Source organism: Prinia subflava, chromosome 26 (assembly GCF_021018805.1).
Source record: "Prinia subflava isolate CZ2003 ecotype Zambia chromosome 26, Cam_Psub_1.2, whole genome shotgun sequence".
Taxonomy (NCBI): Eukaryota; Metazoa; Chordata; class Aves; order Passeriformes; family Cisticolidae; genus Prinia; species Prinia subflava.
Genome location: NC_086272.1, coordinates 2,751,881 through 2,816,177, shown reverse-complemented (window position 1 = coordinate 2,816,177; position 64,297 = coordinate 2,751,881). Strand labels below are relative to the sequence as shown.

General features: G+C 55.9%; 1 protein-coding gene and 1 non-coding gene across 2 annotated transcripts; one reads left to right on the top strand and one right to left on the bottom strand.

Annotated features, from left to right (window-relative positions):
• Window positions 1-14,770: 14,770 nt before the first annotated feature.
• On the bottom strand, window positions 14,771-45,682 carry LOC134562207 (uncharacterized). Its single transcript, XM_063419630.1, has 12 exons — window positions 45,343-45,682; window positions 44,665-44,782; window positions 44,372-44,432; window positions 43,430-43,561; window positions 27,565-27,759; window positions 24,788-24,846; window positions 18,364-18,463; window positions 16,678-17,283; window positions 16,498-16,548; window positions 15,927-16,293; window positions 15,114-15,293; window positions 14,771-14,877 (listed from the first exon to the last, which is right to left on the bottom strand). The coding sequence occupies exons 1-12, from the start codon at window positions 45,680-45,682 to the stop codon at window positions 14,771-14,773; spliced, it is 2,316 nt and encodes a 771-aa protein (XP_063275700.1).
• Window positions 40,593-40,676, top strand: LOC134562241 (small nucleolar RNA SNORD45). Its single transcript, XR_010083112.1, has one exon. It is a non-coding gene; the product is annotated as a small nucleolar RNA SNORD45 (small nucleolar RNA).
• Window positions 45,683-64,297: the final 18,615 nt, after the last annotated feature.

The window sequence follows — 64,297 nt, the reverse complement described above, 5'->3', positions numbered from 1 at the left end:
CCACTTGAGTCCCTTTGTGTCTTTGAAATACCCATTTTGGAGGAAGTCTATGCCCAAAATGCATGGGGCCTCTGGGCCAGTCACAATAGGGCGTTTCTTCCACTCATTTCCACTCAGGCTCACATCAGCTTCCGCCAAAGTAAAATCCTGTGATCCTCCTGTCACACCAGCAATAGAAACAGATTCTGTCCCTACATGTCTGGATGGGATTCATGTGCCCTGAGCACCAGTGTCAACCAAGGCCTCATATATTTGTGGTTCTGATGTGCCAGGGCAATGAATCCACACAGTCCAAAAAACAAGTTTTTCCCAAGCCTTTACCTGGCTAAAGGCAGGGCCTCTCTAAGCCTGGTTATCGTTTTTTCCTTGGTTCAGCTTCTCCTTTTGTGTCAGTTGGATCGGCCTCTGACTGGATGTCGGGAAGCACTGAGAGTCCTTCACCTGAATCACTGTCCACTGGTTGATAGGTTTTGCATGTGTGCTTCTTTTCTGCAGCGACTGCCAGTGTCTTGGGCTCACTGTCTGGTTTAGCTGCTGGCTTAGGGTTATTGTTTAGCTGCTGGCTTAGGCTCACTGTCTGGTTTAGCTACAGCCTGAGTAGCTGGGGTGTTGGCTGCAGCCTGAGGGACTGGGGTAGCTGCTGATTTATCTCCCTGCCCTCTGCCTCCATCTGCTGCCCTACAGTATCTAGCAGTGTGCCATAAGCATATGCCAGGGCCCAGCTTATTGCAATGAGCTTTTCCTCCTTACAGTCATCATGGCACTTCTCCTCCAGATATTTCCCCACCTCATCTGGGTTCTGAATTTGTTCATGTAGAAAGTCCGAAGCTAGGGGAGCAGAAAATTCCTTCAAGGTTCGGCCCATTCTGTCCCTTTCTCCACACCACTCAGGATTTTCCACACCTGGGTCTATTTCTGGGTCAGGGTCACCAAGCTCTTGTGGACATCTCAGCCCTCACCCTAGAGAAGCTGCAAACCATATAGAGGAAGCTCACCAGATGAAATACCAGGAAGGTGGTCACTTTAACATTCAGGAGAAACTGAACATTCTCAAAAAATGATGTAACAGATTCAAAAGAGGGAAAGGAAAGGTTGAAAAGTTTCATCCCCTACTCCTCCTCTAACAAACTGCGTGCAATTACTAATAAATCCCCAAAACATGGTGCTGGAACTAGGACGCAGGGTAGGATGAAGAAACCACAAACCAAACATAGCTGGCACAAACTCCAGTACCTTTATAAACTTTCTATGAATCATGATCACTAAGCCCAGGAGGACAGCTATCCTAATCTGTGCTCTCCTACTGTAAAAGCTCCGTGTTAGAGACAACACTGGAGCTAGTTCTGGATAAGAAAAAAATCCTAGGGACCAGAAAGGTATTAAAACCACAAAAAAGCCTAGGGAACAAAACACAGGAAGGACTCCACCCCAAGGGACATTATAAATTCAAGCAGCAATGTGGCTACTGCCTGCTTTATCCCCACACAAAGGACAAACAAAATGCAATCAGTACAAGTTTCTTCCACTTTCTCAAGCCACTTGCGGGGCACCAGAAAGAAATTATTTTTCCTGGTTTAGGGCAAATTTGGGACCTCTGAATGGGGTTCCTCTGGAGAAGCAAACCAAAATGGCCCCTCCTCCGATTGGTCCCGGACAAAAAAGTCTTCTTAGAGAAAAGTGGAAAAAACTATTTCTTTAAAAAACAAAGTGGCTACAAGCATAAAGAATGAATAATATGAAACAATAAAACCTCTGGCTGCTCTGAAGAGAGATGGTAACACTGAGAGAGTCCTTGATGTGGGTGTATCTCATCTCACTCAGTCCCTTATCAGTTCCACCAGCGCTGGAAAATGCCCAGGTCCAGGCCCTGGTGGAACACGGGTGTGAGATCCCAGAGTCTCTCGGGGGTTTTCAGGCCAGGACAGTTTAAACAGTCCCAAGAAAAAAAGGAAAAAACAGTCCAGGGACCTTCTCTCCCTCAGCTAGCTCAAACTAACTGAAAGCAAAGGCAATCTCTGTCCCACAGTCTGTCCGTGCTTCAGACAAACACCGTCCAGGAGCTGGAATGTGCAGAAGGGAGTGCTGTTTCTCCAAACAAACTCAGCACTGCTTCTTTCTCCCCCTTGGCTCTCAGAACCAGTCTGAAAGGTACAGAACTCAATACACAGCACCAACAGAACAGACAATTGGGGATACAAGCACCATCAAGTCACCCCAGCACAGGGAGGGTGCTGAGCTGGTTCTCCACGGGGCCGCCCCCGGCTCGCCGCCTGCTCCGTGCTGATGTCGGCGATGTCAGGGATGTCCCACAAGTGCTGCAGCTTCTGAGGGGACACCGCCAGGGTGACATCACTGCCACCCACGTCCCCACAAGGTGAGACCTGTGCCACAGCCACCAGCAGCACCTTGGAGCTGCCTGGGACAGGAGGCAGAGGTGTGTGGCGAGGTGTCCCCAAGGATGTCAGGCTGTGCAGTGGCTGCCAGGCCATCTCAGCAATGCAGAGCTGTCCCTGTGGGTATCACAGTGTCCCCTTGGGTGCCAGGCTGTCCAGTGGCTGCCAGGCTGTCCCCAGTTATCCTGTGCTGTCCCTAGGGGTAGCAGGCTGCCCTGACAGGTTCCAAGCTGTCCTGAGGGCTGTCAGGCTGTTCCAGGGGTGGCACACAGTGCCCATCTCGGCAATCTGGGGTACCCCGTGCCCACTGTGGGATGGCCATGATCAGCTGCAGGTGAGTCAGGTAAGAGGATCCACGTCCCACAGGCAATGGTGGGCTCTGGATGAGGAGGAGCAGGTGGAGAAGGAGGAGGAAGAGGTGGAAGGGGAGAAGGAGGAGGCAGCCTGGCAGGGTTCACCTGGGAAAAAGGGTAATCAATGACAGGGTAGTCCAGGATATGTCTGGCCCAGTCATTCAGCAGCTGGAAATGGTGGGACTGTCCCAGTCTGCACCCGCTGGGGAAGAAGAACCTGATGGGGACAGCAGAGGGGTCTCAGTGCTGCATCTCCAAGAGAGCACAACCCCAACCAGCCATCAGAGCCAGGCTGGGGCTGTACCTGATCCTGGACATCACCAGGTGGCTGCAGGACTTGTCGAGTGTGCAGAGGTGGTTGGGCTGAAAGAAGCAGCTCAGATCCTCATGGCCAGGATGAAGAGCAGGTGGCACACAGAGAGAATGCCTGGGGACTGAGAGCAGGGTTGGGACGCTCAGTGAGGATGGCCAAGGAACACTGAGCCCACAGCCAGGATCTCAAGTCCATGGCTGATACCTCAAATCCACAGCCAGGACCACAAACCCAGAGCTGGAATCCAGAGCCCATGGCCAATCAGAGGATCCCCTCCTCGCTGGCACCATCACTGCTCCCAACCAGGTACCAGCCCCTGGCAGTCAGGTGGGAGGCTGTTGGGGTTTCTCTGGGTCCTGCTCCGCTCAGCACCCCCAAGGTAGTGGGATTGAAGTTGAGAGGGCTCAAGGGGGTTTTGGAGACCCTAAGGGCCCTGCCCCCCTCTGCAGCCCCCTCCCTCCACAGCCCATGCTCTGCCTGGCCCTTGACATCTCAGAGATGACCACAGGAGTGCCAGGGCTGTTTCCAGCCTGTGCCTCCAGCAGGGCCCTCCAGTGAGGACAGGGGTCACCCCATGCCAGGGGACCCTGGGGTTGGGGTGCAGCCCCTGCCCCACAGATCTGGGGCTGACGGGGCCCCGTGCCCAGCACGGCCTCCACCTCCATCAGCACCGTGGCCACTGGCACCACTCAGGATTTGGTGAAGCCACGGCTGCCAGCGCTGTCCCCGTGGGAGCTGACACTCATCTCCAAGGGGCTCTGGGAGTGCCACTGAGCCAGGATGTGCCAGGCCGTGCCATCCAACCAATGACACGCCATTCCACCCCACTCTCTGATTCAAGAATTGCTGCTCCTCCCTGTTGTGGGGCAAAAGTTGGAAGTAGATTTTCTCTCAGTGGCACTGGCCAAGCCCTGAGCCAGGGGCAGGACCTTTCCCTGGAGCTCTGAGGGTGTTGGGTTTGTTCAGCTGCAGCAGAGCAGACGCAGCTCAGAGCTCCCCAGGGGCTGCAGCTCCTCCCGAGGGGCAGCGCGGGGGAAGCTCCGACCTCTGCCCCGGGGGAGCAGGGACAGCTCCCAAGGGAACGGCTGGGGCTGGGCCAGGGCAGGGCTGGGCTGGAGAGCAGCAAAAGCTTCTTCCCCCAGAGGGGCTCAGGCACTGACCAGGCTCCCCAGGGAATGGTCACAGCCCCAAAGCTGCCAGAGCTGCAGGAGCCTTTGGACACCGCTCCCAGGGATGCACAGGCTGGGATTGTTGGGGTGTCCTGGACAGAGCCAGGGCTTGGACTCCATGATCCCCGTGGCTCCCTCCCAGCTCAGCCCACTCTGCAATTCTCACCCTTTGGCTCAGCCTTTGTGTCCCCTCCAGGCGCTGGCAGAGCTGTTGGGTGGGGCAGGAGCAGGGCAGCCCCAGCGTTCCCGTCTGTGTGACACAACAGTGACAGCCCCAACATTCCATCCCTAGAGATGCTCCAAGGGAAGTGTCCACACCCGTGTCCAGTCAACAGAACTGACTGGCCACTGACCCTGAGTGACCACAGCCCTGCCAGCCCGGAGGCACCACTGGGGCAGCTGCATCTCAGCCGTGTCCCAGCTCCTGCAGCCCCTCCTCTGCCCTGAACCCTCCTGCACCACAGGGAGGGGCTCGTTTCAGTGCCCCTCAGGGGTCTCCTCTTGGGGTTATAGAACACCTGGCAATGGAACCTTGGGGTGAAAAGTAGAGCTTTTGGTCCTCACTAGCAAGGCCAGAACTGAAACTGAGGGCCTGGAGATGCTTGAATTCAAACATTGGAATGGGAGCATCTGTCGAGGGGGAGATCTTTTCCTCCTATGCCTGCTCATGTGAACTGTGCAATTCTCTTGTGCTGAGGAACTTGAGGTGTCTGCCTGAGCAGGAAAGGTGAAGAAAGGAAAGGTGACCCTGAGACAGGAGTTTTCCTTTGCTAAAGCAAAGCCTCAGCACAGAAAGAACATTGTGCCCTTGGCAAGGAGGGATTGTGTTAAAAGAGCTGTCACATCCCTGCTGGGTTGGACATGGAAAGTTGTAGTGCCATCCTTTCCTTCCCTCCGGCCCTCAGCCAGAACTTGGATTGAACAGGGACATGAGGAGAGAGGAATTTCCCTGCCAGGGCAGGGCTGTGGTGCAACACATCCCCCAGAAGGAGTCGTGAGCAGCCCAAGGCTCTGTGTGCCCAGGCAGAGGCAGGCAGGACGCAGAGCTGTCAGCAAAGGAAGGGACCAGCCAGGTGGGGCAGCTGGGGGATGAGGACAGCCTGCAGGGACAGAGGCGCAGGGCACGGACACCGTGGGACAGCCTGGGCTGCACAGGGCACAGGCATGGGCAGCAGCTGAAAGGCCCTGACACAGCCAACTCCTGCAGCACTTGGGCCATGGCTGCTGGCCCTGGGCCTGAGGCATCAGAGGAGACAAGTGACCCTTGCAGGCCTGGGGCCTCATTGCCTCCTTGTCCCTGCTCAGCAGCCTGGCAGGGGCCGGCCCACAGTGCTGCCCTTGGCATTGCACATCCCCACATCCCAGGGCCCGGGAAGAGCCCTGAGCTGTGAGGGAGGGACAGGATCTGCCTTGGCAGGGGCTGGGGCTCAGGCCTTGGCCCTTTGCATTCCTGAAACACATCCAGGTTTGCTCAGCATCAGAGACACCTTTGCCTTGTTTGTCCCCACCTGTCATCACTGCCTGCAGTGTTCTGCTCTGACTGGAACCTGGGGACACTTCCTCAATCGTGTCCCTCGATGAGACCTATTTAAACCAGAGGAAACCTGAGTATTTCTGCTTAATTCTTGAGAACTCTGAATTTTGCAGAGCAGCAGCTCCAGCTCGGGGCTGTGGGCAGCAGGGCAGGGGCTGCAGTAATGGCTGCTCAGGCCAGCACAGACCTGTTCCCCTGGGAAAGGCTCTGGGGGCAGCTGGCATGTGCCAGGAGCAGGGCAGGAGCCCGTGGGTGTGCAGAGGAACCCTGGCAAGAGGCTGCCCTGTCCCTGGGGCAGCAGGAGCTGCCTGAGGAGCCCCAGGGTGAACTCTCTGCTGCTGTGCTGGGCAGCGGGGCTGGCCCTGGGGCTGCAGGAGCTGCCTGAGCTGAGCATCTCCTGAGCACTGCAGACACAGAGTGGCTGTCCCTGAGCTCCAGTGCCTGCAGTTCCTGCTGCAGGGCCAGACAGGGCTGGGCTGCTCTGTGGGGCTGAGCAGGGAGAGGAAAACAATGGAAGCTTGGTTACATTAGTCCCCAAAGTGTCAGGACTATCTCAATTGTTCCATGTGGCCCCACAGTGTCACTCTGGTCCCCTTGCTCACACCAGGCCCCGCAGTGTCACAGGGCACCTTTGGTTCTCTGGGGCTGCAGTGTCTGTTCTGCCCCTGAGCAGGAGCAGCACCAAAAACTGACACCAACCTAAGGAATAATGGAATTTATTATAATGCAAATCAGCAAAATCACAAATAGAGAAGCTCAGTATTGCACCCAGTCATCACTATCAAAGATTGACCATGATGATTAAGAAAGAGACAGTACCAGTTACCCCCAGACTTTGCCATCATCCACATCCACACATCAGATGGGGGAAGCTTTCATAGCCAGGGACTGGAGAACCACTACTAGCCACTGGGAATTCCTGCAGGTGCATCCAGCTTTGGAGCCAATGAGGTGGACAAAAACCTGGAACACTAGGCAAGGAAACAGTCCTCCATATATATAGTATAAGGCCTTTAGAGCAGGTATTTTTTCATTCGACACCCGCAGTGAGGGGGATAGCTCCACCACAAACTCACTCATCCATTCTTCACACAGTACTAGCTTTTATACATGTTTTTTATGTTCACATTATACTTTGCTAACCTTCATACTGTAGCATATTTTCTAATCACATGAATATGTAAGCCCCTGTAGCACATGCAGGGTCTCTGCACGAGGTGGTCATCAGCCTCTTGGTGGTTGTTTTGATGAAGGCTCAGAAAACTTCCTTGGGCTTGAACTTACTACTCCTGCTTCCTGCACATGCTCTAGAAGGTTGCCTGCTCAAATAGCCAGGAGTTAGCTTTTTGCAGATAGCTTCTGTCGTGGTTTGACACTGGCGCAATTGAAGGCACCCACGAGGGTTGTTCACTCGCCCTCTGCTGCCACCGCTGGGCAGAGAAGGGAAAAAAATATTAACAAACACTTCATGAGGGAGATAAGAACCAGGAGAAATATTTCAAAGGCAAGGAAGGCTCAACTTAAGTTGCAAAGTGAATTTTATTAGTAACAGAATCAGAGGAGGATAATGAGAAATAAAATAAGCCCCTAAAACACCTTTCCTCCACAGCCTCTCTCTCCTTCCCACCAACAGCACAGGGAGACAGGGCACGGGAGTTTTCTCATTTCATCAAGAGATTTTCTGCTGCTCTGGGAGAGGAGTCTTTCCCCTGTGAGGCCGTGGGGCCCCTCCCAGGGAAGACAGTTCTCCGTGAACTGCCCCAGCGTGGGTCCACTCTCACCAGCAGCAGCCCTTCTGCCCCTGCTGCAACGTGAGCCCCTCCCACGGGCACAGTGTCCTCCCAAACTGCTGTGGGGTGGGTCTCTCTGCCCACGGGGTGCAGCCATCCAAGGACAGGCTGCTCCAGCATGGAAGCAAGGCCCTCTCTCTCCACTGGGTCTCCCACTGGATCACAGCTTCCTCCAGGCATCCACCTGCAGGGCCAGACCTGACTCTGCTGCTCCGTGGGGCTGGGGCAGGGGCAAGGAGAGTCTGGACTCTGCAGTGCCAGGGAGAGGAAAACAATGGACCTTTGGTTATACGAGTCCCTGCAGTGTCAGAATGGTCTCCATGGTTCCATGAGGCCATGAAGAGTCACAATGGCTGCTTGGTTCATTGGGACCCCACAATGTCACAATTTCACCCTGGTTCCATGAGACCCCAAAGCGTCACTAGGGTCCAGTTGGTTGCATGAGACCCTCACTGAGTACCTCAATGGCCCCTTGGTTCCATGTGGCCCAACAGTGTCACTCTGGTCCCCTTGGTTCCATGTGGCCCAACAGTGTCACTCTGGTCCCCTTGGTCACACCAGGCCCCCGCAGTGTCACAGGGCACCTTTGGTTCTCTGGGCCTGCAGTGTCTGTTCTGCCCATGAGCAGGGTCAGCACCAAAGACACAGACACAAAGTTCAGCAATGGTGTGATTTATTCTAATGCAAAACTGCAAAGAATCACAAAAGGAGAAGCTCAGCAATGCACCCAATCATCACTACCAAGGATTGCCTGCAGTGATTAAGAAAGAGACAGCAGCAGTCACCCTCAGACTTTGCCATCACCCAGACCCACACATCAGCTGTGGGAGCTGTCACAGCCAAGGACTGCAGAGCCACTCCCGCACACTGGGAATTCCTGCAGGGGCCTCCAGACACAGGTGAGGCTCCAACCTGGCTGGGAGAGGGCCCAGCTCTGACAGTGCTGAATAAACAAACTGACAGCACTTCTAGTGCAGGAACATCTGGTTTCATTCTCCCCTTGGGTTCCTCCCAAAGCCTGGCCAGGGCTCAAGGAGGAACCAAGGGAGCTGACTCTGACCATACAGCCCCAAACAAGGCCAGATGTCAGATTTCATGGCCTTGTCTGGTTTCTAACTACAGAAAGGTCAATCCATGTTTAAGTGATGAGTGGATCAATTTATCATAGCACTAATGACCATGCATATTTCATTATGGAGCAGATACAAAGATAACCTTTGGTTGGAAGGTTCATCCAGAGGTCACCTTTGGCTCAGGGCCTGTTGTTCAGGCCTCACTCAGGGCCTGTTGTCCAGGCCTTGGCACTTTCAGGGACATGGTTTAGTGCTGGGCTTGATACTGCTGGTGAATGCCGGGACTGGATGTGCTCAGAGGTCTTTCCCAACATGAAGGATTCCATAATACCAGGATTCCATCTGCTGGATTCATCCAAGACCATGTTAGCAGCATTACTTTGGTCAAAAAGTTTCCTCTTGCTCAGCTCTTGTGGCCTAACGCTTCAGCTCCTTCAGCTCCTGGTGCTAAGCTGCTCATGCTGAACGAGATGACTCGGAGAGAAGAATAGAGTTCATGCAATTCCTTCATGGACACTGAGAGGGGAGGGTGTGGAAACAGGAGCATTGTTTGGTGTGGCCTCCCCTCTGCCCTTCACACCTTTCAGGGCTTTGAACCAGCCCAGAGCTTTCTCCAAGAGTGCAATGGAGCAGCTGTTCCTGCTCCCAGCTCTGGCTCTTCCCAGGCTCTGACCTTGCCTGCTTTTGTCCCTCTTGCTGTGCCCTCTGTTCCCCTGTGCTCGGTGGCTGCTGCCCAGGACTGTGGGACTGGCACAGATCCAGTGGTCAAGCTCCTCCTTTCTCTGCCCTTGGAGCTGCCTGGGCACAGCAGCTTTTTCCATCTGGAAGCTGCACATGGAGAGGGAGTCCCCACCTCTGTTCCTTGCACAGCCCCCAGGAGCCCAGGGCTGCCATCTCAAGTCCCTGCTGGCCCTGAGGGCTCCCAGGTGCCTCAGGCTGCTGTGACACCCCTGCACACGGGAGGGAAGAGTGGCAGGGCTGTGCTCAAAGTCAGCTCCATGTGCTGCTGCTGCTGCTGTGGGGGTCATTTGTGCAGCCCTGCCCAGAGGGAGGGATCAGCTCCAGGCCCTGCTGCTGCTCCCTGGGCTCAGCCCCAGGCTGGTTGTTGCTGGCAGTGCCAGCAGAGGCGGTGGCTGCAGCAGCGGGTGCTGACAGTGCCCCAAGCCCTGGGGCCGCAGGGGTCCCTGGGCTGGAGCTGGCAGGGAGCTGCCCCTTGTTCTCCCTCTGCCCTGCAGAGCTGGGCTGGGCACAAGTGGGGCAGCACAGCAAACAGGGAGCCTGCCAGACTCCTGCAGCCCTGTCTGCTCAGAGTTTGGGCCTTGGAGCTGCAAGTGCACAAAGGCAGCTGCTTCTGCTCCCTCTGTGTGTGCCCGTGTCCAGCAGTGCTGCTGCATCAGTCTGTGCCCAGCAATGGGGAAAAGCCTCAGCCCTGCAGGGCCAGGAGCTGCCGGGCTGTGCCTGAGCAGCTCAGCCAGCGGGAAGGGAGCTGCTCCACACAGGAACCAGCAGCAAAGCACTGGTGCACCTCGTTCTTGGCCACAGCCCAAATTCTGTGAGGAAATAACAGAGTTATTCACTTGCATTGGTGCGTCAGCACTGCAGGTGCTGTGCCTGCAAACACATGGCTCGAGATGTGCAAAGGAATTCTGCAACTCTTGACTGGATCAGGATGTCACCAGTGCTGAACTCCAGTTTAGTCCAAAGCAACCACTTTACACCTCTGCTGGTCTCTGCTAGATCTTTTTCTTCAGGGTTTCCAGACAAAAGCAAACAGAGGAGGAGCCTACATTTTCATTGTTTATCCAAAATGTATCTCATTTTGCTGTACATTCCTCTTTTAGGATGTGTTATCTGCTTAACAAGGAAAAGAAAAAAGGAAAAAACAGGGAAAAAAGAAAGGGAGAACAAAAAACAAACATGCAGTGAAAAATCTTCTGTAACTTTAGATTAAGAGGTAGCTGATCTTCTTAAAAAGACAACTAAATTACTTAATTTGTGAATGTTTTGATGGCATGGATCCATCTCACTGACCTCAGTATCCTTTTTTAAAAGATTATGGGTTTTCTTTCCAATATTAAGTTATTTGAAATTGTTGTTGAAGCATTAAGAAACTGACAGATGGATTGTGCATGACTGTATCTTGAGGGTAAAAAATATTACAGTTTGAAACTTCGACCTAGAGTTGCAACTGAAAGTTGTAAATCCCAGTGGATTGTGTGGCAGCAGCCTTTCCTTGAGAATTTGCAGCATCACAAAGACTTCATCAGTGGGCTTGGGGGTGCTTGGAGCTTTGTCCTGTTCCACTCTGGGATTTCATGAAACAGGACTTCACCTGCCAACATGCCAGGTCACGTTCTGCCACCCCAGCTCCTTGGACCCTGTATCCCCCAAAGCAGACACAAAGTGTTTCTGCTGCTCCCCCCTTGACACAAATCCACAGAGCTGGGAGTTTCCCAAGTCTTGTGTCTCAATTGCTCCATATTCCTAAAGAACCAGCAGAGTCCATCCCGATAAATACAGTGAGTTACACGGATGGTGTAACTTCCTGCCTAGAAATCCTGAAACTGCTTCTGAATGATGCACCCTTCAGCTCTTGGACACCTACTCACAATGAGCTGGGACAAAAATGCCCTGGTCACTGGCTTAAAAGTGAGTTATTCTAAACTTAGAACTCTGTGGGAAATCTCTATCTATCCCTGTCCTTTTAGTATATCCATACATGGGGGTGTGCATGGATGTGTCTTGTGCAAAGAGGAAGGAGTGTGCAAGCAACGTGACTGACACTTTCACTCTGTGTTCATTCCATACCCATGGGTACAAAGACATTATGGAAACCCTGGCACACACAGACCCTTCTGTCCATGCACACAGACACATCCCAGAGCCCCTGGCACACACAGACCCTTCTGTCCATGGGTACAGAGACACCCCAGAGCCCCTGGCACACACAGACCCTTCTGTCCCTGCAGGCAGAGACATCCCAGAGCCCCTGGCACACACAGACCCTTCTGTCCATGCAGGCAGAGACATCCCAGAGCCCCTGGCACACACAGACCCTTCTGTCCCTGCAGGCAGAGACATCCCAGAGCCCCTGGCACACACAGACCCTTCTGTCCATGCACACAGAGACACCCCAGAGCCCCTGGCACACACAGACCCTTCTGTCCATGCACACAGAGACACCCCAGAGCCCCTGGCACACACAGACCCTTCTGTCCATGGGTACAGACACATCCCAGAGCCCCTGGCACACACAGACCCTTCTGTCCATGCAGACAGAGACATCCCAGAGCCCCTGGCACACACAGACCCTTCTGTCCATGGGTACAGACACATCCCAGAGCCCCTGGCACACACAGACCCTTCTGTCCATGCAGACAGAGACATCCCAGAGCCCCTGGCACACACAGACCCTTCTGTCCATGCAGACAGAGACATCCCAGAGCCCCTGGCACACACACACCCTTCTGTCCATGCAGACAGAGACATCCCAGAGCCCCTGGCACACACAGACCCCTCTGTCCCTGGAGGACGCAGCACAGTGGGTGGAGCCGGTTGGTGGTAGCGAGTCCCTCACAGCAGGCCAGACCCGGCTCCAGCCCTGCCAGGCCCTGACAAGGCTCAGTGCCACCTCTTCTGCAATGGGAAAGCCCTTCAGCCTTGTCCCTGCCCACAGGAGCACTGCTGGCCTGGCAGCACAGCTTGTTTTCCCCACAGGCTGCAGGAGATGAGAACACAACCCTTGCAAACACTGACTGCAAGCCACAGCTCTGGGTGCTCCCCATTGTCACCATGAGATTCTCCCAGTTTTCTGAGCATTCATACTAAAGTAGAAGTGTGCACCTTCTCACGCTCATTCATGTAAACAAGGAGATTGTGTTTTGTAAATATTGCTATTGTTTTGAATTCCTTCTCCAAGAGAAGGGGAGGTTGAATGACAGTCCCTCTGACCAATGTGGTTGAGCAGGGGGAATGCCACTCTCCAATCCATGGGCACCTTGCTAAAGTATACAATAGGAAGTAATAAACAAAGCAGGAGATTCTCCCTGCTGCTCTGATCTCCCCAGATTCGTGGCTCTGTGTGTCTTTTCAGGCGAGGCTCCCAGAGACAGCCCATGAACCTCAGCCCTGGTACCACTGTCTGCCCCAGGCTTCAGGGGATGCAGTGGGAGCCCGGCTGGGCTCTGCCCTGGGGCCATCCTGCAGGGACAGCTGCAAACAGGGAGCATTTCCTTGCCACAAACAGCCAAGCCAGGGGTGCAGGGCAGCTGCTCCAGCCCACACTGCACTGCTGTGTGCTGTGCCCTGGGGCTGGGGCTCCCCGCAGAGGGGACTGCACTGGTGTGCCAGAGGAGACAAAGAAGCTTCAGCTTAACCTTAGTGAGGTGGGTGGGTGGGCTGGGAGAGTGAGGAGGCTCAAGGGGATTCACAGAGCTCATCCTGCTGAAAGGACAAGGAAAAGGGAGTGGGAACTCAGCACTGAGGAGAGATGAGGGCTGGACAGCAGCTCTCACTGACACTAAAATGCCACAGGACCTCGGAGATATTGCTGCTCTTCAGCCAGTGACAGGATGAGGCCCTAAACCTGGGGCTTGGTTTTCCTTGTGGTGAAGGCCATCAAGGAAGGCAACAGTGTGACGGAGACTGTGATGGGCTGGGAACTCACTGGGGGAAAGGAGGGAGCAGTTGTGAAATTTAAAAGTAGGTGGGGGAGAGAAATCTTCAGGGAAGGGCTGAGCTACACCTTGGGCAAGTTGATAAATGTCATTTGGGGTCATCCCAGATTGATTGCATTTCAGAAGTTCTTGATCAAGTTTAATTTTGGAGGGTGTGATGTTTTCCCTCGGAGATGTACACTCTGCAAGCTGCATTGCCCAAGTGCTCAAGCAAGTCTCTGCTGCAGGTCACACCATTTCTTCTTTGGCTGATTCTGGCCTGGGGCTGAGCTCCAGCAGAGCCCTGGCAGAGCCCAGAGCAGCCTTAGCATCCGCAGAGCCCAGCTGCAAGGAGAGAAACCAGAACCCGCCCGTCAGCTGAAGGCTCCTGTCCCCCTTGTCCCAGTGCCCGCCGTGCCCAGGCCATGCTGGCCATGCCCAGAGCGGTGCCCAGAGCTGCCCATCATTGCTGACCTTGGCAGCAGAGCAGGAGGGCAGGACATGTGCCCAGCCTGCAGCCAGCCATGGCACATCCACCTCCTCAGCAGCTGCCCACAGCAGGATGCTCCTGTGCTGGCTGCCATCTCCCAAAAGCTCTGATCCCACCCAGGCCAAGAAGACGGGACCCACCTGACGCCATCCGCCGCTGGAAGAAAAGCTGCTCCCAAACGATGTCCTCAGCCTTCTCCAAGGGCACGGCCCATCCACGGCACGGCTGGTCCCAAGCACTTCCCCATCCAGACTGGACACCACCTAGAACGCTTCCTTTAGAGAAACAAACAGGAAATTAACGAAAATAGACTACAGACAAAAAGGGAAAATGAGGGAAATGGCACAGTGGATACTGGGGGCTGTTGGCAGGGCCAGGACCCCACACCCATTTCACACCCACCCCAGCTCATGCCCCCCAGCCCTGCCAAAATGCAGCTTGGCGCCCACTGAAAAATCAGGTGCTTCCACCCCAGCAAAAGGGGGAACCTTTGTTTCCCGGCCAGCCTGTGCAATGCCCAAATCTGGGAGCATCCCCCTGTGTGTGCACTCATCTGCAAATTCACTGTGGAGCCTGGCTTTGAAGAAGGTGCCAGAATCAAAGTCCATCATCTTCAGCTTTGTGGTGGCCTGGTCGAGGAAGAGGTTTTCATCCTTGATGTTGTCCTGGCTGTCTCCAGCAGCAGCAGCCCCACCTGGCACAGCTTCTCCAGGGGCTGCTTCTCTTTCCCTGGGAGTGAGACCAGGCTGTCAGTGTTCTGCCCAGGGCCCCAGCTGGCAGTGACCCAGGACAAGCCAAAGCAGCTGGGATGGCAGCCAGCAGTGCTGGGCAGAGCAGCTCAGCTCCAGCACAGGGGCTGTGTCTTCCCATCTGATGACCCCTGTGCAGTGACACAGGCAGGACAAAAAAGTCTGGGTCCTTTGCTTCTGATTGCCAAGGCATGTGTGGAGCTGGAACTTACCAGGGCCCTGCATCGCTGTTTCTGTGGCTCTCCCTTCTTCTATGGCAGATGACTATCCTGCATCCAGGGATGACACAACAGGTCTTCTACTGAAGGCCGGTCCACATCCAGCATGGATAAACACCGCCGGATGACATCTTGGCACTCTGGCGAGAGAAACCAGAAACCGCTGGTCAGTTGGAGAAGGCTCCTGTCTGCCCCACTGTTCCCATTCTCAGGCCATGCTGCATTTGCTCAGAGCTGGGCCTAAACTTTCCCAGGAATTCCCTGTTTTGGAGGAAAGCAGGACAGCAGGACACGTGCCACCTCCTCAGCAGCTGCCACAGCCCACTGCTGTCTCCCAGCACTGGCATTTCCCCCGTGCCCAGAGATGAGGATTCACCTTGAGAGAGCCGTGGTGGCAGCAAGAGCTGATGGTCCCAGCTGATCTTGTGGCCCCTCCTGAAAGGGTGCTCCCCACACACCATCTGGTGCAGCAGGATGCCCAGGGACCAGACGGTAGCTGGCTGTCCATAGTACCAGCCAAACTGGTTCCATTCCGGGGGACTGTATGACGGTGTTCCTATGGAATACAGATGGAGTTCATCAGGGGGATGCTGCTGCTCCCAGAGCCTGGCACCAGCATCCCTGGGCGTGCAGGGGCTGCCCCAGTGGCACGTGGTGTGACCTGCTGCCCTCTGGCCAGCACCTGGGACTTGTGCACAAACTTAGGGTTGGAAAAGAAGCCACTGGTGTTGGAAGGTGGCAGTGGAAGCCCTGGCAAGGCCCAACCATGACAAGCAAAACCCACTCAGTGCTGGGGAAAAACCATGCCTTACTCGTCCCTGCCTGCATTGCCCCAAAAACCATTATGAACCCAAAGCAAACCAGGCAATCACAGCAGTCCAAGCCCTTTCTCACCTGCTCCCCAGACTGGCTGGTGCATATGTTCTGGCTCCCCTCTCAGACACCCCCACCCACGGGTGCTTCTGTTGGGCTGGCTGCCCCAGCCCCAGCCCCAGTCCCAGGCAGAGTGGCTGGCAAAGGCTGCCAGCAGGGCTGGAAGCTGGTCCCCCCACCCACTTGTGTTCAAAAGCAGCTGGGCTGAAGACTCAGTGCCATGAGTGGCGGGGAACCCCAGTGCCACACCCAGGCTGGGCTGTGAGATGTTTGGCCAGATGTCTGGAATGGGGAGCACACCCCTGCGAGGGCTCACCTGCAAAGTGAGTATAGGCTGTGTCTTGTAGGTAGGTGCCACAGCCAAAATCGATCAATTTGGCCTGCCCGGTGGCCAGGTCAAGCAGGATGTTCCCTGGCTTGAGGTCGCGGTGCAGGACCCCGCAGCTGGTGCAGTGCCGCACGGCCTCCAGCACCTGGCGGAACAGCTCCCGCGCCACCTCCTCGCACAGGAACCGCCGTGCCCGAATGAAGTGCTGGAGGTCCTGAGAACGCTCCGGGCGCTCCATGATGATAATGATGTCTTTGGGGAGCTCCAGCCACTCCAGCAGCTGGACGACACCAGGGAAGCCAGTGGAGACCTTGTGCAGCAGCACGATCTCCAGTGGTGCGCTGGTGCCGTTGGGCTGTGGGAGGAGCACAGTGTTGTCAGTGGGGCTGAGGCTGTGCCAGGGGTCAGGGACCCCTCAGCCAGCCCGGGATGCTCTGCGCCCTTTGCTGGCCCCACGCCCGCTCTCCCTCCAGGCGTCCTGGCGGCTTCCACCCTGCCAGGCCTCAGCTCATCCCCGCCCGGCATGGCCCAGCTTCTCCTGCTGGCCCCGCTCACTCACCAGCTCACCCCAATGCCGGACACGGTTCCGTGGCACCCTTTTGATGGCCACCTGCAAGCCAAGGGGAGCAGCAGGCTGAGCTCACTGCCTGCCCTGCCCAGCCCCAGCCTCCTTCTCCTTCGCCCTCCTCCTCCTCCTGCGCCCCTTCCTTGTGCACCCACCACCGGCCCTGCCGCTCACCGGGGCACGGTCTGAGAGCCGTGTGGCCGCCCAGACGCTGCCGAAGCCGCCGTGGCCCAGCAGCGAACCCAGGCGGTTCTGCTCCTGGAGGGCCTGCTGCGCCTTCCCTGCCGGCGAGACGCGGCTGTCAGCGCTCGGCCCGGGGCCAGGAACGGCCCCCGAGCGCCCCTCGAGCGGCCCGGGCTGGGCATCCCCAGGCATTTGCTCCTGGCAACGGGACAGCAGCGGCTCAGGGCCAGCGGCCGCGCTGCCAAGCGGAGGAGCTTGGGCCGGGGAAGCCGCAGTGGAGGCGGCGGGAGCGGCCGCGCCGCCTGTGTCCTCTGCGGGCCCAGGGACGAGCTGGGGCCGGGGCCGGGGCCGGGGCCGGGGCCGGGGCCGGGGCCGGGGCCGGGGCCGGGGCTGGGCTCGGTAAAGGCGCAGCCAAAGGCCAGCAATGCTGCCCCAGCCCCAGGCACTGATGCCCGCCCAGCAGCGCCATCTCCAGCACTGCCAGAGCCGGGCGAAGGCGAGACCGCGGCGGGATGCCCGGGGGCAGGGACGGGGCAGCCCCGCCCGGGGCCGGGGGTGGGCCCGAGGCATGGCCCGGCCCGGCAGGGGAGAGGGAGACTGGGTTGGGAGGGGGACACTGGGAAAGGGAGAGGCTGCGGGACTGTGGGAGAGGGAGAGGGGAAGCACGGGTTGGTCAACAAAGCCGCTTTTTTCTTCTCTACTGCTGCCGCTGCTGCCGCTGCTGCCGCTGCTGCTGCTGCTGCCACTGCAACTGAAGCTCCAGGGCCGTTTGTCCCCTTGTCAGTTTTTTCCGTTGCCCCCTCTGCCTCGCACCGAGCCCTGCACTCCCCGGGGCAGCCCCTGAGCCTGTCCAAACACGGGAACTTCGCCGTTTTCAGTCAGGGCCCAGTCTTGACTCCTGCACAGTGACAGAGGAATCCCCTTGGCTGCTGCTGTGCATTGTCCCTGCTGAGGGTCAGACACTGTCACAGCACATTCCCTGAATGCAGAATTTGAACCTGACCCAAGCACTGCACTTGTGTCTCCGGCATTGCTTTCCAAGAAAAACGGGAAGGCAAACTGGATGTAGCTCATGGTATTTTACAGTGTCTAAATCTTGCCAAGTCTTGGATGTCAGAGGTGAGACCCATTTAGAATTAATGAGATGAAGAAGTAGTTTAAGATGGAAAGTGGGACAGAGAAATAAACAGAGGAAAATATCTTGGGTTGTTTCTTTCCACTTTCATTTCATTTCCGAAAAGCTATTTCAGCTTTCCCAGAATCTTCTCCACAGTCCTGTCTGCTCTTTCCAAGAACCTTTCCTGGAGAACGAGTTGCACCATCTGTCACAAGATATCCCACCCATGCAGCTTCTCTTGACTTTCCACAACATGTGTGAAGCAGGAGTCTTGCAGCAAAGCAGGAGAAAGGTTTTGAGAACTTGACAACTTTTTCTTTCCTTTCCCCTTGTGGGCTGGGGAGTTGTGCCATTGGGAAGGTTTTCATTGTTCCTGTTCTACCCGAAGCAAACAGGACGGGCTCCCAGGGGTACCTACTGGGAGTCTGTTATCGTCCACCCAAGCAGGAAGAAGAGGTGGACAACTTCTTCTCTAAGAAGCTGGAGAATGTTTCAGGATCACCAGCCCTTGTTCTCGTAGGTGACTTTAACCTACCAGACATCTGCTGGGAACTCAGTACAGCGGCAAAGAGGCAGTGCAGGAAGGTTTTGGAGTGGATGGAGGAGAACTTTTTGTGACAGTGGATGAGTGAGGCCAGCAGGGTAGGGACTATGTTCGACCTGTTGTTTGCAAATAGAGAAAGGCTGGTGGGAGATGTGGTGCTTGGAGGCTGCTTGGGGCACAGGGATGATGAAATTACAGAGTTCTCAATATGTGGTGAATTCAGGAGGGACATCAAAAAGATTTTTACATTGGACTTCTGGAGGGGAGACTTTGGCCGTTTTAGGAGACTTATTCAGAGAGTTCCTTGGGAAGGAACCCTTAAAAACAGAGGAGTCCAGGAAAGGTGGGTGTGCTTCAATGCAGAGATCTTGAGGGCACAGGAACAGACTGTCCCTGTGTGCTGAAAGATGAGCTGACAAGGCAAACGTCCAGCCTGGATGGGCAAGGAGATTTCAGAGGAACTTAGGAATAAAAAGAGGATGTATCATTTTTGGAAGGAGGGTCAGGTCTCTCAGGAAGTATTTAAGGGAACATGTAGGAAAAAAAATATTAGGGAGGCCAAAGCTCAGCTTGAAGTCATTTTGGCACCTTTTGTAAAGGATAATAAAATATGTTTTTACAAATAAATTAATGGCAAAAGGAAGGGTAGGACCAACCTTTGTTCTCTACTGGATGTGGGAGGGAACTTAGGAACTGCAGATGAGGAGAAGACAAAAGTGCTTAACGCCTTCTTTGGCTCAGTCTTTAGTGGGAAGACGGCTTGTCCTCAGGACAGCTGCCCTCCTGGGCTGGTAGATGGTGTCAGGGAGCAGAATGGTGCCCCTGTTATCCAGGAGGAGGCAGTCAGAGAACTGCTGAGCCACTTGGATGTTCAAAATCCATGGGCCCAGATGCGATCCAGCCCAGGGTGTTGAGGGAGCTGGCAGATGAGCTTGTGAAGCCACTCTCCATCATTTCTCAACAGTCCTGGCTCACTGGTGAGGTTCCAGAGGACTGGAGGTTGGCCAATGTGTTGTGTGACCCCTACACCATAAGGGTAGAAAGGAGGATCCTGGTAATTATAGGCCAGTTTGATATGGGAAACATATCTAAAATTCAGAATTTTAGAAGCATTTAATGTGCTTAATCAGATGGAGGGGAAGCAGAAATATACAGCTTATTTAGCAATCCTGTAAAAGCAGAAAAACAACTTGTAGCAGAACACATGAGGATTTAGTTGCTAGGTAAAGGCCACAGAGATAAGATGTATATTGTGTATATTGTGAAAACTCAGTAAAGCAAGACTTAGGTATAGTGAAAACCCCATAAAGCAGAACCTGTGGCTTAAGAAATCAGAAAGAACCAGGCTCGTGGTTTTGGCCAGGACAAAGTGACCTGGGAGTTAGCCAAACCTTCACTGCACCTGCCCAGAGGAAGAGGTCAAACAGTGAACAACTGAGGAAGACCTCTTACTTCATCAGAAGACCCCAGCCTGCAACCACCAGGAGATGTGGCACCAGAGAAGGCTAATTATAATAGGAAGTGCAAGGAGGCGGAGAGTGGGCAGAGAATGGGCGGGGAGGGAGGGGTTGTTTTGTGGGATCTGAGTGTATTTAAACCTTAAACCTGTCTCAACCAGGTACGCAGGTATGGTGGAAAATCCCCCTTGTGTCCCAGATGGAAATAAAACATACCTGCTTTACAGTTTGAATTGTAAATCCTTATCCCACAACTCAAGTCAGCCTGAACTCAGTACCCAGTAGGGTACTGCAGCAGTTTATACTGAGTGTCATCACACAGCACCTACAGGATGGCCAAGCTATCAGACCCGGCCAGCACGGGTTTAAGAACAGAAGGTCGTGTTTGACCAACCTGGTCTCCGTTTATGACCAGGTGACCCGCCAGGTGGGTGCGGGAAAGGCAGTGGATGTTGTGTACCTGGATTTCAGCAAGGCCTTGGACACTGTCTCCCACAGCACACTCCTGGAAAAGCTGGCAGCCCACAGCTTGGACAGGAGCACTCTGTGCTGGGTTAAGAACTGCCTGCATGGCTGGGCCCAGAGAGTGGTGGTGAAGGTTCTGCATCCAGCTGGTGGCACCACTGGTGTTCCCCTGGGGTCTGTGCTGGGGCCAGTTCTGTTCAATATTTTTATTGACGACATGGATGAGGGGATTGAGTCTTTCATTAGTAAATTTGCAGCTGACACTAAGCTTGGACCATGTGTCCATCTATTGGAGGGTAGGAGGGCTCTGCAGAGAGACCTGGAATGACTGGATAGATGGGCAGAGTCCAATAGGATGAAGTTTAATAAGTTCAAGTGCTGAGTCCTGCATTTTGGCCACAAAAACTTCCTGCAGCACTCTAGGCTGGCAAGAGAGTGGCTGGACAGCAGCCAGGGAAGGGGACCTGGGGCACTGCTGGACAGCAGGCTGGACATGAGGCAGCAGTGTGGGCAGGTGGGCAAGAAGGCCAATGGCTCCTGGCCTGGATCAGGAATGGTGTGGCCAGCAGGAGCAGGGCAGTGTTTCTTCTCCTGTACTCGGCACTGGTGAGGCTGCACCTGGAGTGCCGTGTCCAGTTCTGGGCCCTCAGTTTAGGAAGGACATTGAGACGCTTGAACACGTCCAGGAGAGGGCAACAAGGCTGGTGAGGGGCTTGGAACAAAAACCCCTGTTAAGAATGGCTGAGGGAGCTGTGGTTGTTTCGCCTGGAGAAAAGGAGACTCAGAGGTGACCTAATCGCTCTCTACAATTCCCTGAAGGGTAGCTGTAGTCAGGTGGGGTTTGGTCTCTTTCTCCAGACAGCAGCTGACACAACAAAAGGACACAGTCTTCAGCTGCCCCAAGGGAAATACAGGATGGATATTAGGAAGAAGTTTTTCCCAGAGAGAGTGATAAAGTACTGGAATGGTCTGCCTGGGGAGGTGGTGGAGTCACCATCCCTGGATGTGTTTAAAAAAAGATTGAATGAGGCACTCAGGGCACTAACCCAGGTTAAGCTGAGGTGTTTGGGGCATGGGTTGGATTTGATGCTCTTGAAGGTCTCATCCTACCCAGTCACTCTGTGAATTCGGTAAGAAATTTAGGCTCAGCTCTGGTGGCTCATTCCATCCTGGCTCAGGGCACAGCATCAGGAAGGTCTTTGCGTTCCAAGGCTTTGCTGCAGCCAAAGAAATCTCCTGGCTCAGGGTCACCTTTCCTGCTCAGCCAGACCCAAGAGCGCCCCAGCAACAGCAGAGAATGGCAGCATTGCCATGGGCTGGCACAGCAGGGGGAGATTTCCCCCTTGAGAGTGGCTCATATTGCAGTTTTTGCATTCAGGCAGCTCCAGATCCCTCAGCTTTGGTTGCACAGCAGCTGGAAATGCAAGTGCAGGAGCTCTGTTCATGCCCAGCCACAGCAGGTGACAGCAAGGACAGGCTCCTGGCAGCGTGACATTGGTAGGCAGCTCCTTCAACAAAAGCTGGGGGCTGGAACTCTGTGCAGAAAATGCCCTGATGGTCTCTGCACCCAGGCAAAAGGAACAAAGTTTCAGTTTTGGCCTTTCTAGAGAGCACCAAAATGATTCCTTTACGGAACAAGGTTGCATTGCCGGCTGTTCCCCAACCCCCAGAGGAGAGCCCAGGGGCCCAAGGAGCTGCGAGCGGGGACTCTGCAGGAGCCGGGACAGCGAGAGAGCCCGGGCTGAAGGTCAGCCCCGGGGCGGGCAGGGACTGGGAGGGGGCACAGCCCGGGGGTCCCGCAGAGCCTCCCTGCTGCAAAGGCCCGGCTGGGACAGCGGGGCAGCTGCCGGGAGCCGTGTGCCAGGGCCGGGCCGCGGGTGGGTGTTCAAAGCGCCTCCAGGGGAGCAGCTTTTTGTCCCAGCCCGGGGGCATTCCCGCGGGGTCGGGGTCCCTGCGAAGGCGCAGGAGGGCAGGGTGGAAGGGGTTAGTTTGTGGGTTTGTTTGTGGATTATTTTTGTGGGGGTTGATGGCTGGTTGGGATTTTATTGTTTTGGGAGGGGATACGGGCAATGTTTTTTTGTGAGATGCTCCCGGCAGTTTGAACCCCCTTGGGTGCGGGGAGCGCTGGCGCAGCCCCGGCACGGGCGGGGCGGCCCCGGGCGGGCTGTGGGAGCCGGGAGCGGCCGCCCGGGCCCGGAGCCGCCGCCTTGGGCCGGGAGCCCCCCGGGCAGAGCTCTGTGCTCGGGGCCCAGGCCCGGGCGGCCCGGGGAGCTCTCGGTGGCCCGTGGGCCCCGGCGCAGGTGGGTCCGTGTGGCCGGGCTCGCAGGGGAGCGGAGCGGCCCGGCCGTGGCCGTGCGGGGCCAGCTGGGGCTCGGGGGGCCGGGCTGGGCCGGGCAAAGGTTGAGGGAGAGCGGGGGAAGCGTTGGCACAGAGGCTCCGGGCTCCCCGTGCCCCCCTGGCCACGCAGCCGGGCTCGGGGGCCGCCTCGCTCAGACCCGGCCCCGGCTGCGGGGGTCCCCGGGGCCCTGGGGAGGGGGCGGCGGGGGCTGGCGGAGCTCTGTGCCCGGGGCTGGGCGCGCCTGCCCAGGGAGCGGGGCATGCAGGGTCCCCCCGTGGTGGGGCTTGCTCTGCCCGGCTCAGGGGCTGCATTGTCAGCCCAGAGACACGTGGGGATCGCCGGGTACCAGCAGCGCTGGGAGGCAAACCCGGGAATGGGGGGAGCAGAAACGGGCAGTGCGAGAGCTGGGGTTGTTCCAGAAGCCTGGACAGGTTGGGAGTGTTATAAATGCCAATCCAATATTCCAATTAAAATAATAATTCGGTTTATTAACAGAGATCAAATTACAGAATTTTGGTAAACCCACCAACAGCGGAGATACTCGACAGTCTTTTTCCCAGGAAAATGACAAGGGTGAACCTTGAGACACAGAATCTGGCCGTCTGCTGTCTCCCCCTAGGTTCACAAATTTGCCCGGTTCCGGGCTTAGTTTTTATACATTTTATTCTGCCCTTGGCAATATTTCCCCATATTTCCCTTTGTGTCCCAGCTAGCTATTCAGTGTCTCCGACTAGGCTGAAAAGAGTTCTTTCTCTCAGTTCATATGTAAATGTCCAGTTTCTATAGATCCTCCTGGCTGATGAATGGTCGAGATATGGATGATGATGCTTGATGCTCGGTGAGGGTGTCGGATGGGGTGTTGATGGCCCTGCCGCCTTATCTTGATGGGTCTCCTCCAGGTGATTGAGGAGGCTGCTGTTTTTCCTGTAAACCATTTGTCTATTTCTGAATGTAAATTTCTGGGGTGGTGCCTGCCTTTTCATAATTTGGTTTAACAAGATGTTACAGGGTGTCCTGAAACTTATACTTTCATACAACACACATATATATACAGTTTTATAGTTTTCAATAAATTTCATTAACTGTAAGAGTATGAATTAACATACTACATTTTTCACAGAATCAAGTTGTAAGACTCCTGTTTCCTTGGTGGACATTGGCTTTTGGTAGTGTGGCTTCTCTGCACAGTCCCCATCCCCTTCCACCCCCATTCCATCCTCCCCTGTCCATTCCCAGCCCACCCCAGTCCCACCCACAAGCCCGTCCCATGCTGGGACCAGCACAAGGCAGTGGATCCCAGCAGAGCGTGTGAGGAGTGTGGGATCAGCCCATCAACACCGACAGCATTTATTGGGCCCTGGCAGGGACTCCAGGACAGCCTTTTCCCAGGGAAATCCTCTGCGCTGCACAAATCTCAGCCCTGGCCCCTATCAGGGCAAGGCCCAGCTCAGCCCACACTGCCATGCCCAAACCCAGCCCATTTCCTGCACGCTTTTCCACAGGATCAGTTCATTCCCGTTCCCATTGCCCCATCCCTCTCCTTTCCTCCCAGCACATACGTAGCCTCCCTCACACACCGTCATTACCACGGACCCGTAACAAGGAATTCTGGCTCGAGGCATGGGAAATAAGGATTCACTTTAGTCTTTCTTGAGATCTGGCTGTTGAAAGGCTCCAAACCTACAGTGTTTCCTGTGGATCTTGGGAACTGGGGCCCTGGAGCCTAAGTGCCACAGCCAGCTGGGCCCTTCCACAGGAGGAAAAGTCAGGGGTTTTTCAATTCCCTGAGGCTGATTCAGTTGCCATCACCTAAGCCCCAGGAATAATCAAAGCGAGTGGATCAGTGCCATTAAAAACGTGGAAACAGCCCAAATCCGACCATCAGGTTTGCTCATCCAGGTTTGCTGGGGAAGGGTTTTGTCTCCTTTGCTGCTGAAAGCCAAAGGGAGATTTGGAAGGAGCGCTAAGATCCCTGTGGGGTTTAGGGATGTTTGGGATGATCAGTCAGTGGGATGAGCTCAGGGCATGGATGGGGTCCCAGAGCCTATGCTGGGTCAGGCACAAGAACAGGAGTTGGATGGAAAAGGGGTTTTCCCATGTTCTTCTGATGGAGAAATGCAGCACAATCCCTTTCCCTGGAATAGCAGGCCTGGAGCTGGGGCATCCCTCAGGCCTTGTACCTGCCCAGGTGCTCACGGGCAATGATCACTCGCTGGATCTGTGCTGTGCCCTGGTAGATCTGCAGGGAAAACCAGAGACAGGTGAGCCAGCAGCTGGGAAAGGTGTTTGACCAGGGTCTGCACACCTGTGACCCCTCCCTGCACCAAGCCAGGGGGCAGGAAGAGGCAAAACTTGGAAAAATTAGTGTGACAATGACCCATAAGAGGCAATAAGCACATCCAGGTGTGTGTTCAGTGCAGGAGGGATCCAGGGATCCCCCAGGCAGAGCCCAGGGTGACTCCAGGACAGCAGAATTTGGGGATTTTACTATTTCAGCTCCCAGTCCTGCCTGAAGTTGCTTTGGCAAATCACTCCATACCTGCAAATCCACTTTCTCTGAAGTCACAAAATCAGGATAATATTCCCTGTGGTCAATATGGTGCGTTAATTCATGTTCTTATCACAGAATCACAGAATCACAGAATAATGAGGTTGGAAGAGACCTCTAAGATCATCAAGTCCAACCTATGCCTTAACACCTCAACTAGACTATAGCACTAAGTGCCATGTCCAGTCTTTTTTTAAACACATCCAGAGATGGTGACACCACCACCTCCCTGGGAAGACAATTCCAGTGCTTTATTATTCTTTCAGTGAAGAATTTTTTCCTAATTTCTAACCTGTACCTTCCCTGACATAGCTTGAGACTGTGTCCCCTTGTTCTGTCAGTTGCTGCCTGGTGGAATGGATATTATGGATTATAGTATGTTAAATCATAAACACAAACTGTAAATATGTCACATGAAATGTAACCTTAGTTCCAGCCAGCCACGGAATTGACAAATTCCGAGGCAGGCAACACCCAGAAACCACCTTTTAGGAGGAGACAATGAAATGTTGGGAACCTGGGGCACCGCCATTGGCATCAGAAAGGAGGAACATTAAAATAAGCAATCAGTTCTTCCTCCCAAAGGCAGCAGAGTCATCAGAGTTCCACCATCTCGCTGATCACTGGAGGAGAACATCTGTCCATTCAAAATTTCGGCTCCCATTCACTCACGGGAGGACCCAAATTGACACTTCTCCCTCCCATAGGAGACCCCATTCAGCAGACCAGTGACTCCGATAAATTCGAATAACTATTCCAGGGAAACAAAGAACTGTGCGGAAATCTTATGCCAGGGGCAAAATAAAGTGTATAAAACCGGGACCCCAGACGGGGCCAATTCATGAACACTGGGGGACTGCAGTGCGACAGAGGCTGCTTTCCGTTCACCCTTTGACGATCCCGGGTCATCGTCACCGTAACTCCGCTTGTTGGTTTTACTGAAATTCTGTAATTTGACTTTTTTTAATAAATCAAATTATATTCCAATTGGCACAGTTAATTGGCATTTATATGATACGATAGGATATGATGATATGATATATGTTATATTACATTACATTGTCTTATGTTATATATTACATTATGTTATATATCATATATCATTATCATATCATATCTTATATAAACAAGGGAATAAAAATAGGTATAATTTGCACCATATTTAGAAACTATGATAATAATCACATGCTAATACATAAATGCAGAACCCAGTGTTATTTTTATAAAATAATGTCATTTATAACAGGTGGAAGTGGGGAGTGCTGGGTGCTGTGGCTCTGCCCGGCAGCTGTGGAGCCCGAGCCAGAGGAATTTCCTGTTTCTTTTCCTCTCTGACACCTCTTTCTTAATTCTCTACCTCACATGTCTTGTTCAGTGTAAGAAACGAAGCACACTCCGCTGAAAATTTTTAAGAGATTTAATAAAGCATAATAAGAGATAAAACAGAAAGCAAAAGACACAGGGGCCTGGCAAAGCCACTACACACCCACTGCTTCAGTCTGCAGTCTTTTATACCGTTGCAGATGTACCACAATCTTAATTCAGATTTTCTGCAACCTTGCACACTTCAAGAGTTGAACACGTCGCAGGTCTAGGGTGGTCCTCTGATGCCACTTTAAGGAGTTTTGCTATTTCTCCTTTTATGCTCTTCTGCTCTCCGTTTATGCTATCTTGGAAATATACATTGCAATAATAATCATATATTAAAATACATCTTTTGCAAGCGCACTTACATCTTGTGAAAGCCTCTCTTCCCCTTTTACACTGCTCAAAGCGTTTACAAATTTTATCCTACGTCAAAGCGGTTAAAAACTTACCATAACTATTTACAAGCAATTACAATTTTATAATTAAAGAAAATAAATTCTAGTGAAAGTCAACTACTACACAATTGTTTAGAACCTTCAATAAAATAAATCTTAAATAAAATCCATAGGTTCTGGTGCTATGGTCTCATGTGCACCTCACTGGGGTAGAGGCGTCTCTCCTTCCTGGCCCTGCAGCCCACAGCCAAGGGCCCTTCCCACTGCAATGGTTCTGGGATTCTGTCAGGGACTCACTTTCCTTTTCTTCTTCCCTCTGCTCTGAGCTGGCAATGGGCTGGAAAATGTCCAGCAAACCAACCTTTGCTGTCTGCTTTGTCAGCCTACACAGCTTCAGGACCTTGTCACCTGCCCCTTGGGCACAGCTCCCCTGGGCAGCAGGGCAGAACCGGCACGCTGGGAGCCTTGGGAATTCCCCTCTGGGATCCACGGCACACGCTGGGATGATCTGGAATTTCAGTGTCCATGACACAGCACCCCACGGCCCTCCCAAGAGCCCTGAGTTCACTTAAACCCATCATCCCCCACATTCCCTGGAAGTTCAGCCCATGTCCCCACCCATGTCCGTGTGCCCTGATGTCCCCACCCATGCCCGTATCCCCACCATGCCCCCAGTCTTGGCTCTCCATGTCCCCACTCGTGTCCATGTCACCCCCATGTCTCCATCCATGTCCATGTCACCATCCATGGCCACGTCCCCTTGGGGTCCTGTTGCATCCAGGTGCCCACAGGTGGCCAGGAAGATGTGCAGACCACCAGCCAGCTCTCTTCCTGTCTTGGTCTGACAGACAGGAATCTGCTAGGGAGGGGCAGGACCTCCCTAGGGGTAGAGAATTCAAATCCTCTCCCTCCAAACGATGATGATGTAGAAAATGAAGGGGGGCTTTCAGGCAGAAGGATGGGGCCAGGAAGAACAGTTCTTCACTGGTATGTTGTGGATGCATGGCTGGAAAAGCAGGGACATGTGCACAATCCTGCTCTTAGCTTAAGGGATGAGTAGAGGATGAAACGTCCTTGAACCATTCCTTAGATGGGATAAGGAGGAAGTAAAGCTTGGAACAATAGCTGTAACAGGATGCTAGACAGGATGCATTGACCATAAGTTAGGGAAGATTTGCAGCATTTAGTCTTGTGGACAGAGCTTCTGAACCAATTATGTCTACTGCAAGGACGTGTGAACACTATGGTTTAACCAATGATGTTCAGAGTTAGGTGCATGATATGCTTAGCACAGTATAAATGTAAGCCAAATAGCTGAATAAACGAGCAAGATTTTTAACTCATATTGAGTGCTGTCTTGACTCTGGCTGATTCCCCGGCCAACTGTAGGTATGACAAAGCAAATAAACAACAACTACAGCATTAATAATAAACAGAACCAGGAACCTCGAGGCCTTTCTTTCACAAAGCCCGGGGCAGTTTGATCCCGGTGGCCCTGCAGGACTCCAAGAGACCAGGCTGGAAGGGTGGAAAGTCCCGGGCTGGTGGATGAGCTCAGAAGTTCTGCGCTGGTAGCTGGAGTGGCAGGGATGTCCCGGCACGGCAGGGCACGGCAGGGCTACAGAGTAGCAGAAAGCCTCAAAGCAGCCCCGAATAGGCTGTGATGGCGAGACGGCGGGCCCAGCAGGGCAGGGGGAAGCGAGCTCAGAATCCCTGGGCACACGAGCACATGAGCAGATGATGGCAATTTCCCAGGGCAAGACGCAGTGATGACCGTGAGCTCTTCCCGCAGCGAGCACCAGCCCGACCGGCCTCTCTCCCATGCCGAGAGCAAGAGCGAGCAGCTGCCCCCAGCTCTGTCCTTTACCTCCCCCAAAACTCCACTTATCTCCCCCCTCTGAGGGAAACTCCCAGAGACCCAAAAACAACAGGTGTAGCCCACTGCTGCCATCTCCTTTGGACACTTCTTTCTTTTAGTCAAGCACTCAGTCGTTAGTTGTTGTTCTGGTTTTTCTGAGTTTTTTTAAAGCCTTCTACTTGTTCATAAGATGGAGCCAGTTCTTTAGTTTCTGTACAATATTAAGGGTCATTTTTCACTTCTTCACATTTTGCAACTTAAACGGCCTTTCTTGCTTTTTTTCACCATCCTTTGTTTACATATTTCTAGCCTCAAAATAATGTTGATTGACAGCTGGTCTGGCCAGTGGGGTGACGGGGTAGTAACCCCAGAAGCCAATCCACAACCAGACCCACAAATGCATAAAAATGAAAGAAATAAACAGGCTCGCCCTCTTTTTGGGGAGCAGCTTTTCTCTGCTGACCTCTTGCCTCCGTGTCGCTGTTTGCATGCCACTTTCACGGTTATTCTCCTAGCAACTTATGGAAAATACTCTATAAGTGAAAAAGAAACAAATCTAACCCCCAACACTTCCCAACATGGATCACAAGGACCGTGGATCTCCAAGGCTCTGCCCAACCCGGCTCACTGGGGATCATCCAATGGGCTCCTCCAACGGGGGATGGAGTTGGAGCAGCGCACAAAGCTCTTCCCGCACGAGGGGCACTTGTAGGGCTTCCCTTCCTGCTGCCTCCATTGCTCTTGGGTCACAGCACAGCTCTGGGACAAGCTCTTCCCACACTCAGGACATTGTTAGGACCTCTCTCCACTGTGCATCTGCCGGTGGACAAACAGCTTGGAGTGCTGGATGAAGCTCTTCCCACATTCTGAGCACGTGTAGAGGCATTCCCCAGTGTGCACTGTCTGCTGCATGATCAGGCCAGAGTTGTCACAGAAGCTGTTCCCGCTCTCCCCACACACACAGGGTCAGATTCCAGTGCACAGCATCTGGTGGTGTTTGAGGTGGGAGCTCTTCATGAAGCCTTTCCCACATTCTCCACATTTCTAGTGCCGTTCAACAGTGTGGATCCTCCTGTGCTTGTATAAAGTGGAGTTCTCAGTGAAGCTCTTCCCACATTCCCCACACTCATAGGGCCGTTCCCCAGTGTGGATCCTCTGGTGGACAATCAATTTAGAGCTCCGGGTGAAGCTCTTCCCACACTCCCCACACTCATAGGGCCGTTCCCCAGTGTGGACTCTCATATGGATCATCAGGTCAGAGGTGTCTCTGAAGCGCTTCCCACATTTCCCACACTCGTAGCGCAGTTCCCCAGTGTGGATCTTCTGGTGCCGGAGCAGGCCAGAGTTTGTGTAGAAACTCTTCCAACATTCCGAGCACTGGTGCAGCTTCTTGCCATTGTGAAGCTGTTCATGCACCACCAGCTCAGAGCTCTGGCCACATCTCTGGCTGCCTTCCTGACACAGGGTGGGTCCTTCCTCCTCGGAGCACCCTGGCATGGGTTTGGAGCCCCTCCTCGGGCGGGATCTCCGTGGCTTTTCCTCCCCGTTGCATTCCTGTGCCATGGAGCCGCTCAAAACAGCCTCTTCCACGAGGTTCTGCTGAGGGGATTTGTCCTCCCTGGCCTCCTTGTCTGGGGGAGGAAGGACAAGGACAGGATGGAATTTGCCTCCATGCCAGAGGGAAGGGCAAAGAGATCCCCCCAGTGCATCCCCGGCAGGACGGCGTCGGCAGCGGGGTTGTCCTGCAGCCGGAGCCAGGCTGGGCTGGGAGATGGAGCAGGAGAGAGGGGCAAAGGGGCACTGACTTCCTCCTCACCTGCCTGGGGATCCGCAGGAATCCTCCTCTTCCTCACAGCCTTCTCCTCCTCTACCCAGCCAAAGTCTGGCACTGGGAATTCCTGGTGTGGGAAAGACATTCTGTGAGTGCATTGGCTTTGAAGGTCCTGCTGTCCATCTCCAGAAGTTACCGTCTGTCTGGTGTCCATAAAATGCTCCAAAAAATCAAGAAGGAGTCCAAAAACACTCTCCCAGTGCTTCCGTCTTTCCAGTGTCCTTACTCTGGGGTTATGGGGGTCCCTCTTCTCAGAGCTGCTGGGGGGCCCGTGGGATCCTGGGGATCCCCCCTCTCCCGCCTCCTGCTATGGCTCGCTCAGGGGGTTTTGGGGCTGCCAGGGCTCATCCTGCCCTGATTCTGACTCGGCTCCCAGCTGTCCCAGGGTCCCCTTCCTCAGCATTCCCCCACTCCAGCCACTCAGCGCTTCTTCCCCGATTCCCCGACAACACTTTCACGCTCGGGGAGCCCAGACCCCCCTCATCTCCAGCCTCCACCATCCCTCCAGGCTGCCGGAGCTGCCCCAGCTCTGCCATCGCCCCGCTCCCCACTCCGGGCCTCCCGCCCTTCATCCCCGCCTCTCCCGGGATCCCCAAAACCAACGTCCCGCCCCGCCGGCACCGCGCGATCGCTTCGTGGGACCCCAAAATCTACCCAGGGGCAGCTACGGCTCAGCTTTGCACTCCTGCAAGATCTGAAAATATCCCCATCTCCTCCTCCAAAAAACCTCCCAGGGACATGCAAAGATAATTCCCGCGCGATTCTGGAATCTCTTAGCTCCCAACTCCATTCCAAAAAAAAACCCCAAACCTCTCGGGGACCCCCGGACAGATTTGGGGTGAGCTCCCTCTCCCTGGTCACCGGCAATGCTGCGGGGGCCGGAGGTGCGGTGGGCTCTGCGGGCCGCTCGTCGAACTCCGTCGTTCTTTTCCTGTTCCGGCTCCTCCTCCTCCTCCTTTCTCCCTCCTCTTCCTCCTCCTCCTCCTCCACCACCAGCACGACCCCCCTTCTCCCCATTTCCCCGGACCGCGGCCGCTGCAGCACCGGCGTTTGGGTGGGGAGACCCCGCCAGGGATGGGTAGGGGGCTTGGGGACAGTGTGCATCATTATTATCAGTTATTAAAACGCTTAACAGTTTAAGAGGAGTATGCTTCGTTTCTCTCATTGAACCAGAAGTGTGTGGTAGAGAAATAGGAAAGCGGTGTCAGAGAGAAAAAGCAATGGGAAACACCTCTGGCTTGCAGCTGCCCCCGCAGCGCCCAGCGCTCCCCACTCCCACCCCCCTGTGCCACCCCTGGCAGCCAGGCACCCCCGGGAGCGGAGTTTGGGCTCGGGGGGCAGGGGGACGGCACGGCCGGGTCTGTCCTGGGGGGAGCCCCGAGCCCCCCGCCCATCCCCGGGGGCTCCCGGGGGCTCCCCCCTACCCAACAGCGGCGCTGCGGCGGCCGCGGGGCAGAGCGGGCGGGAAAGGGGGGCCCGGGCTGGGGGCGGAGGAGGGGCGGGAGGAAGAGGAGGGAGAGACGAAGGGGAGGAGCAGCAACACGACGAGCACCGAGAGGAGGGGCAGCGGGAGAGGGTCGGTGTTCCACGGCGAGCCCGCTGAGGCCGCAGCTCCGCTGGGCGCGACCGCATCGCATTGCCCGGCAGCCCGCAGGTGACGGGGAGGGGAAGCTCGCCCCAAATCTATCCCGGGATCCCCGGTACGGTTGGGGGGTTTTGGCTTTTTATTTTTGGGGGGGTGTGGGGTGTGGGAGGGGAAGGAATGTGGGATTTGGAACTCGCAGATTGCAGAGTGGAGTGTTTGTGGAGGGGTGGTGGAGGCTGGAGATGAGGGGGGTCCGGGCCCCCCGAGCGTGAAAGTGTTCTCGGGGAGTCGGGGAAGAAGCGCTGAGTGGCTGGAGTGGGGGAATGCTGAGGAAGGGGACCCTGGGACAGCAGGGAGCCGAGTCAGAATCGGGGCAGGATGAGCCCCGGCAGCCCCAAAACCCCCTGAGCGAGCCGAAGCAGGAGGCGGGAGAGGGGGGATGCCCAGGACCCACGGGCCCCCCAGCAGCTCTGAGAAGAGGGACCCCCATAACCCCAAAGGAAGGACACTGGAAACAGGGAAGCCCGGGGACAGTGTTTTTGGACTCCTTGATTTTTTGGAGGATTTTATGGACACCAGACATGCGGTGACTTCTGGAGATGATTTGGACAGCAGGACCTTCAAAGCCAATGCATTCACAGAATGTCTTTCCCACAAACCAGGAATTCCCAGTGCCAGACTTTGGCTGGATGGAGGAAGAGAAGGCTGTGAGGAGGAGGAAGTTGTCCCGGGAACCCCAGGCAGGTGAGGAGGAAGTCAGTGCCCCTTTCCTCCTCTCTCCTGCTCCATCTCCCAGCCCAGCCTGGCCCCGGCTGCAGGACAACCCCGCTGCCGACGCCGTCCTGCCGGGGATGCACTGGGGGGATCTCCTTGCCCTTCCCTCTGGCACGGAGGCAAATCCCATCCTGTCCTTGTCCTTCCTCCCCCAGACAAGGAGGCCAGGGAGGACAAATCCCCTCAGCAGAACCTCGTGGAAGAGGCTGTTTTGAGCGGCCCCATGGCACAGGAATTCAACGGGGAGGAAAAGCCGCGGAGATCCTGCCCGAGGAGGGGCTCCAAACCCATGCCAGGGTGCTCCAAGGAGGAAGGACCCACCCTGTGCCAGGAAGGCAGCCAGAGATGTGGCCAGAGCTCTGAGCTGGTGGTGCATGAACAGCTTCACAACGGCAAGAAGCTGCACCAGTGCTCGGAATGTGGGAAGAGTTTCTGTGCAAAGTCCAGCCTGGTCCGGCACCAGAAGATCCACACTGGGGAACGGCGCTGTGAGTGTGGGAAATGTGGGAAGCGCTTCAGAGACACCTCTGGCCTGATGATCCACCTGAGAGTCCACACTGGGGAACGGCCCTATGAGTGTGGGGAATGTGGGAAGAGCTTCACTAGGAGCTGCAAATTGATTGTCCACCAGAGGATCCACACTGGGGAACGGCCCTATGAGTGTGGGGAGTGTGGCAAGAGCTTCACTACGAGCTCCAGCGTGATCGTCCACCAGAGGATCCACACCGGGGAACGGCCCTATGAGTGTGGGGAATGTGGGAAGAGCTTCAATGACAACTCCACTTTATCCAAGCACAGGAGGATCCACACTGTTGAACGGCACTAGAAATGTGGAGAATGTGGGAAAGGCTTCATGAAGAGCTCCCACCTCAAAGGCCACCAGATGCTGTGCAGTGGGATATGACCCTGTGTGTGTGGGCAGTGCAGGAAGAGCTTCCGTGACAGCTCTGGCCTGATCATGCAGCAGACAGTGCACACTGGGGAATGCCCCTACACGTGCTCAGAATGTGGGAAGAGCTTCATCCAGCACTCCAAGCTGCTTGTCCACCGGCAGATGCACAGCGGAGAGAGGCCCTAACAGTGTCCTGAGTGTGGGAAGAGCTTGTCCCAGAGCTGTGCTGTGACCCAAGAGCAATGGAGACACCAGGAAGGGAAGCCCTACAAGTGCCCCGCGTGCGGGAAGAGCTTTGTGCACTGCTCCAACTCCATCCCCCGTTGGAGGAGCCCATTGGATGATCCCCAGTGAGCCCCATTGGGCAGAGCCTTGGAGATCCATGGTCCTGGTGATCCATGGTGGGAAGACAGCTGGCTGGTGGTCTCCACATCTTCCTGGCCTCCTGTGGGCACCTGGATACAAAAAGAGCTCAAGGAGACGTGGCCATGGATGGTGACATGGACATGGATGGAGACATGAGGGTGACATGGACACGGGTGGGGACACGGACAGCCAAGATTGGGGGCATGGTGGGGATACGGGCATGGGTGGGGACATCAGGGCACACGGACATGGGTGGGGACATGGGGTGAACTTCCAGGGAATGTGGGGCATGGTGGGTCTGAGTGAACTCAGGGCTCTTGGGAGGGCCGTGGGGTTCTGTGTCATGAAACTGAAATTCCAGATCATCCCAGCGTGTGCCGTGGATCCCAGAGGGGAATTCCCAAGGCTCCCAGGGTGCCGGTTCTGCCCTGCTGCCCAGGGGAGCTGTGCCCAAGGGGCAGGTGACAAGGTCCTGAAGCTGTGTAGGCTGACAAAGCAGACAGCAAAGGTTGGTTTGCTGGACATTTTCCAGCCCATTGCCAGCTCCAAGCAGAGGGAAGAAGAAAAGGAAAGTGAGTCCCTGACAGAATCCCAGAACCATTGCAGTGGGAAGGGCCCCTGGCCGTGGGCTGCAGTGCCAGGAGGGAGAGACGCCTCTACCCCAGTGAGGTGCAAATGAGACCACAGCACCAGCACGTATGGATTTATTTAAGATTTATTTTATTGAAGGTTCTAAACAATCTTGTAGTAGTTGGATTTCACTATAATTTATTTACTGTAATTATAAAATTGTAATTGCTTGTAAATAGTTATGGTAAGTTTTTAACCGCTTTAACGTAGGATAAAATTTGTAAACGCTTTGAGCAGTGTAAAAGGGGAAGAGAGGCTTTCACAAGATGTAATTGGGCTTGGAAAAGATGAATTTTTAGATATGATTATTATTGCAATGTATATGTCCAAGATAGCAGAAACGGAGAGCAGAAGAGCATAAAAGGAAAAATAGCAAAACCCCTTAAAGTGGCATCTGAAGGCCACCCTAGACCTGCGACGTGTTCAACTTTTGAAGTGTGCAAGGTTGCAGAAAATCTGAATTAAGATTGTGATACCTCTGCAACGGTATAAAAGACTGCAGACTGAAGCAGTGGGTGTGTACTGGCTTTGCCAGGCCCCTGTGTCTTTTGCTTTGTGTTTTATCTCTTATTATCCTTTATTAACTCTTAAAAATTTTCAGCGGAGTGTGCTTCGTTTCTTACACTGAACAAGACATGTGTTGGGGATTAGATTTGTTTTTTTTTTTTCTTCTCACAGAATTTTTTCCCATAAGTTTCCAAGAAGCCTTGATGACTACTTACTCAGAACAAAAGGAGTACTTGAGAGATATGGCAGCACAAGGCTACACCTATTGTTTATGAGTCCCTGGGAGTGTCCCTCAGAGGGGAGAGAGGATGAGCTTTGGGAAAGGTAAAAAGACAGAGCTGGGGGAGGGGGAGGCACTCTTGCTCTCAGCGCCGAGGAGGACGGTCAGGCTGCCCTCTGCCTCTGCCTCGTCCTGGGAAATCTATCGTCATCTGCTGTGTACCCGGGAATCCTGAGCTCGTTTTCTCCAGCTTCCCCCACCGCTGCTGCTTCTTCGGAGCTTGGAGGTTCCACTGCTACTCCGTAGCCCTGCACTGCCCAGCCCTGCCGGGACACCCCTGCTGTTCCAGCTGCCAGCGCAGAGCTCCTCATCTCATCCACCAGCCCGGGACTTTCCTTCCTTCCAGCTCGGCCTCTCGGAGTCCTGCAGGGGCATCGAGATCAAACTGCTCTGGGCTTTTGTAAAAGAAAGCCCTCAAGGTTCTTGGTTCTGTTTATTATTGATGCTATAGTTGTTGTTTGTTTGTCGTTTTGTCATATATACTAGTAAAGAACTGTTATTCCTACCCTCATACTTCTGTCTGAAAGCTCCTTTAATTTTTTTTTTTTAATTGGAATAATTTGGAGGGAGGGGATTTGAATTCTCCATCTCTAGGGAGGTCCTGCCCTTTCCTAGCAGATATCTGTCTTTCAAACCAAGACAACATGTGAGGCAGAGAATTAAGAAAGAGGTGTCAGAGAGGAAAAGAAACAGAAAATTCCTCTGGCTCGGGCTCCACAGCTGCTGGGCAGAGCCACAGCACCCAGCGCTCCCCACTTCCACCTGTTAAAAATGACATTATTTTATAAAAATAACATTGGGTTCTGCATTTATGTATTAGCATGTGATTATTATCATATGCTCTAAATATGGTGCAAATTATACCTCTTTTTATTCCCTTGTTGATATAAGATATGATATGATGATATATGATATGATATATAACATAATGTAATATAATATATAACATAACACAATCTAATATAATATAACATATATCATCATATCCGATCGTATCATATAAATGCCAATTAACTGTGCCAATTGGAATATAATTTGATTTATTAAAAAAGTCAAATTACAGAATTTCAGTAAAACCAACAAGCGGAGTTACGGTGACGATAACCCGGGATCGTCAAAGGGTGAACGGAAAGCAGCCTCTGTCGCACTGCAGTCCCCCAGTGTTCACCAATTGGCCCCGTCTGGGGTCCAGGTTTTATACACTTTATTTTGCCCCTGGCATAAGATTTCCGCACAGTTCTTTGTTTCCCTGGAATAGTTATTCGAATTTATCGGAGTCACTGGTCTGCTGAATGGGGTCTCCTATGGGAGGGAGAAGTGTCAATTTGGGTCCTCCCGTGGGTGAATGGGAGCCGAAATTTTGAATGGACAGATGTTCTCCTCCAGTGATCAGCGAGATGGTGGAGCTCTGATGACTCTGCTGCCTCTGGAGGAAGAACTGATTGCTTATTTTAATGTTCCTCCTTTCTGATGCCAATGACGGTGCCCCAGGTTCCCAACATTTCATTGTCTCCTCCTAAAAGGTGGTTTCTGGGTGTTGCCTGCCTCGGAATTTGTCAATTCCGTGGCTGGCTGGAACTAAGGTTACATTTCACATGACATATTTACAGTTTGTGTTTATGATTTAACATACTATAATCCATAATATCCATTCCACCGGGCAGCAACTGACAGAACAAGGGGACACAGTCTCAAGCTACGTCAGGGAAGGTACAGGTTAGATATTAGGAAAAAATTTTTCACTGAAAGAATAATAAAGCACTGGAATTTTCTTCCCAGGGAGGTGGTGGAGTCACCATCTCTGGATGTGTTTAAAAAAAGACTGGACATGGCACTTAGTGCTATAGTCTAGTTGAGGTGTTAAGGCATAGGTTGGACTTGATGATCTTAGAGGTCTCTTCCAACCTCATTATTCTGTGATTCTGTAATAAGAACACGAATTCACGCACCATATTGACCACAGGGAACATTATCCTGATTTTGTGACTTCAGAGAAAGTGGATTTGCAGGTATGGGAGTGATTTGCCAAAGCAACTTCAGGCAGGATTGGGAGCTGAAATACTAAAATCCCCAAATTCTGCTGTCCTGGAGGCAACCTGGGCTCTGCCTGGGGGATCCCTGGATCCCTCCTGCACTGAACACACACCTGGATGTGCTTATTGCCTCTTATGGGTCATTGTCACACTAATTTTTCCAAGTTTTGCCTCTTCCTGCCCCCTGGCTTGGCTCAGGGAGGGGTCACAGGTGTGCAGACTCTGGTCAAACACCTTTCCCAGCTGCTGGCTCACCTGTCTCTGGTTTTCCCTGCAGATCTACCAGGGCACAGCACAGATCCAGTGAGTGATCATTGCCCGTGAGCACCTGGGCAGGTACAAGGCCTGAGGGATGCACCAGCTCCAGGCCTGCTATTCCAGGGAAAGGGATTGTGCTGCATTTCTCCATCAGAAGAACATGGGAAAACCCCTTTTCCATCCAACTCCTGTTCTTGTGCCTGACCCAGCACAGGCTCTGGGACCCCATCCATGCCCTGAGCTCATCCCACTGACTGATCATCCCAAACATCCCTAAACCCCACAGGGATCTTAGCGCTCCTTCCAAATCTCCCTTTGGCTTTCAGCAGCAAAGGAGACAAAACCCTTCCCCAGCAAACCTGGATGAGCAAACCTGATGGTCAGATTTGGGCTGTTTCCATGTTTTTAATGGCACTGATCCACTCGCTTTGATTATTCCTGGGGCTTGGTTGATGGCAACTGGATCAGCCTCAGGGAACTTAAAAAAACCCCTGACTTTTCCTCCTGTGGAAGGGCCCAGCTGGCTGTGGCACTTAGGCTCCAGGGCCCCAGTTCCCAAGATCCACAGGAAACACTGTAGGTTTGGAGCCTTCCAACAGCCAGATCTCAAGAAAGACTAAAGTGAATCCTTATTTCCCATGCCTTCAGCCAGAATTCCTTGTTACAGGTCTGTGGTAATGACGGTGTGTGAGGGAGGCTACGTATGTGCTGGGAGGAAAGGAGAAGGATGGGGCAATGGGAACGGGAATGAACTGATCCTGTGGAAAAGCGTGCAGGAAATGGGCTGGGTTTGGGCATGGCAGTGTGGGCTGAGCTGGGCCTTGCCCTGCAAATGCCCTGCAAGGAGACACGGCCTCATTCCTGTGCACACACCGGGCAGCATCAGCCTCTCCCACCTGGCCTGGCATTCCCAGCTCCTCAGGCTGCCCCTGAGGGCGCTCAGTGCTGGAGGCACCGCCAGGCACGGAGCTGACCCACATCCAGGCATGTTGGCCACCGGCGCTGGGGCTCCAGGGAGAAAACCAGCACAGAGCTGGGGCAATCTCCAACAAACGCTGGGAACATCTGGAACATCTGACAAACAGTGTTTAGAGCTGTGAATTCCCTGAACTTTCCCAGCCAGTGCTCACTCCTGCCTTCAGCCATCTCCTTGTGCAAGTGGTGTCTGAGCCATGAAAATACAGCCTGGGCTCTGAGCAATGCTGGGGCAAAGGTGTGTCTTGGCCACATCCCGGAGCTGGGACGCCTTCAAAGGGGACAAACTGGGTTTAGGAGGCTCATGACCATAACAGGATCATTTGACGAATGGGATGTTCCCCAAACAACCCCCAGAGACCCTTGGGAGATCCCTTCCTCTGATGTAAATGAGTTCTCAGAAGTCATTAAATATGTACATGAAGTTGTGGGAACGTTCAGCAAATCCGTGTGAGTTTGGGAAAAGGGATGGATTTGTATTAGTGACACAGAGAGGAGCTGGTGTGTGAAATAGCTGGGGCTGTGTGATCCCAGCGCCAAAACAAAGCAAGGCCTGCCTTTAATATCGCAAAGAGAGGGTTGGAAAGCTTTTCCCGATGGTTTGGGGACAGCAGGGAGACCAGGGCGAGGTGAGGGAGGCAGGTGGAAAAGCCTTGGTGCTGCCCCAAGGGGATCCCCCATGCCTGGAGAGCTGCAGGGCTGAGAAAAAGCTGAGAAGGAAACATTTCCCGGAGCGCTCGGGTACGGCCCCAGCGGGCACGGCCCCCGCAGGTGCCGATGGCGGGGCTGTGGAAGGAGCCACCCTGCAGGGATGGAGGGCGAGGGAGGAGCGATGGGACGGGCTGGGGAGGAGGGAGGCGGAGGCGGGCGGATCCCGGCGGCAGCTCCTCCTGCGGGAGGATGGCCCTGGGAGCGGAACCGGCGGCGGGAGCGGCCGCGTGGTGCGGGACGGGCCCGGGGCCAGGTGGGGATCCCGGGGCCAGGTGGGGATCCCGGGGCCAGGTGGGGATCCCGGGGACGGGAGAGGATCCCGGGGCCAGGTGGGGATCCCGGGGTCGGGAGAGGATCCCGGGGACGGGAGGGGATCCCGGGGACGGGAGGGATCCCGGGGACGGGACGGGATCCCGGGGACGGGACGGGATCCCGGGGACGGGACGGGATCCCGGGGACGGGACGGGATCCCGGGAGGGTCGCGGGGCGTCTCGTTGCCGGCAGGGGCCCCGGGCGGGGAGCGGCGGGAGCCGCGGGCACGGAGCCCCCCGGGCACGGAGCCCCCCGGGCACGGAACCCCCCGGGCACGGAACCCCCGGGCACAGAGCCCCCGAGGGTGGCGGTGCCGGGGCTGTGGCAGGGGCCGCTCCAAGGGCGCGGTGCCGCAGGCGCTGCCCCGAGCGCGGCCAGGCCGGAACGGCGCGGCCCAGGGCGGAGCGGTCGGGCCGGGCCGGGCGGCCCAGGGAGGCCGCTCAGGCCGATGGCGGTGCCGCCGAGCCGGGGCCGCGGGAAGGGCCGTGCCGGGGCGGCCCCGGGGGGGTTTTGTCCCGCTGGCTCCAGCGCCGTGCCAAGGGCTGCGCCCCGGGGCCCAGCTGCAGCCGGAGGGAGCGAACCGCGCTGGGAACAGCGGCTCGGGGCTGGGAGCGCCGCGCCGGACGGGGCCGGGCACGAGGAGGAGGAGGAGGCGCTTGCCGGGCCCGGGATGAGCGCTGGCATGTATTATCTGAGCCCAGCTGATGTCTCTCACCGCTTTAGCTCTAGAATTACTCTGAGGCCCGGCAAGCCGCCGATCCCTGCGGCAGTGGAGCTTTTCCCAGGCTGGGATCGAGTCCCCGTGCCCGAGTTTGAGGCGGCTGGAGGAGAGGGGGCCCCGGTTGGGCTGTGCCCCATTGCCAGGCGGGGCAGGTGCAGCTGTGGCTGAGGCGTGGGGTTTGTGGCCACGAGGGGCTCTCAGGTGGCCCCAGTTGCCTGCTTTGGGAGTTGGTGGCCAGGTGCATGTGGGAATGTGGCTCGGGGCTGTCCCTGAGCCCCGTGTGCTGCAGAGCTGGGCAGGTTCCCCGTGTGCAGCGGGGCTGCTGCAGCTGCAGGTGGCAGTGAGTGTGCAGGAGGGAACTGCACCTCTGCTCAGCCTGGCCCTGAGCCTGCAATGTTTTGTGCTTCTCGCAGGTCTGCGCCTCAACCCAGGACATTCCAGCAGCCCAGAGCTGGGATCCAGACACAGCGCCTGATCCTGCCTGGGGCTGCCCTTGGATCCAGCTGCTGCCAGGCTCCTCTCCGGCATTTGGAAAGCCGGGGCATCCCTCCTGCACCCCATGACCCAACAGAAGTGGCTTCCCCATAAACCTTGTCTGCAGCTTCCTGGGGAGCTGGGAATGCACAGCACAGGGTGTCACCCACTGCTGGGGAGCTGCCAGATGAGTCCCCAGGGCAGAACTGGGCATTGCTCTTGCTCCAGGGACAAGCTGTGCCGTGGCTCAAATCCCTCTGATCCTGGCACCCCTTGGATCCACCCTGCACCACTGGGAAGCTTTCCCTTGCAGTCAGCCCCACTTAATTTAAGGAGTTTGTGCTTCATGTGCGCTCCACCTGCACCTTGTGGTGCTCTGGGATCCACCTCCACCCTCAGGAGCTCTGGGATGCCCTGGCTTGTGCTGGAGACAGCAGGAAAGTAGAGGGGGCTTGGGAAAGGAGCCCCCAGTGAGAAATGGGGAGCAGGAGCTTGTGTGGCTGTGCCAGAAAGCTGGGAGGGCTCTTGGCAAAGGACTGATGGTGCAGGAGAGCAGCAGGAGCCTTCCAGGGGGGAAACAGCTTGGCCATTCCATGGGGAAGCTGGGCCCTGGCACCAGAGCATCAGGTGCAGGGGCTGAGGGAAGCAGGTGGAGCTGCTCTTTCCTGGATCCTGCTCCGTGGGATCTGCCAATGGCCATGCCATGGGATCAGCGCTGTGCAAGAGCCATTGGGAAGGGGGGTCAGGGCCAGCGCTGCCCTTTGGGCTCCCCTTGTCCCCCTCTTGGGCCAGGATTGGGATTTGGAAGGGATGAGGAGCCCCAGCTGTGCTGCCTGCCTGCTGCAGCTGGGAATTGCAGTGCAGCTGCTCCAGTGCCCTTGGGCACCCTTGGCATCTCCTCCTCCTGCCCCATGAGCCGCGTGACTCCTTCTCCTGCAGCCCCAGCTCCTGCCACGCCTCCTCCCTGGCCCTTGCCATTGGGGACATTGGCTCCTTTTGCATTCAGCCCGTGGCCCTGCAGTTTCAGCTCTGCCTTTCCCCGGGATGGGCTGGCAAACCCAAAATATGCCCTGGCCTGTCCTGGACACTCTGATGCCTTCCCAGGGTTTGAGATGCTCCAGCTCAGATCTTGGCCCCCCCAGCTGGGGTTTGGGCCTCTCAGACTGGACTTTGGGATCCTCAGACCAGGGCTGGCACCCTTGAACTCTTGTTGCACCTGAGGGTTCATTCCCTGGCTGCCACTTTCCACCCCAACCCGAGGCATTTCCTATTTTTCATTGCAGTTTCTCAGGGAGGAGCTGGGGGTGTCTGCAAAAGGCCGATCCCAGTGCTGAGCAGCAGGACTGACGCTGGTTTGGAGTCGGGGGTCAGTGGGTCAGTGGCCATGACCCCCCGTTTAGTTGGTTCTGAAGTGGCTGGTTTTGCACTGGCTGGTGGATTTTGGGGATGACACCCCAATCAAACTGGGGGAATGTGTAGAGGAGGGGTTTATTTGGGGGTACAGAGAGAAAAGGGGTGCAGAGGGACCCCAGGGTGGGTTTTGGGCTCTCCCTTAGGTGGGGAGGGGGTTGGAAGGAGCCCAGGTGGAGCTTTGGGGTCTTTGGGGTGTTTTGTCCTCTTAGGCATTGGTGCTGCCTGGTAACAGTTGTCTCTGCAAAATTGGGAGTCCCCTAAACCAGAAACCTCCCAAAATCTGCCCAGTGGAGACTCCTCGCCACCAAAGGACCTACAAAAAGGCCTGAGCACCAGGAATAGCTCCAAATTTCAGTTCTCCAACCCACTGACCATCAAAATTGGGTTCTTTCCACCTTGCACCCTCTAATCCAGGGTGCAAATCCTCCATAAATGCCCCAAATCAGAATCCTTTCAACCCAAACTCCTCAAAGCTTCAGTTCCCCCACCCAATCGCTCCAATCCAGGCATTTCCCACACACCATTGCCCAAAATTGCTGTCCCCCCACCAAAAATACCCCCAAAATTGGGGTTTTCCAACACTTCGACCCCCCAAAGATTGGGTTCTGTGCCTTACCTTTGAGGCTGCTCCACATTTACAGCAGATTCCCTCCAGTTTAGTGGTGCAGTCTCACACCTGAGAGCCCCATTCTTGCCACACCCTTGATTTTGGGGTCACACCTGGGCGGCTGGGCAGATCCTGGATCTATGTGGTGACCCCCCACTTTCTGGAGCTTTTCCCTCCATTCTCCAGGTCTATCTCCCGTTTTCACAATTCAGCCTTCGTTTTTGGGGTCCAGCCCACAGTTGGGGCCCCACCATTGTTGGCCCCCCTCGGATTTTGGGGCTCACCTGGGGGGCCAGGTTGTCCAGCAGGACGATGTCAGCCCCTGCCCCTGCAGCTGCCAGAGCCTCATCTGCACTCGAGCACTCGACCCCCAACCAGCGGGTGAAGCCCCCGGCCTGGCGCAGCCCCAAAATCATCTGGGGAAGAGAGGGGGGTCGGGGGAACCCCAGAGCGATGTCCAATCCCTCAGACCCAAGATGGGGTGGGGAAAATGGGGAGGTGCCCCCAGTCATTGACTTAAAATTAGGGTTTCACATCACACCCAGCACTGATCCCCACAAATTGGGGTCCTCTCCCCAGATTCCCCCAATTCAAGGGTGCCCACTGACCCCAATGTTGGGGTTCCCCCTCTTATGATCCCCAACAATTCAGGAGTTATCCCCCAAACTGGGACCTCACTGTCTCTCCAGTCCAGGGGTCCTCCCACATCAGTCCACACCCAGAATGCCCCAATCCAGGAGTCTGTCCCAAAATTTGTACTCCCCTCAAATATTGGTTCTTCACCACCCTTGAAATTCGGGGTACCCCAAACCATCCCTCCCCTCACAATGGAGCCCCCTTGCACCAATACCCCCCCCATTTCCTCCAAACCTCATGTTCCCCCATGCAACACCCCCAAAATTGGGGTTGTCACACCCACGACCCTGAACCCACCAGTTCAAGGGTCCCTGCACCCATCTCCTGCCAAACTGGGGTTCCTGCCAATCCCATCTTGGGGATCCTCACCTAGCACCCCACAATCCAGGGGTTTGGGTCCTTCCCATCAGGCAGATGTTCACCCAGGGTGGCATCCAGGCCAGCAGCTGGTTCTCTGACAGGCTGTGGGGGACATGGGGACATTGGGGGATCACCATGGGGGGAGAGATTGGGAGGTCATCATGGGGAGGGACATGGGGGGCACATGGTGGGAACAGAGGATGGATGGAGCCCATCAGGCAGATGTTTACCCAGGGCAGCATCTGGTTCTCCAACAGGCTGGGAGGGACATTGAGCCATGAAGGGGTCACCCTGGGGGGACAGGGGGATGAGGGACACCACGAGGACACAGGGGGACATGGTGGTGGGAGACATTTGGGCCAGGGATTGTTCTTCAAGAGCCTGAGGGGTCCATCAGGAACATCTGGGGGTCACCATGGGGGTGGGGCACATGGCGGGACATGGACAGGTGATGGAAGGTGGGGGGGGGGATGGGTTGCCATGGAGGAGAACATGGGGGGATGCATAAAAGGGACACGGGGACATCATGAAGGGCATGGTGTTGATGGTCGTGTGATGATTATGATGGAGTTGGGTGATGAAGATGGTGGCCATGGTGATGGTGGTGATGATGATGATGTGTTCAGTGATGGTGGTGATGACTGTTGGAAGCCTGGAAACTGAGAATTTTAGGCTTTCTGTGCTAACAGGCCCTGACCCTCAGGCAAGCACTACATTTGACCTGAGGCCATGGAAAAGGCTTCCAAAATGGAGTGATAGCACTGGGATTATGGGTGTGCAGTTTGAATAGAAGTGTGTGATGTCACAGGGTTGAAAACTTGGATTATAAAGTTAAAGTATATAGTAATATATAGAGAGCAAGATGGAGGATTTAGGGCGTAGGCTGTTCTTTCATCTTCTTCATGGTTTTGGGTGGTATACTGTAATTGGGTAAGAAAATCCGCATTGTGGACTACGGGTGTTTGGTTATTGGGTGAAAAGTAAAAATAGTCTAGGTGTCATTTCATAATTGGAGAATTTGTGCTTAAAAGACCTTGGAAAGAGTTAGAGACAGAGCCACTTTTCACTTGTTAGCTAGAACTCACAACTTGTGAGACTGTACTAAAGATAAGAATTAATAAACATTTGAGTCCAAACATGAACTGCGTCCCTCGAGCAATTAATCCCGGCTCTAACAATTGAACAAAAGGAGATATCAAACCTATAGATGATGATGATGATGATGATGCTATCAGTGTCACAGTGACGGTGTTGGTTGTGTTGGAGTTGACTGGTGATGATGCTGGTAGTGATGAAGATGAAGGTGTGGGTGATGAGGATGAAGGTGTGGGTGGTGTGGTGGTAACGGTGTCCATGGTGGTGTGTAATGGTGATGGTGTTTGTTGGTGTTGATTGGGGTTGGTGGTGAAGATGATGGTGTGGGTGATGAAGATGGTGATGACAAAGATGATGCCGATGATGGTATTGAGGATGAAAGTGAAGGTGTGGGTGATGAAGACAGAGGTGTCACTGATGAAGATGATGGTGTGGGTGATGAACATGCTAAGGGTGATGGTGGTGTTGCTGGTGCCATGGTGACGGTGTCAGCGGTGTTGGATGATGAGGATATTGGTGATGGAGTTCAGCACAGTGTGGACGATGGCAGGAGTGAGGAAGATGAGGTACGTGGTGATAAAGATGATGATGATGATGATGATGGTGATGATAGTGTCAGTAGTGTCATGGTGATGATGTCAATGGTGTGGGTGATGAAGATGAAGGTGATGAAGAAGATGAGAGTGATGATGGTGCTGTTGGTGCTGTGGTGGCGAGGATGGAGGTTGATGGTATTGGGTGATGATGATGGAGGTGTGGGTGATGACGATGATGATGGCGGGGTGGGGTTGATGGTGTGGGTGGTTGTGGTGATGAAGATGATGGTGACGATGAAGGCCACCCCCACTACTTGTTGAAGGCATTTCACATCTCCATGGGCACCAGCACTGACAGCACCGTCGGCACTGGAGCCCCAAAGATGTCACAGTGCAGAGCCTCAAAGAGCTCGTTGTGCTCTGGGACCTGCATGAAGAGGGGCTGGGGGGTCACCAGGGCATCACCGGGCTGGAACACTTAGGGGACACCTTGGGGACACCCAGGGAGGACTTCTGGGGGCTGGGGAGGCTCCACTGGGGTTGGGATTGAGGAGCAGCAGTTGCCCGTCCCAAACACTGTCACCACAGGAGGACTTTGCCGTGAGACAAGCACAGAATGGAGCACCCAAAGATAAGATCAAGGTGGGACAATTGTCCGGGGCTTATCCCAGACCCTGGGGGAGGTAAACAAAGCTGGGGGAGCAGAATGGATCCCTGGTGCTGGATAGGGAAATCCAACCCAGCCCCCGAGATGGAATCAGCTCCGACTGGGTCAAAGGCCACTGCAGAGGGGCAGATGGCAACCACCAACTCACGGCCACCGACCCCAGAAAGCTCCGGCTGAAGAGAAGAGACAGCCTGAGCCGGGACTGATCAGCACCCAAGGCCAGGGAATTGTTGAAGCAGTGGCATGAGAGAGCTGGGTAGCCCATGAGCACTAATTCCTTGGTTTGCTCAAAGGGATAAACAGGGAAAAGTTCAGAATGACCTCAGGACCCCCCACCACTGAGAAGCTCCAGGGGAAGAAGGAACACCAGGACACTGCTGGATCCATGGGTGGTGCTGCCCTTCTGACTGATCCCTGGGCAGGGAAGCGCTGTGGCTCCCAGCGGCAGCAGAGGAGCCAGGGCTCCAGGCTCCTGGCCGTGCTCCACTGCTGCCGCCAGCCCAAGCTCTGCTCCCTGGGCATGGGGCTCCCCGAGCCCTGGGCACAACCTGCTGCCCTCTGTGCCCCAAAGCCTGCGCGCTCCAGAGGCTGCTCTGGGTGCCCCTGGGCCCTGCCAGCTGTGGGGGGACATTCCAGGCTGTCCCAACCTGCCCTGCCCAGGGCACCAGGCAGGGGGGAAGGGACAGAGAGCCCTGGCAGCCCCCAGAGTCGCTCTGCTCATGGTGGGGGAGGAAGCGCAGCCTGGCAGGGCTGAGAGAGGGACAAGGAACACACAGGGACAGGGAACGTGGAACACACACAGGGACATGAGAACAAGGCCACACGGAGAGCCAGAGCTGCTTTGCTGAAGCCATTTATTGATTCTTGCAGGGACATTCCCAGGGCTCCCAGGGGATCAGGGGCTTCTCCAGGGATGATCATCTGTTCATGCTGCTGCAGGGGGACAGGACACGAGTGTCACCACCAATTCCAGGCCTGAAAGGCAGAACCCAAATTCGGACCCTGCTGTCCACTGGGACATGAGAGGGCCCTTGTCCCCAGCCGTCTCTGCAGGGCCCTGCAGCAGGAGAAGGGATTTGGAGCCCTGCATACACCTGGCACTGCACTTGGCTCTTGAGCTCCATGTGGCTCCCAGAGCCCCTCAGCCTGGGATATCCCAAAAGCTCCCACAGCCCTCCCTGCTCCCACAGGGACACTGGGTGTCCCCAGAGCCCCCCAGTGCAAGGAAAGCCTTGGGGACAGCTCTGTCCACCTCAGCCCAGCACATGGATCAGGGACAGTCCCCTGCATGTCCCTCTGCCATCGCCAAGGTCTGCACAGCCCAGAGGGCTCAGGGATGTGCCCTGGCCCCCGAGGATCTTTGGTGGGGCTGGAGAACCCTGAAGATTTCTCACCAGGGCATCCAGAGGGGCAGCCGGGCATCACTCCCGCAGAAGCTTCACCTGCTCAGCCACAGGGGACTAGGGAGAAAGGCAGGGTTAGAGCCACACTGGAGGGTACTGGGGCACGTTGGGAGATACTGGGGCATGCTGGGGTGCACTGGGATGTACTGGGGTACCCTGGAGGGTCATGACCATGAGAGGGGAAGCTCTGGGCCCAGCAGAACTCCCGGTACCCACCTCAGACCTCTTAACTTATGGGAAGCCAATCGGTTTTTTCAGAGACATGGGCAGATGTCCCTGGTCACTGGGGTGTCCCCAGTCCCAGCAAGGCACAGGGGGACCCAAATGGCTCCAGTTCCCACACTGGTGCCCCAATTCCAGGACTTACCTCAATGCATCCACCCCAGCCTCCTACTACACCTCCCTGTGGAAGCAGAGCAAAGGATTAGTCTGGAATGGCCCTTGTGGGGCTCTGGGGATCACAGGTGTCCCCAGGCCCCGTGGCTGGCCCCGGTCTGAGGGGGAAAATCCCTTCTCCCCCCAGTCCCACTCCAGACAGTTTCCCCTGATCCCTGTTCCTGCAGGGACCATGGTGGGGATGGAGACAAGGAGAGCGAGGGGAATTTGGGGCCTCCAGGGCAGAGGGGAAGGAGTGGGGTGTGGGGACCCCAAAGACAGTGAATTGGGGGGAGCTGGGGGTCCCAAGGGATGGGGCTGGGGGTGTTGAAGGGATGGGAATTGGGGAATGTGGGTGGGGAGGCAGGAATTCCAGTGGGGGGGCCATGGGGGCTGAAGTGGGGAGTGGGTGGGGGCAGGGGAAATTGGGGGCAGAGGAGCCAAATTGCTGGGTTTGGGAGGGGCTTTGGGAGTGGAAGTCAAGGAGGGGGATTGGGGGACACCACTGCCATGGGCAATGAGAAAGGGAAAGGACTGGAGGGCAAGAGGAGGGGGAATGGAGTGGCCAGGATGCTCTTTGGGGGTGACTGGGGTGCACTGGGCTGGGTGGGAATGCAATGGGGAGCCTGGGGGAAGGGGCAGCCTTGGGAAGCTCTGGGGTGCACTGGCATGCACTGGGGTGCACTGGGATGGCCTGGAGGGTGATGGCCACGAGAGGGGAGGGTCTGGGCACAGCAGAAGAACTCGGGGTACCCACCTTATCATTCCCAATGCCACCAGCTTCCTGTGGAGAGATCATGAGGTGTCAGTGGTCACTGGGGTGTCCCCAGTCCTGGGAAAGGTTGGGGGTGACCAAAGTGCCCCCCAGTTCCCACACTGGTGCCCCCAGCTCCAGGACTTACCCCAGCACACATAGTTTCACCACTGCCATCCATGTGGGCCTGGGGAAGGAGAGCAAAAGGTTGGTGAGGATTGGCCCTGGTGGGGCTGGGGGCACACAGGTGTCCTCAGCCCCCCGGCCCAGGGCTGTCTCCTGCTCTGGGCAGGGCTGCCAGGCAGAGCCCGGCAGAGCCCCTGCCTTGGGAAGAGCCCCCAGCGCCGAGCCCAGCCCGTGGCCCTGCAGCCGCACCTGGCTCTGTGCTGGGAGGCACAGCAGCATGGAGAAGAGCAGGGCCACGCCGAGCACAGCCACCTTCATCTTCCTCTGGCACTGGGCAGCGCTGCCTGAGGCTGCAGCAGGGCACCGGCACCTTTATCCCTGCCGGGACTCCTCCCTGCGCCCTCCCCAACAGCCCCCAGGCCAAAGCCCGGCTTGGCACAGCCCCCAGCCCTGGCCACAAGCCCAGCCCTGCCCAGAGTCCATCCCAGCTGTGGCACGGATCCAATCCCCCTGCCCGCATCCCTGCAGCTTCCCGCACGGGGCAGCTGCCCCTGCAAGGGCCCAGGCACCCGGGGGGGCCAAGGGGGGGCGAAGGGGATCTAAAGGCAGCTGGGGACCCTGTGGGGACAAGCCCCGCTCCAACACCATCCATCCTCCAGCAGCCCCCAGTGCCACATCCCCCATCTCCTGTTGTCCCTGCCCTGCCAGAGCATTCCTTGCAGGACAGCCCGGAGCTGAGGCCAGCCCCAGACCTGGTGTGTCACAGCAGAATTGTCCCTGTTGCCACTGCAGCCCCTGGCCTGAACGGGGAGCTGCCCTGAGCCCTCTTCTCGGGGCCCCAGGAGCCCGGGATCAGGGAGAACGGGGAGCTGGGAGCACAGCGGGGTCCTGGGCCATGGCAACAGCTGGGAGACTGGGATCTGCAGGCTCTGCAGGCACTGGGGAGCGCTGGGCAATGCTGGCACTGGCACACAGCTCCCGCAGCGCCCCTGGCCCCAGGGATGGCCCTGCCCTGCCCTGCTGCCAGCGCTGGCCCTGAGCAGGGCTCACCTCCCCAGCCGAGGCTCCCGCGCTCCTGGCCCAGCTCAGAGCCCCTGGCAGGGGGAGCCCCGAGGGCACAGATCAATGACAGCCCCTGCCCAGGGCTCCCACCAGCTGCCAGCGCCTCCATTCTCCACTGACAGGCCCTGACATTTCCAGCAGATCTTCCCTCCTCACGGCACACTGACCACACAGAAGGCACCTCTTGTGGCACAGGTGGCAAAACCCTGCAGGCACCTGACTTGACTGTTTGCCTTGGATTTTCCCCAGGAGCCAGCAGGAAGATTTTCCTTTGGCCTCTTGGTGCTTTGTGCCTCCTTTGTTGGAGGATTGAGGAGCGCTGACCCAGGAGGGGCCCAGGGACATTTCCAGCCCCTGCACACCTGAGGGGCCATTGCGGGTGAGCCCAGCTGGGGCTTCATGGGCTCTGCACAGACGTGCTCCTGTTTGCACATCAGCAGCTCAGTGGAACATGGAAATGTTCCCCCTTTGGTGCCTGATGCAGGGAGGGGTTAGAGAATTGACCAGGGGGATCTGAGGTGCAGCTGATCTGTCCTGGGCTGTGTCCCTTCCTCTCCCTGAGCAGGACTCTGAGCATCTTGGGACATTTCTGATTTTCCTCTTATCCTTTCTGTGGGATGTTTTCCACACTCGGGTTCCAAATCAATTCCCCATTTTCCTTCTTGCCTTTTGTCCTCCCAGGTTCTTTCAGCAGAGGTCACACAGAATGGCACCTGCCCCACCTGGGCCTCCATCGTGGCTCTGCTCTCTCTGATTCCAGCCCCAATGTAGCAGAGCAATCCCTCAGCTGTTTACTGCAGCGCCAGATACCAGGGCCAAGGGTAAAGGAATTTGAGGATACAGAACCCAGCTGGGCATTCCCTGATGGAGATTTGGGCACTGCCAGTGGCACTGGGAATAGGGCAGCAGTCCTCAGCCTCTGGAAGATGCTCCTGCTCACTGGGAAGGACAGGAATCCCTTGGAGCAACATCTTGGGAGCTCCTGCTTAGGGATGTACCCAGGATCTGAGGGAATCACCTCTGGGGGAGGCAGTTCACAGCACCCTGGAGAACAAGCAGCCATCCCAATCCTGGATGGAATCCAGAACACGCTGTCCATGTAGAGAGAGTTTGTGCAAAGTGCACTGATGTTGTTCACCAAGAGCAGGGGGATAATGAGCTGGACAGGCCACCCAGCTCCAGGAACTGGGAATGTCCCTGCCTCCCTCGGGAATGTGTCTCAGCTGTGCAGAAACTGGCCCCACACTTACCCCAGCTTTCAAGGAAGGATGTTTTTCCTGCTCCTACTGACCACAGTCTCAGCCATGAAGAATTTCTGCTCTGGGAGGGGCACTGGTGCCACAGCCCATGTGTCACCCCATGGTTCTGTCTGTGGGACAGGGGCTTGCACAGGGGGAAGTGGGATGGGGAACCTCCCTGGAGACTAGAAGCTCGAGCCCAGAACTTGGAAGGGGGAAAAAAAGACAAAAAGCATTTCTCCAGGACAATCCCAGAATCCTGGGATCACTGAGGTTGGGAAAGCCCTCCAGGACCATCAAGGCCACCCTGTGAGTGATCCCCACCTTGTCACCAGAGCAGAGCCCTGAGTGCCACATCCAGGCGTTCCTTGGACACCTCTGGGATGGGGACTGAGCAGCCCCTTCCAAGGCCTGACAACCTTTTCCTGGCAGGAATTCATCCAGATGTCCAACCTGAAACTCCCCTGGCACAGCCTGAGGCTGTTCCCTCTCATGCTGTCCTTGTTCCCTGGGAGCAGAGCCCAACCCCACCGTGCTGCCCCTCCTGTCAGGGAGTTGTGCAGAGTGAGAAGGTTCCCCCCTGAGCCTCCTTTTCTCCAGGCTGAGCCCCCCTGGCCCCATCAGACACTCCTGGTGCTCCAGCACCTTGCACAGCTCCGTTCCCTTCCCTGGACATGCTCCAGCCCCTCAGGGTCTCTCTGGCCATGCGGAGCCAGAACTGGACACAGCCCTGCAGGGGCCTCAGCAGCCCCAGCACAGGGACTGTCACTGCCCTGCTCCTGCTGCCACCCCATGGCTGGCACAGCGCAGCAGCCCTTGGCCTCTGGCACACCTGGGCACACCTGTGCTCATCTTCAGACACTGGCACCAGCACCCCCAGGACCTTTCCCAGTTCTCCAGACAGTCTCCTCCAGCCTGCAGCAATTCCATGGGGTTCTTGTGAGCCCAGGCTGGGACCCAGCTCTTGGCCTTATTGACCCCCACACCTTTGGCCTCAGCCCATCGATCCAGCCTGCCCAGATCCCTCTGCAGAGCCTTGATGCCCAGCAGCAGATCCACAGGCCCACCCAGCTTGGAGTTTTCCATGAATTTGGTGCTGTTAGACTCAATCAGCCTTGAGCCCTGTTCAGTGAAGTGCTGATCTGCAAAAAGGAGTCCATCAACCCCCACCTGGGGGCACCTGGAATGGCCCCTCAGGTGTGCAGGGGCTGGAAATTCCTCAGCTGAGCAGCTTCACCTCCCCTGGGCCCCTCCTGGGTCAGCGCTCCTCAATCCTCCAACAAAGGAGGCACAAAGCACCAAGAGGCCAAAGGAAAATCTTCCTGCTGGCTCCTGGGGAAAATCCAAGGCAAACAGTCAAGTCAGGTGCCTGCAGGGTTTTGCCACCTGTGCCACAAGAGGTGCCTTCTGTGTGGTCAGTGTGCCGTGAGGAGGGAAGATCTGCTGGAAATGTCAGGGCCTGTCAGTGGAGAATGGAGGCGCTGGCAGCTGGTGGGAGCCCTGGGCAGGGGCTGTCATTGATCTGTGCCCTCGGGGCTCCCCCTGCCAGGGGCTCTGACCTGGGACAGGAGCGGGGGAGCCTCGGCTGGGGAGGTGAGCCCTGCTCAGGGCCAGCGCTGGCAGCAGGGCAGGGCAGGGCCATCCCTGGGGCCAGGGGCGCTGCGGGAGCTGTGTGCCAGTGCCAGCATTGCCCAGCGCTCCCCAGTGCCTGCAGAGCCTGCAGATCCCAGTCTCCCAGCTGTTGCCATGGCCCAGGACCCCGCTGTGCTCCCAGCTCCCCGTTCTCCCTGATCCCGGGCTCCTGGGGCCCCGAGAAGAGGGCTCAGGGCAGCTCCCCATTCAGGCCAGGGGCTGCAGTGGCAACAGGGACAATTCTGCTGTGCAGTGACACACCAGGGTTGGGGCCGGGCTCAGCTCCAGGCTGTCCTGCAAGGAACGCTCTGGCAGGGCAGGGCCAGCGGGAGATGGGGGCTGTGGCACTGGGGGCTGCTGGAGGATGGATGGTGTTGGAGCGGGGCTTGTCCCCACAGGGTCCCCAGCTGCCTTTGGATCCCCTTCGCCCCCCTTGGCCCCCCCCCGGGTTTCCTGGGCCCTTGCAGGGGCAGCTGCCCCGTGCAGGAAGCTGCAGGGATGCGGGCAGGGGGACTGGATCCGTGCCGCAGCTGGGATGGACTCTGGGCAGGGCTGGGCTTGTGGCCAGGGCTGGGGGCTGTGCCAAGCCGGGCTTTGGCCTGGGGGCTGTTGGGGAGGGCGCAGGGAGGAGTCCCGGCAGGGATAAAGGTGCCGGTGCCCTGCTGCAGCCTCAGGCAGCATTGCCCAGTGCCAGAGGAAGATGAAGGTGGCTGTGCTCGGCGTGGCCCTGCTCTTCTCCATGCTGCTGTGCCTCCCAGCACAGAGCCAGGTGCGGCTGCAGGGCCACGGGCTGGGCTCGGCACTGGGGGCTCTTCCCAAGGCAGGGGCTCTGCCGGGCTCTACCTGGCAGCCCTGCCCAGAGCAGGGGACAGCCCTGGGCCAGGGGGCTGAGGACACCTGTGTGCCCCCAGCCCCACCAGGGCCAATCCTCACCAACCTTTTGCTCTCCTTCCCCAGGCCCACATGGATGGCAGTGGTGAACCTGTGTGTGCTGGGGTAAGTCCTGGAGCTGGGGGCACCAGTGTGGGAACTGGGGGGAACTTTGGTCACCCCCAACCTTTCCCAGGACTGGGGACACCCCAGTGACCATTGACATCTCATGCTCTCTCCACAGCAAATTGGTTGCATTGGAATGATAAGGTGAGTACCCCGAGTTCTTCTGCTGAGCCCACACCTTCCCCTGTCATGGCCATCACCCTCCAGGCCATCCCAGTACACCCCAGTGCATGCCAGTGCACCCCAGAGCTTCCCAAGGCTGCCCCTTCCCCCAGGCTCCCCATTGCATTCCCACCCAGCCCAGTGCACCTCAGTCACCCCCAAAGAGCATCATGGCCACTCCATTCCCTCTCCTCTTGCCCTCCAGTCCTTTCCCTTTCTCATTGCCCATGGCAGTGGTGTCCCCCAATCCCCCTCCTTGACTGCCACTCCCAAAGCCCCTCCCAAACCCAGCAATTTTGCTCCTCTGCCCCCGATTCCTCCTGCCCCCACCCACCCCCCACTTCAGCCTCCATGGCCCCCCCACTGGAATTCCTGCCTCCCCACCCACATTCCCCAATTCCCATCCCTTCAACACCACCAGCCCCATCCCTTGGGACCCCCAGCTCCCCCCACTTCACTGTCTTTGGGGTCCCCACACCCCACTCCTTCCCCTCCTCCTTGGAGGCCCCAAAGTCCCCTCGCTCTCCTTGTCTCCATCCCCACCATGGTCCCTGCAGGAACAGGGATCAGGGGAAACTGTCTGGAGTGGGACTGGGTGAAGAAGGGATTTTCCCCCTCAGACCGGGGCCAGCCACGGGGCTTGTGGACGCCTGTGATCCCCTGAGCCCCACAAGGGCCATTATGGACTAATCCTTTGCTCTGCTTCCACAGGGAGGTGCAGTAGCAGGTTAGGGTATATGCGTTAAGGTAAGTCCTGGAACTGGGGCACCAGTGTGGGAACTGGAGCCATTTGGGTCCCCCTGTGCCTTGCTGGTACTGGGGACACCCCAGCGACCAGTGACATCTGCCCATGTCTCTGAAAAAACCGATTGGCTTCCCATAAGTTAAGAGCTTTCAGATGGGAACCTGAAGTTCTGCTGGGCCCAGAGCTTCCCCTCTCCTGGTCATGACCCTCCAGGGTACCCCAGTACACCCCAGTATACCCCAGCATACCCCACTATCTCCCAACGTGCCCCAGTACCCTCCAGTGTGGCTCTAACCCTTGCTTTCTCCCTCAGCGCCCTGTGGCTGAACAGGTGAAGCTTCTGCGGGAGTGATGCCCGGCTGCCCCTCTGGATGCCCCGGTGAGAAATCCTCAGGGCTCTCCAGCCCCACCAAAGATCCTCGGGGGCCAGGGCACATCCCTGAGCCCTCTGGGCTGTGCAGACCTTGGCGGTGGCAGAGGGACATGCAGGGGACTGTCCCTGATGCATGTGCTGGGCTGAGGTGGACAGAGCTGTCCCCAAGGCTTTCCTTGCACTGGGGGGCTCTGGGGACACCCAGTGTCCCTGTGGGAGCAGGGAGGGCTGCGGGAGCTTTTGGGATATTCCAGGCTGAGGGGCTCTGGGAGCCACATGGAGCTCAAGAGCCAAGTGCAGTGCCAGGTGTATGCAGGGCTCCAAATCCCTTCTCCTGCTGCAGGGCCCTGCAGAGAGGGCTGGGGACAAGGGCCCTCTCATGTCCCAGTGGACAGAAGGGTCCTAATTTGGGTTCTGCCTTTCAGGTCTGGAATTGGTGGTGACACTCGTGTCCTGTCCCCCTGCAGCAGCATGAGGAGATGATCATCCCTGGAGAAGGCCCTGATCCCCTGGGAGCCCTGGGAATGTCCCTGCAAGAATCAATAAATGGCTTCAGCAAAGCAGCTCTGGCTCTCCGTGTGGCCTTGTTCTCATGTCCCTGTGTGTGTTCCACGTTCCCTGTCCCTGTGTGTTCCTTGTCCCTCTCTCAGCCCTGCCAGGCTGCGCTTCCTCCCCCACCATGAGCAGAGCGACTCTGGGGGCTGCCAGGGCTCTCTGTCCCTTGCCCCCTGCCTGGTGCCCTGGGCAGGGCAGGTTGGGACAGCCTGGAATGTCCCCCCACAGCTGGCAGGGCCCAGGGGCACCCAGAGCAGCCTCTGGAGCGCGCAGGCTTTGGGGCACAGAGGGCAGCAGGTTGTGCCCAGGGGTTGTGCCCAAACCGCACCCCTAAACCTCGTGCACATTCCCCACAAAGGTCACAATGGCTACAGTACATAAAACTGAACCATTGCAAACAGTTCCTCTGAGTCCTCGATTAACACAGCCTGCTGGCTCCCACAGCATCACGCTGCTCCACCCCATCCTGCAACAGGCAGCTCCACAGGATCCAAAACCACTATGGAGGCCATACAGGAAAGGAGAGGATGGCCAGTCCGTGTCCATGTCAATCAGATCTCGAAGAGCCATCTCTGATGGGTGGCATCAGGGTGGCACAGAGTACACAAGGTTTCAGGATCAGACAGGATCAGTCCAGTGCACCTGAGGCAGCTCAGCAGACTTGAGCGGCCGCCTTCATGACACCGATCCCCGAACCTGAGGACAGAAAACTTAAAAAACACAAATTGAGCAATTGAATTTTCTCAAAGAATGCGACATGGGAGGTGGGTTTGGGAACCACTGCACAAGCGTGTGTTGCCATGAATTTTCCTGGTTTGCTGAGCGTTCATATTAAAGGAGAAATGTGCAGTTTCTCACGCTGGTGAATTGTAAACACAGGACCATGTTTTGTAAATATTGGCAATGTTATGAATACTTTCTCCAAGAGAAGGGGAGGTTGAATGACAGCCTCCTGGACCAATGTGACAGGAGAGGTGGCGATACCCTTCTCCAATCCATGGTCACCTTGCCACAGATATATAATGGAAAAATAAACTAAGGAGGTCTTCTGCCCTGCTGCTGTTGTTGCACCCAGATCTGTGTCCCCAGTCTGTTTTTCCTGGTTGGGCCTCCCCGGTGATAAGCGTGCACTTCTCAAGAGTCCAAAAATGACCATTGCTACTGTGGTGACATCAACACCTCCTGAACTGCAGGTGCTGGCTGCAAGCCAGCCAAACAAACTTGCTCTTGCTCCAGGGCTTAGGAAACTGTTTTGTTCCCCAGACGTCTTTGGCGCTTTCTCCGCTTCTGACTTTTCAGTCTTGGCAAGGGCTGGCCTTCAACATGAACCACTGCTTTACATATGTCTGCAGTATGGTCTGGCCCGCCACACCGTGTGCAGAAGAACAAGGGAGTCACTTTCTGTGCCTCCTTTCCCTGTTTTCCACTGGCCTGAACATTTACCTGGGTCTGCTGCTCACTCTTCAGCCCCTTATGGGACGGCTGTGGGGCAGCAGCCGGGGCAGACACCTTAAGGTCAGAGGTGTCCAAAACCGCACAGACCTGGATCATTTCCAGGACATCAGAAGTCTCAGGAAGGCTTCCAAGGAGCCTCTGGCAAGCTGCGTTAGCATCGCTCCTTGCAGATTGTTCTAGCAAAATTACTTTCAAAGTGCTATCCTCAACTTGCTTCTCCAAAGAATGCATCAGACACCTTACAAATTGAACAAAGGTCTCGTCTGGCTTCTGGACTATACCCAAGAACTCCTGCTTTAGAGAGGAGGATAACATAGTTTTTACCAGTGCAAATATACCTATGTGTCTGCACAGATTCAGAACAGTCTGAGAAAAGCCAACTGCACATTGGGGTGAGCATATTCGCTTCTCCTGGTAAGCAAATCAGCTCTGACCCCAAACCAAGGATCTTCTTGAGACAATTGACTATTTTGTACAGCCACTTCTGTGGCCAGTCGTTCCCAATTGTCTTCAAAGCTAGAAACCTGAACAGGTCCAAATAACGCCAAAGCCAGGCATCTAATTTCATATGGAAAGGTCAAATCCACAAATTTAACACTGATGAATTGTATGACATCAGAAAAACTGAGATCACACTTGACTACCTCCCCTCGGAAGGGAGGCAGATTTGCCCAGGACAGGGCAGCGTGGCCGTGAGGCTGTGAAACCACGTCCACAGCTCTCGGGATGGGCTCGAGCACAGCTCCACCACATCAGCAACCAGGCTCGCCTGCAATGCAGGATCAGAAATTGCATCCCAATTCAGGGCAGGGCGAGCGTGCACATCTGACAATGCTTCAGCCTCGCTCGCCTCTCTCACAGCTGGCTTGGGCCCGGCCAGGGGAGCGGGGGTGGTGCAGAGACGCCGCCTCAGTCTCCGCTGTGTGTGGGGGAGTGTACATTGAACTGGCCAGGGGGGTGTGGCAGATTTGCCACAGCTTTCCGCCCGGTGCAAGTTTGGGGAGGCCCGGGACCGTGCAGACAAGTCCTGGCTGGGGGGCGATGGCAGCGGCACGGCTGCCGCCCCTGCTCCCCGCTCAGCCTGCAAGTGCTGGCCGGGGGAGTGGGGGGGTGGCAGTGGCATGGTTGCTCAGCCCCCCAGCTCTGTGCGGGGAGGAATTCGCCACACGGGGCAGGGAGGGGCGGCAGATCTGCCACAGTGCTCAGCCCTCTGCCGGTTTGGGGGGGGCTGGGACCGGTTGGGCAGGTCCCAGCCCGGGGGGGGTGGCAGTGGCACGGCCACCGCGGCACCCAGCCCGCTTTCGGTGGGTTGTGTGGGGAGGGGGCGGGCTGCAGGGCCGGGCTGGCACCGCACGGGAAGGGCAGGGTGTGAGGGATTTGCCTCCACAGGGTCGCCCCTCACAGGCACGGCCGCCAATGGCGCAGGCGGCGCCCCTGTCCCCACTCCAGGGCCAAGGCGGGGGGTGGCGGCGGCAGCGCCGCGGGGAGCCCGGGACTGCGCTCGGCCACCGGGTGGCCCCGGGCGGGCCAGGCTGGGGAGGGCCGGGCCATGGGGGTGTCCCAGCGCCTCACGAACGGGGCAGGGCGGGGGGGGTTTGCCTCCGCAGGGGCCACCTCCAGCACGGCCGCCAACGGCGCAGGAGCAGGGAGCGCCTCCGTCCCCACTCCAGGGCCAAGGGGGAGGGATGGGATGCCTCTGCACCCAGCACCCTTGCAGAAGGCACCACCGATCCAGGGGCTGGGATTCCTTGCTCCCACGGCCCACCGGCCGCCCCAACGCAGGCTGACCCAGCAAAGGGACTTAAAAAACTTCGCAGCCCTCCCAAAATTCGCGCTGGCCACACTCAACCCCTGACATGGGGGTCAGGACCTCCCGCGGTGGCTCGAACCCTGCTTCAGAGCATTCATCGTCGAAAGGGACAGAGCTGCTGGCAGGGGAACCGATCTGCTGTCTATCTCAATACCCGAATCCGAATCCCAATCTCGAACAGTCTGTCTTAGAAACAGAAAGACTGTGCCCCAAGACCCCAAGAGCATGCCCGCATTGGAATCTCCATCAAGGACGGATGGAAAAAGGCTTTTCCCTAGGGTTTTCCATGGGGTGATTGAAAGTGCTTTCTCAGCACTATAAAAAATGCCACGTGTCTTTCCCCAAGTGTATAGTTCTCTTACGTGTCCATTGGGTAGCTCGGCTTCACGGGACACCAAAAATGATCAGAGAAGTTCTATTAGGAGTTGATCTTCCAAGAACATCGTGAGTTTCTAATTGCAGCCATGGAAGATGGGGTTTTTTCTTCTTTTTTCTTTTTTCTCGTCTCACAGCTTGCAAGTTGACCACGTGGGCTCCAGATGTCGCTGTGAGCCTCGCCCGAAAAGACACATGGAGCCACGAATTTGGGGAGATCAGAGCAGCAGGGAGAATCTCCTGCTTTGTTTATTACTTCCTATTATATACTTCTAGCAAGATGCCCATGGATTGGAGAGTGGCATTACCACCTCTCAACCACATTGGTCAAAGAGACTGTCACACAGTCTTGTCTATTCCAGCAAGGAATGTGAAAACAGTGGCAATGTTTACAGAATACAACTGGTGTTTACATGAAAGGAGCATGAAGGTGCAAACCTTCTACTTTAATATGAACGCTCAGAAAACTAGGAAAATCTCATGGCAACAGAGGTGGAGAGAAAAAAAAATGAGAAGTGGCAGAAACAATGACTTTAATTTCTGGATAAGATTTAATAACTAAAACAAATAAAAAGAACCTCAAAAATGAAACCAAGAAGTACTATGAAATATCAATTTTATTACAAGTGATTTGCAAGAAATTGGCCAGCAGTTAAGTGTTTCTGACATCGTCTAGTCATCATCTAGTCTCCACACTGCAGCCTGAAGCTCCTGGTTCCTCAGGCTGTAGATGAGGGGATTCAGGGCCGGAGGCACCACCAAGTACAGACCTGACAGGGCCAGATCCAGGGATGGGGAGGAGATGGAGGGGGCTTCAGGTAGGCAAAAAATGAGGTGCTGACAAACAGGGAGCCCACGGCCAGGTGAGGAGGCAGGTGGAAAAGGCTTTGTGCCGTCCCTGCTTAGAGGGGATCCTCAGCACGGCCCTGAAGATCTGCACATAGGAGAAAACAATGAACACTAAACAACCAAAATATAGGAAATCACTTGGCACAGTGAGCCCAAGTTCCCTGAGGTTGGAGTGTGAGCAGGAGACCTTGAGGATCTGTGGGATTTCACAGAAGAACTGGCCCAGGGCATTGCTCTGGCACAGGGGCAGGGAAAATGTATTGGCCATGTGCAGAAGAGACGTGAGAAAGGCACTGGCCCAGGCAGCTGCTGCCATGTGGGCACAAGCTCTGCTGCCCAGGAGGGTCCCGTAGTGCAGGGGTTTGCAGATGGACACGTAGCGGTCGTAGCACATGATGGTGAGAAGGGAGTATTCTGCTGACATGAGAAATACAAACAGAAATAGCTGTGCAGCACATCCTGAGTAGGAGATGGTGCTGGTGTCCCAGAGGGAATTGTGCATGGCTTTGGGGACAGTGGTGCAGATGGAGCCCAGGTCGCTGAGGGCCAGGTTGAGCAGGAAGAAGAACATGGGGCTGTGCAGGAGGTGGCCGCAGGCTGCGGCGCTGATGATGAGGCCGTTGGCCAGGAGGGCAGCCAGGGAGATGCCCAGGAAGAGGCAGAAGTGCAGGAGCTGCAGCTGCCGCGTGTCTGCCAATGGCAGCACGAGGAAGTGGCTGATGGAGGTGCTGTTGGACATTTCTTCACTCTGGGCATTGTGGACTGTTGAAAGAAGACACTGACAAAGTGGTATCATATTCCTTCTGTCAATCCTATATATTGTATTTGTAATCCCCTCAAAATTACTTATCACAAGGGAATTTTTCTAAACTTTTTTGAGTTTGGGTTTGTGCTGCTGAGTTCTTGCCTCATCTTCAGCACCACTTTCAGCCTGAACACTGGGGAGCTCAGAGGGAAAACAGGGCTCTCTGTTCCTCAGTGCAGCCATAACTGCTGGTCACACAGAAGTGCCCTTTGTTCATTACACCTCTCTCTATTTCAGAGTGATAATACTTAAAATGTGCTTGAAAAAAAGTGGAATTTCTGAAAGCTCCAAAGTAAAAAAAATTTCCCTAAACTCTTCCCTCCTTTTTTTTTCCTCTTTGTTGTTGTTGTTGTGGTTGTTGTTGTTGTGGTCGTTGTTGTTTTTGTGTTGCTAAACAGGAAAGGCTATCCAGGGTTGGTCCGCCTCTATGCTGCCTGGAATTGCACCTGCTGGGAACTGAGAGACTTTCTCTCTATCCAAGCCTTGTCCCTGCCAGTGCTCCCAGAGCCCAGCCCTGCCCTGGGAGCTCAGCTCTGCCCTGCACACCCCTCCCAGCACAGGGCACTGCCCAGGGGCATCTCCCTGCCACCAGGGCCTTAAGGGCAGCTCAGACAAACAGAGATGCTCAAGCCAAGGTGCTGCTGCTGCTGTCTGTAGCTAGAGCAAGGTGAGGAGGCACTTTCTGAGGGAAATCTGAGGCAGATCTGCTGATCCCCAGGGTGACAGTGCAGGAGTGTCAGTGGCACAGACAACCCTGAGAGCCCCTTTCCCTTTCCTTTATGAGAAAGCTGAGAGCAGCCCTGGCCATGCAGCACCATCTCCACAGCAGCAGGAATCTGCCCTGATGGGGGTGGCTCCTTCCACCTCCAACTTCTCCCCACAGTCCATGGGGAGCTCCCAGACAGGCTGAGAGCTATCCCTGGCAGGTGGCAGATGCCCTGGCCTGGCCAAGAGCCCTCAGGGCTGCAGGACCTGCTCTGCACCACAGCACTGGGCAGCCCTGGCTGCAGCCCCAGCTTCAGCCCCTGCAGCCGTCCCTGGCAGCAGGAGCCATCCTGCCCTGTCCCTCTGACGGTGCCCAGGGCAGCCCCGCTCTGGAGCACATCCTCCCCCAAAGCAGCAAGGGCAGCAGAGCCATCCTTACAGTCACCTCAGTGCTGTCCTGGGTCAGCTTGAGGAGATCCCTGCAGCCAGAGACTCACTGTGTCAGAAGTGGTGGAGATTTATCCATGAATGGCCTCAGAATTGTCCTTCCAGCTGCTTTGAGCCTCTGTCTGCTTCACTGCTCTGAAGTGCCTGCAGACAGCACCCTCAGGCCTGCTGGGCTGGGAGAGGAGCTGCTCCTCAGGAGAAATGGCTTTTTGAAGGTCTTCTTGATTGCCAGGAGCTGCCTCTGTGCCAGGAGCCCAGCCCAGCTCAGCAGCACAGACACAGCTTAAGGACTTCAATTAGTCTCTTGAGGTTTGGTGTTGTTTACATGAGACTCAGTCCCTGAGAGAGTGTTCAAGAAACTTCTCAAGAATTCAAAATTATATTGAAAAACTGAAGTTTCTTCAAGTTTTAGTGGGTCCCACTAAGAGACACGACTGAGAAAGTGTCCTGAGGTTCCAGTCAGAGCAGAACACTGCAGGCAGTGATGACAGGTGGGGACAAACAAGGCAAAGGTGTCTCTGATGCTGAGCAAACCTGGATGGGTTTCAGGAATGCAAAGGGCCAAGGCCTGAGCCCCAGCCCCTGCCAAGGCAGATCCTGTCCCTCCCTCACAGCTCAGGGTTCTTCCCGGGCCCCTGGGATGTGGGGATGTGCAATGCCAAGGGCAGCACCATGGGGCGGCCCCTGCCAGGCTGCTGAGTAGGGACAAGGAGGCAATGAGGGCCCAGGCCTGCAAGGGTCACTTGTCTCCTCTGATGGCTCAGGCCCAGGGCCAGCAGCCATGGCCCAAGTGCTGCAGGAGTTGGCTGTGTCAGGGCCTTTCAGCTGCTGCCCATCCTGTGCCCTGTGCAGCCCAGGCTGTCCTACGGTGTCCATGCCCTGCGCCTCTGTCCCTGCAGGCTGTCCTCATCCCCCGGCTGCCCCACCTGGCTGGTCCCTTCCTTTGCTGACAGCTCTGCGTCCTGCCTGCCTCTGCCTGGGCACACAGAGCCTTGGGCTGCTCCAGACTCCTTCTGGGGGATGTGTTGCACCACAGCCCTGCCCTGGCAGGGAAATTCCTTTCTCCTCATGTCTACTCTGTGCCTCCCCAGCTGCCCTTTGCAGTAATAATTTCTTTCTCTGGCTGTTTTCTACTAGGTTAATAGGATACATCAGCTCTGAATCCAGCCTTCAGTCCCTTCCAGGGCTCTCATCCCCTGTCCTCATTCTCCACTCCACTGAGCACAGAGCTCCTTTGTCCCTATACAGTGGTCAAGAGGTTGAGGCCAAGAGCCTGGACAAGAAGGACAGTTCTGTTCCATAGGAAGGAAAGCACAGAGCTCCAGTGCTCCAGGGGCAGAGGAGAAGCAGCTCTCACCATTCCAAGGTCAGCCGGACCCCTCAGGCAGCCCCAGGAGCCCAAGCCAGCCAGAGCTGTTCCCTGTTCCCTTGGTTCCATGGGGCCCTGCAGTGTCACAAAGCCCCGTGGTTCTTTGGGGCTCCTCAGTGCCACAGTGGCCCCCTTGGATCCATGGAACACCCCAGGATCACTGTGATCCCCTTGGTTCCATGGAACACCACAGGATCACTGTGACCCCCTTGGTTCCATGGAACACCACAGGATCACTGTGACCCCCTTGGTTCCATGGAACACCCCAGGATCACTGTGATCCCCTTGGTTCCATGGAACACCACAGGATCACTGTGGCCCCCTTGGTTCCATGGAACACCACAGGATCACTGTGGCCCCCTTGGTTCCATGGAACACCACAGGATCACTGTAGCCCCCTTGGTCACACAAGCCCTGCAGTGTCCCCATGGCCCTGGGTTCCACCAGCCCACGCAGGGTCACAGTGGTCTCCAGAGGAAGGAAAGCACCGAGTCCCAGTGTTTCAGAGACAGATGAGACACAGCCACCAGAGGCCAAGGCCAGCCACATCCATCTGTCCAGGCAGGTTTGTCAGGGAGCAGCCCTTGGATATTGGGGATTTGGAATGTGGAATCCCACTTTC

Excerpts from the sequence above, each read along its gene's own strand:
- LOC134562207 (XM_063419630.1), bottom strand. The coding sequence starts at position 45,682 with ATGTTCATCACCCACACCATCATCTTCATCAGTGACACCTCTGTCTTC. Across the intron at positions 44,433-44,664 it reads AACACCATGCCCTTCATGAT|GGTGACCCCTTCATGGCTCA; the intron begins GTCCCCGTGTCC and ends CTGTCCCCCCAG. Across the intron at positions 24,847-27,564 it reads TGGTGGGGATACGGGCATGG|ATCTACCAGGGCACAGCACA; the intron begins GTGGGGACATCA and ends TTTTCCCTGCAG.